The following is a 72089-nucleotide window of genomic DNA, read 5'->3' as shown; positions in this document are numbered from 1 at the left end:
CGTTAGTCTGAAGCCTCATACAAGAATCTGAGCAGACACAAATTCCAGAGTGCTGTGACTGAAGAGAAATGAAATAAATCTACTTGAACGGGAGCTCAAAGCCAGCACATTGAACAGGGGACAAATCAACGTGTGAAGGGGGTTAAATTTCCTCCTGTCTTCAGCATCCTGATCTCAAGTGCTTGTAACTCTGAACTCAGCCTGGCCTTTCTGTTCCTTGCGCATTTGTATGTTTTCAAGCAGCTTTCCTCTTCCAGTATTTGCCCATTTTCCCTCCCACCAGGCTGGAGGTTATTGCCCAGACTTTTCAGGCAAAATAGGTGACACGGAGATGACCATGAGCTGCTCTGATTTGGCTGAAATCACTCCAAGATGTAAAGAGCCTGGAAGGATCCAAGCGAAGGAACTCAAACACTGAGCCATATTCCGCCCACTGCAATCCGGCGCACACCAAGAGCCGCCACAGCGGTCGCGAGAGCTGCCTGCATCCTCCAGCCCCTCTGCTGAGGGTTCCCCTCTTGCATGACAGTCCACAGCAGTGTGGAAAAGCCTCCTCAAAGGCACTATATCTCTGCAGAAGCACTCCTAGGACAGGCCTCCCATCCTGTTTTTTTGCTTCTGGATGGTGCTGTAATGCAGTTAATGGCAGTGAAAGCAGCATATGGGAGAATGGGTGGCCCAGGACATACGAAAGGTGTTGTCACTTCATCCTGTGCTTTTGAACACGTGTATCACTCAACGACCCTGCTCATGATTCCCCCAGTTTGAGAAAGATTATTTATGTGAGCTATTTAAACGACAGCTCAGGCACAAAAAACATTTTAGAAGATCAGGGATGTCACTTGGGGGGCTGTGATTCATTCAGAGGGGTGTAAGTGCCTGTCAGCACGCAGGGACATATCTGGGGGGCGGGGGTTGCCGATTGACTCATAGATGCACGGCTGTTGTCCATCTGCAGCAGCCCGGCGAAGCCTCAAAGCTGCACGTATTAACGCATTGATCTTTGAGTTAACGGTAATCTTTATTTATCCCTCCTCGGTAAATCAGCGGCTCCTCGGGCCCAAGCCCCCTCTGGGCCTGCCAGGACCCCTCCTGCGCCGTGTGCGCGCGCTGCCGCAGCCCCTTCCCCCCGCGCACCTTCGCCTTCCCCAACTTCCTAATGTGCCTCTTGGCAAGCAGCAATTTTTCTCTGAGATTATAAATTTCAGCTGTTGCCCTGATACAGCAGATGTTGGTCTTCGAGCTCTCCTCGATTGGTCCCTAGTGACAGGAGCCGATCGATTTTTCCGCCTCGGACCGCGCGGACGGATTAACACGGTGATAAATGGCTAAGGATTGATTTGCACTTAATTGACAATTTGGTGAACCTGTTTTAAAACCCCGAGGTTGGGCCCCGGGAGCGAGCATTCAGGGGTAATATATAGCCCGATCGATGAGGCCTGGCCGGGCCGGGCCGGGCCGGGCCCCGCCGCCATGAAGGCGGGTGGCGCCGCGGCGGCCCGACAGGGGGCAGCAGAGCCTGCGGCAACGGCCGCCGCCGCGGGGGGCGGGCGGGGGGGGGGGGGGGGGGGGCCACGCGCCGCCGGGAGCCGTTAGAACCGTTAGAGCCGTTGCGCGCATTTAAACGCGCGCTCGTCGGAACTGCGCCAGCCGCCGCTGCGGGCGGCCCTGGCCCCTGTGCCCTTCCCCGCCGCACCTTTCTTTCCCCCCGCCCTTGTTTTTAATTCTGAGTGAATTCCAGCGTCTGCTCCTGCTTTTACTCCCCCTCTGAATAAGCCCACAGCCTCACTGCTGCCATTTAAACGCATCCCCTTTGCCTTTTCTTGAAGTTCTTCCTGCATGCAGGTGTGCAGAGCCACTGCCTCAAGAGCAAGGAGGGATTTTACAGAGAGGGATCAGCAGCACTGCCTCCAAAAAGTGCTCTAAGGGATTTAGCGGGATGCAGAACTGGGGGTTGCTCCGATCTGCAGGGGCTTGCGCCCAGCCCCATAGAGCCTGAGCCTGCCCTGCTGTTGTGCCCCAGCAGCCACCCTGGCCTCCATGGCAGCTGGAGGCATGGCGATGTCCAGTGCAGTGACAGCAGGGATTGCGCCATGCTACCCTGGGCTAAGGCCTGCACCAGAGAGGGAGAGCTGCCCAGAAACCTGGGCCTGGATCGCTATGTGCAACCTCCTGCTCGCTTTGCCCCCTGTGCTGCTCCCCAGGCCCCGCCGTGTGTGCTCCCTTCGTTCCTGGCGGAGACTCCTACCCGAGCAGACGCAGCGGTGGCGGTTCCCCTGCCCGGCTGCTCAGGGAGTGGTTCCAAACTCATTACTGCTGGCTTACCAGCAGCCTTGTGTTTATCTTAAAGGTAACACAAACTGCCCTCAGGATCAGTCACCTGTGAGTAGGAGGCTTTATGGACAAAGCAGTGAACTGGACTGCTGGCAACAGTGAAAGTAAAGGCCATGGAGGAAGTTAATTAACAAAAACTATAACCTCCATTTGCTTTTTCTTTCATCTTTTGTTATTTCCTCCTATTGTGCCAAATCCCAGAGCTTCTACCCAAGTAATACCTCCACTACACAATCTGCATTAGGAAATGATAAAGGCCTTGTGCAATTCATGACAGTGGAGCAACAATATCCTTCAGGGTTTATCTATTATTTATCAGTGAGTATTTTTAGAATTGACCAGTGAAGCAACATGCACTATGAAGTTAACCTGTTGAACAGCTCCATTCAGAGTCACATCTTCTGTACCTGGATTTTCTAAAGAGCTATGTAACTGCACACAGCTGTAACCCCACAGAGAGCATGACCTAGTCATCTCCTAAATATAAAGGATGCTCAAATTTGAATTTTTTAAATAACTTTTCTACTGATGAATTCCAACTAACTTGAGCTTCAGCTCCAACAACATCCTTCAGAGCCACCTCTGGACTTCAGTCTTTAGGTTATAGGCATAGTTGCTAAATCTGATAAGGTGAATTGTGAGCAAAGCTAAATCATTCATCTCTAAGAATTACTTTAGGCATCATACCTCCACTTCCCACTCACCCCAGCACAGTCCCATCCCTGTGAAGTGGACACAAACTCCACAATGAGTTTAGGCTTCTGAAGCAAATGCAGGATACCAGAAGAGCTTGCTGCTTGCTGCAGCACAGCATTCCCATAACCATGCTGTGCACACACACAGTGTCCCTCTTCCTGGCATTGCAGGACTCTTCTGAGTAATCGAATCTCTGAAACTAATTATGGGGACCACAGCCCGTGTTCCCCTTGCAATGGGCTCTGACACCACCACGCTGGCCTTCTCCTAGGGCAATTGGACTTTGCAGAGCACACAGAAATGAGGCAGTGGTAAGACTCTGATTGAGGGCAGAGAGTTTAAATTACATCTGCCTGCTGCATGCCTAACTTGCAAGCCTGGGCTGCTCACCAACTGCAGGGTCCCTCTTTGGGACAGAACTGTTTTCACTGCTGCTTGCTCTCTTCTGCATGTCCTGGCTTTCTGCTTAGCTAGTACTCCCCAGACCACTAGCCACTTTTTGAATTTTTTTTTCAATGGGGCAAAAAGACATTTTTCTTGCACAAAAATTGCAGGGTGAGAAGGAAGGGAGACTTCACGTTTTTGTGTGTTTTCTTTTTCTTCAAAGGCCCATTTCCTTTTAAAAGTTAGCCAGAACAGCCTGCCTTCTGACAAGATTCAAGCTAGCAATACAAGAATGCCATTGAGCCATATTAGCAGGGGAAAAAAAAAAACACTCCAGGTTGATGCAAAGGTCAATAGTGTGTCAGATTCTGAGCAGAAGCAAAACCAGCTGTTCCAAAGAAGTCATCACTGCATCAGTTTACCCCACTAGGCCAGAACAGTACATGCTGGCACAGTATGTCAGCAACTGTGTATTGATAAAGCTGTCCTCTGTGTAAAATGGGTCTTGACTGAAATGCAAAGCAATAAGCTTTGAGTTTGAGAATTGCAGGACTTCTCTTCAGCTTTGCTCTGACCAAGAATGCCCAAAGGTACTGAAAAATTCAGCCCACCTTTCCTATAAGACACCCTCCTGGGTTATTTTGTTACACTGCTTATACAACAGAGTGGAAATACAGAGGCAATTAATTATGTGGGGGAAAGAAAAGTTCTTTTTAATGTCACCTGTAGCTTTGTGGCATCTCTGTATTGATTACATCAAAGGGAAAACAGACAGTAGATTACAAGCCAGGCTGGAATTCATTGTCAATACATTTAATTGGAGTTGAAGAGACAAGCTTGCTGGTTAATTAAAGACGATATCAAAAGAAGGCTAAAATTACTTGGAAAGAAAAACGTAAACTTTCTGGACCCAGAATGACCTCTGCTCCTGCCCCAAGCTTTCTTTTTGTTCTAGAAGTAGCCAAACCTCTTTCTGTTCTTTGGTTGGAGAAGTAGGAATAAAACTGTTAGCACAAGGAGGCAAAATAGCTCCGTATGCCTTTAGAATGTAAGCACATTGTTCTAACTCCTTAGCATGAAGAGGGTTAAATAATCATATGTGCAATAATTTTATTTTCTTATGCAAAAATCACTGAATTAGGTAAAAGGAAGTAGTTCATGTATCATGCTACTGATAGCACTAGAATAAGATAACATCTTCTGGCAGTCTCAGCACGATAAAAGTTAGTAAGTGCTTGCAGTAGGGTTTTAATTATTGGATGCACACAAATCATTTATTAGACATTGATTTGTTTTTTAAGAATGTTCTGGTTGTGTGAAAATAGCTGGTAATTAACCTATGATTAGATAGATTTACCTCCCTTAGCAAAGCAGACGAATCTCTGAAGACTTACATTTATCAAACTGCTCACCGCTAATCCTAAAAACAAGGTAAAGGCTCATATGGCCTTGCTGAAGACACAGAAATGTGAATTTGGAAATACCCTTAAAACATTTGTTGGAATTTGCACTAGCTGGAAGATTTGAGAGTAAGAAATTCAGATGGGTAAGATTTAGGATTGTGCCTGTGATTTTATTAAATTCCTAAGCTCTTTCCAAACAAGTAGACAGCTAATTGGATATTAGATGTTCATTAACTGTTCAGAAAAGTGGTACTGAAGCAGAACAGCTGAATCCTAGGAATAGTGGGAACTGATTAGTTTGATAGGGCTGGGCACAACAGATCATATCAAGTTCTAAATTCTGTTGTGGTCCTGAGTCCAGCAACTGCCAATATCCAGTCCTACTGGGGAAAATGAAATTTATCAAGTAACTGTGTGAGCTTAGGGAGAGAAGAAAAAACATTGTAAGCATAAAGCTGTGTCTTTATCCAAAAATGGATGTGATTTCCATTGGATGCTTACTTCTGGTACCTATTCCAACTACACCTTTCCTTATGGTAATATTCATTGTTCTCAGAGAGAGGGCATTTCATTGTCCTGGACTGGGATATTTAGGGGGAATTTGAGCAGAGTGATCACAGTGCCTGCTGCGAGTTCACTTGCTGAACTTGGAGGTCTGAGGTAGCAGCTTCTAAGTTTGTACATTCAAACCATCCTGGAAGAGTGATTATTTCCATTTCTACAGCAGCTTTCAGCTGAAGATGTCACATCACCTACTAGCCACAGGCGAATTAAACTTCCACCCAACAGGTAGAGAAATATTATTATCTATTCCAGAAAATGGAGGCTTTGGGCTTTGAAGCAGTGCACAGCTAGGAAAGGGAACCCAAGCTTTCCAACTCCTATCCTCTGGCTTGTTCCCAAGATTGCATTTTGGTCGCACAGGTTCAAAATTAGGCATCTTGGATAAAATCCCAGGCCTGCTGAAAGCAAGAGCCGGACATCATCTGACTCCTATGGGGTCAGGGTTTCACCTTGTAGCTCAAAGGCTTGAAAACTTACCATCTGATAAATTATTATACTTACTGTGCTTTTACAATGGAGCTCTTAACAAAGAGACTTTCCTCTTAAAAAAAAGAAACAAGAATCAACGGAAATGAACTGCATAGCAATCAAGCAAGTCAGCGCAGCAAATGAGACTGCCTGGCTTGAATTTCTCATTCGGACACTATTCAATGCCACTGTTATTGCTGAGCATGATTGTGCAGCCAAGTCTGGAAATGGAGGGATTTGAAAAACAAAAGGGAGAAATTCCATATCCCCTACCTGCCTGTGTGAAATGTTGCAAGAGGCCCGGATATAATTATTATAGGGCTGTGCTGATTGCAATCTGTATCTACACCAGATGACAAAGGGTTAAACCTGAGTTATTTTGAACAATAGATTTCACTTTATTTTCCTGTGTTTTCTATTTTACAGACTTACATTCTGAAGCTTTACTACTTAATCCCCACTGTAGTAATAAAATTTTTTAATCCTGTGTTTAAAATATGAGATTTACTTGTCAAAATCTGGATATACAGCAGGAATTATAATCGCTGTTCAGCAAAAGCAATTTGCCTCAACTTCAGGGCAATGTTTGGAAGAGGTTGTCAGGTGCTTTACATTAGAGCCCGAGGTATGCTAGGTCAGAAAGCTTTCCCTTGGCACTGGGGAGACAATAAGTTCATGAACATTTCATAGGTACCAGCTGAGGTTTCCTTTTTTTCCTCCCCATTTTTTTAATCCATCCATTTCTTTCTGTGAAGTTAGCAGCAACACTGGTTCCTCAGACAGCATCTGTCAGGCAATTGCTACCTAGCAATTAATGAGGGAGGTCTTCAGCGAGAACTGAAATGCAAAGTGACTTCGCTGTGTCGATGTCTCAGTCACAGCTAGGCACCATTTAGCCTTTTGCACAGGACCTTAGTTGAGATGTTTTAAGCAGTGGTGTCTAGAATGTCCTACAAAAGAGACCAAGAATCCTGCAGGTCTTGCAGGATTGCTCACCTGCACTGAACACACTGGGCAGGTGCCAGACAGCCAGACCTCCTGGGCGCATGCGTGGCTTCGATGGCTCGAGGCTAAACTTTAATTCAGGAAGAGTGTACCTGCTGAGAAAGAACAGACTTTGGACCTATCTAATACAGATTAGCATCCAATTGACACTACTGCCATCGGGAGGATGAATTTCAGGTTAGAGGACAGCCCCCCCCCAAAAAAAAAATAATGCATCGCTAGGAGAAAAAGTTAAATGCCAATTTATCAGCTTATATCTGATTTTCTTATGCTTGGATGGGTCTGAGAACTGTACGCTGGGAATATTGTATTTGTTACAATGTCATCTTTTGCAAACTTGATTTTATTCCATTGGGGGGGGGTCCAAGCAGTGATTTTTTTAAATTTATTTTAACTTTTTCTAACAGTAGTGCAAATCCTGCTGTTTTATTATGCAGCACTTCTGCAATTGCACCACTTTGTTTGCATTCTGCATTTCATCTCTCCTTATTAGTTCAAAAACTTAGTGCTTAAAAGTGAAAGGAACGTACTACTACAAGCTAACTTGCATTTGTGGCAGGGGAGACTAAGTATATCATTCTGGGGTTAGCCTTTGCAGAATAGGTGGTTATTTCAACATTGCTTTGAGATTATTTCTAAATGAGCTACTATTTCAACAAAACACCCCTTTGTCTTGTTCAAGGGCAAGAATGTTTTTCCTTTCTGGTTAAAAAAGGTTTAAATTAGATGAGGAAGAAAAATCTCGGAATAACGATTATTTTTCTCTTAATGGAAGACTATAAGTAACTATCAACTAAATCATCCCTCATGCTAGACATGACAGACTTAAGCACTTTAAAATGATTTGTTTTTAAATGATACTATGATTTCATGGTTGAAATTGTAATACTCTGTGCTTCACCAGTCCCTGCATGTCTACCTATTGCTTACCCAGAGGAGATGCCATTAAGTAGCAATTGTGGACACATTACTAGCAATGGAGATAAAATTACACGTTTTTGTTTGTATAATGCCCATATGTTTCTGCCATGCCAGGTCATACATACTACCAAAAGACTAGCTTTACCCAAGAGACGGTGCTGCACTGCCATGTTTTCTTCCCCAAGAACTGTTGGGTGACATCTTTCTGGTTGGGCAACGGGAGCGTGGCTGCTGGCTGCATTCCAGCCACATCACATCTGCATCCCACCCTAGCTTTCTCCCTGATGTTGAACCACTGCTTCATCCAGGTGGACAAGCTCCAAGAAAATGCATCAAACGTCTTTAAAATGCAAACAGCTTTCAGCTTAAAATGTTCCTCTCCTGACTTGAAAACTGATGTCACAGCTTTGGTAGCTTGATGAAATGAAGATATTCTCCCTGCCTCATTGGACCTGGCACAAATTCCCTTCCCGGCACGTTCAGCTGCATCTTTCCAAATACTGTGACCTAAACTACAACAAATGTAGCCAACCTTTCTGTCAAGAAAGGCTTAATTTATTGTGAGCAAAGAACAACAAATCATAGGCTTTCAGATTTATGGCCCCCAGGATCTACGTTGACTGTACAAGCAAAGCAGCCTTTCCAGCACTCTATTCATTTCTTTAATAAAGTTGAAAATGTAAAATATGTATGTATTTTACATGCAGAGCCACCCCATCTGAATTTTATGTAAAGTGCGCAATAAGTTTATGGATGGTAGTAACATATGACTCCTTGTAATTTCATTATGTAAAAAGACACAGTTGGGATCCTCTAGACCCCAATTTAAACATTTATGAATTAAATAATTGAATGCCTCCAGGACTGGGATTGGAGAGCAATATTTTCCAAAAGGCAGAGTTGATGGAGAAGAGGTTTCATAGTTTTATGAGGCTGTAAGAATCACTCTTCATTGCGCAATTATGCAAGAGAATCTGATGGGGGGTGAGAAGAAACAAAGCAAAACAAAAGCCTGTCAAGATGAGGAGAAAGCAAATTTTAGTGCAAACTTTAAATCCTGGAACAAACCCACCTTGAGCTGCAGGTGCATCTATCATCCTAATGGAATAAGGGAAACAGGTTCTTGCTTTCACTAGTCTCCCTCCTTAGCATAGCACTGAAGTCTTAAGGCAGGAACCATAGGGAGGCTGCACTCACCAGCAATAAAAAAGAAGTCAGCAGAGATCTGAAAACCAAAGGAGAATCCAGTGATGAAGAACAAAGCGTCATCTGGAAGTCTCTGCTTAAATACCGTGTGTGTAAAGACTGCAGATGTGTGTAAAGACTGCAACCAGCATCCTTGCTTAACTGTAGTCATAAAGTTTCTCCATCCTTTGGCTCACTCTGTGGACCTATTTCCTTGAACCTCACATGAGCAGATGAGACAGGTAGGTAGTCTGGAAAGTCAGCGTGAAAGTTCTTCCACAGCCCTTTCCTGAGGAAGTTTAATGATCACCAGACACATCCAGTTAACTCCTCTCAACCTGCACCCTGTACTGATAACATTACCCTGTAGCCACAGGCAGACCTCCTGTAGCTCTTATCTGTAATTTCAGAGCACCTAATGGCTGCTACATACCTGTATGTTTATGCCATCTGTAAGCCTTTGCTATATCTTGCCAGACTAAAGACACAAATGTTTTCCTTGGCCTATTTTTTTTCTCCCCAAAGATGCTGTGTTTAATTTCATTAAGCACCTATCACATATTTCTATGTAAAATGCTTTGGTCACAGCAACAGTATAACCAAGCAAGGAATAGGACTCAAGGTATTTTGGTTTTATGATGATATGCCTGGGACATTTTATACCCTGAGTTAAGTAAACTAACTTATTTGGGCACTACCTTTTGGTCAATAGAAATGCCATTATTTAGACTATCACAATCAATAAATTGGATTTTGCTTTTGCAAGTGAAAGGGCTGTTATTTTTCATACAGTTTGTCAATAGGCTCTAGGTTATGAGATATATGAAAGATATTCTACGCAAAGTAGAGAGTTATGAGCTCTCAGACAGATGAATTATTTAAGTTCTTTTCACTTCTAAAAAAATAAATACAAGGATGGCCAAAACGGATGCCATAAATTGTGTTTTTGATGTTGGATTTCCATCTTTTCTTGTCTGTTCTGAAGAGCCTGTGCTCTTTGTACTGAAGATCCTTTCACCATTTGCATCCATGCCAGGGAAGACTGATACATACAGGAATAACATCCCTTGAACTGGACTTCCAGGTGGAGACTTAATACACATGAGAATTGAAAGGCAAGAGAAACCTGCAATTCCATCTGGAAGCTGGAAGAAAGAGCATAGCCCTCCTAAGCTAAATTCTTTTCTTGCCCCGTAAGGTTGGCTTCTGAATCGTCATGGGATGCTGCTCTACAGACAAATAAAAAGTGATGTCTCCCAACAAAGCACCCTGGCAGCCACACTCCAAAACATCTCACTGGATCATCAGGGTGTTCTCTCTGCCAGGGATACGGCTCTTGTAGCACAAGGAAAACGCCCTAGATCACGTACAACACGCTGACGCCAACCTGCTCTCGCCCTAGCCTAAGCCAATGCATCAGCCCATAAACTGCAGTGGCTAAAGATGTTTCATTCCCCCCCCCCTTGCTCTCCCTACAAAGACTCAGAGCTACAGTCCCCAGTGTATGACAGGCATGGAAAAGGCAAAAGGGCAGAATCTACTTTCCATTTTTTCTTGACAGCTCCCCCTGTCATCCCAACAACTCTGCTACAGTCTGAAGATTACCTGTCCCCATGAGCTATTGTAAAGAAACCTCAGCAAGGGAAACTGTAATTCATTGCAAATAGAAATGAATTATTTGAGGATACAATAAAACCTGTATAGTCTGGACAGAAAGCTCTTATGCTCCTCTGCTTTGAAATCTGTCTTCTGGTCTGCCCCGTTTCTTTGGCTTCAGTAATTCTCTATGGTCCTCACAGTTTCAGCAGTTTTCTGTCCTACCACTCCACTCTGACATGAGCCTTTATTTAATCTTAATGTGCTCCATATACCTCATCAGCACATTCAATATACATTTTTTTCATTTACAAGTGTGCTCAGAAGGGCCAGGTCAGAAAACGGGACCTCTTTGCTGCCAGATGCTGTAGGGGTGTTTAAGCAGGAGGATAGTTCTCATGTCCAATCTTATGTATTAAGACATTGCTTCCTGTTCCCTGCCAGCACGTGGCTGAAGCGCACTAAGACAGCCTGGGGTGTCCTTGCTGTTTCCTTACCCAATCCACTCTAGTTAATACCTTTTTCATAAGGAGTTTTAAATTATAAGCCTAAATGAAGCCAATAAATTATACTTCATAAAATTCTGTGCACATCATTTTCTCACAGAAAAGGCTCCAAAGAAATATTTTCCATGCCACCACCTATGTTCCCATCCCTTTGCAATATAACATTTATTCTAATATTAAAATGGCAGCTGCTCTATAAATTGTGAATCATTAGCACTCTTCATTGATTTTTCCCTTGCAGCCTGCAACCCTGGGCAGCGACTGCGTGTGAATATCAGTCTATTGGATTGAGATTCATATCCTATTTGAGGGTCAAAGACCGAGACCTCATGAGCTTGAACTTCTATCAGCCTAAAACTGATCAATACTTGGAGATATATTTGATCCTGGCTGCTAGCACAGATTAAGTGGCCATAAATACAATCAAAAATGTGAGGCTGCTTGGATAAGTGGCTGGGGAACGGGAGTGCAAGAGCATACATGCCTACTCCAGCAGGCTTTCTGGGAGCAGGGACAAACCCGCAGGCTTCCTCGGCCAGTCCCAGTCCCTCCGCTTTTGGAAAAGGGGCTAGAGGGTCAGCTCAGCAGCCCTGACAGAGGAATAAAAGAGGATTTGTTACTCCAGGGATGGCAGACTTTTTGCGTTGCCCCATCGTTTTCCATGGTGGACAGCCAGAATTGAGCACAGGACCCCACTGAATTCCCATGGGGTGAGTGCCCATGGAGCAAGGACTGCTCCCAGCACACTATGCAACAAACACTGTGCTGGGCTCGTGCACAGAGGTGGGCACAGTGCAAGGATTAATTGGAAAATGTTCAATGGATAAAATAAGTTTCTTTTTTGTATGCCTTCCCTCTCATCCTCCTCCTCCATCTCTCCAGGTGAAACTTAAAATATGATTAAAATGACCTATTAAAGAGACTCATTCCATTTGAATTTATTAATGGTGATTCTGTGCTGGCTGAAGAAGAAAAAAAAATCCATAATCATAAGCCTTATTAAAGAACAATATCCTTTGAGGGCTTTTTGTTTTCCCCTTTAGATAATGTGAAGCTTTGAAAAATAGACATAAGAATAGAAAGAAAGAGACATTGTGTTGTGCTGCTACAGGGACCACAGCACTCAGGGAAATTACCTTCCTATTCTTAGGCATGTTTACAACATGCCTCTTTGCAGTATTACATTTGATCCTAAACTCTAATTTAAATGATTCTTTCAGATGCCTGGTAGATCCTGAACAGAAATAATTAGAAATGTGGCATGAAGTCAATGGAACATTTTTTAAGATCAAGAGACTAGTTCTCCACCTAACACAGTTGTAAGAGGGGATGCAGAGTATAAAACGTCAGGTGAGCAGGAAAGGGTGTAAGGCATTCCTTGCCACACGTGCAGAGGGACCCATCCCGCTTGGGTCTGGGCACCAGCAGGGTGCAGCCCCCTAAACCAGAATCTCTTCAGCTGACACGGGACTAGAAGCCACTGCCTAGTTACAGCCAAAGACACCCCGGTGTTTATATTTACATGGCTTCACGTCCTTGTGATGCCCTTGTGGGAAGAGACTTCATTATCATAAGGAATATGTTTTTATTCCACTACATAAGTACTACTTATTATAGTCTCATATATTTTCTGACACAACCAAGGGGTCTTTATTGTTGTACATCAAGGTCACTGACAAGTAATATATTCAATCTATTAAGTTATTAGGGAGATAAATAATTTGGATGCAAGCTGAACTCTGAACTTTTACCTTTTCCCCTGACAGACGGGTAGTTTCTTGGCGTTCATACTAATCTTGCCTGTGCTTGAATAGTAATTCCATTAGGGTTATGACTGCAGCTGTACATATGCAATGACCTCAAATACAATTTCTTTATGGAGATGGGCAATAGGAATATTAAAATTTTAAGCCAAAGAGGATGTAATTTAAGTTTACATTATTTATTGTAGGCAAATCCTTTATAATATTAAAGGATAAAGAATTAATAAAAAAAAAGATCCTATAAACAATCTATAAAGTCAAATGTAGTTCTTGATTTAATGCAATTGCTTTTTAGTGTCTTCTGGTTAGAATTGCACCTCATTTAAAAAAATCTGGTCAAGAATCAAGAGCATCTTGGCTGACTGGAGGGTCCCTGGGTGTTTTTGAAAGTAGCTTTTCAACTTCTGGTCCTGCTCCTACCTGAAGGTGTACACTTCTCTGTGACTTATCTTAATCCTGAGGTTATTACACTTAATTAGTGTCTGAAAGGCAGACCTCTGCACCTCCAAAGCAAGGTATTGCTCTCCACAGGACCTCCGAGCAGGTCCAGAGGAGCCAGGGCTTTGCACCAGCTGGACATCTTGGGGTGGGCCCTTACCTTGCTGTGCCCCAGGGTGGATCTTCAGCATTTGGGAGTGGCATGTCTCTCTCCCCCCACACCCTCCCCAAATACTCTACCAAATAGTTTTCATTCCTGATAAACACTTTTTAAAATTTAATACCTAAACATCACATGCTGAATTCTGGGAAAGGAAGCGTTTGAACCGTCATCCCCAGGGGCTGTATCAAGGCAGCCCCAGGTTGGTGGAAAGGTGGGAGCTGGGGGCACGCAGCTGCAATGCACAGAGTCATCGTGCCCCATCTCCCTCCCTCGCACTCTCCCGCGTGCCTCCGGCCAGCGCAGGGCACTCTCCCAGCCCCTGGGCAGGCTTTGAACACACATTGCTCCCTGCAGTTTAAGAACTGGGATCGCCTCCCCTTTCACTCTCTAAGGCACGAGTGCTCTCACGTTTTTCTCTGGGCCTATGTCGCATTGCATGAGACTGTGATGCTGGTATTGAGAATATTAACTATGCCAAAAATCACACTCCATATGTAATAGGTACTGACAACCAGTATGTGTTAAAGCTCTTTTTCATGTCAGTTCTCTTTCAGATTTAGACTTATGTGAAGAGAATCTTTTCAGCAAAGTTTACACTAGTAGTCTAGATAATTAACTAAACTTTGGAGCAAGCTTTTCCTAATGAAGAACAAAATGAAAGTGGGGGGAAAAAAGCAATAAGCCTTTCCTACCACAGCTATTAATTTTCTTATTGCAAATACTTTTATTTATTGCAAAAATTCAAATATCCCCTTATTTTAACTAGTTGAATACTTACTTGAAAAAAAAAAGGAATTTGAATAATAAAACCCACCTCATTAAAATTTAAGTCCCCAAATTCCTTCAGTAAGCACACCTTTTGCTGGAAATCCCAAATATCATATTGCAAAATTGATAAAACAAAATTTTAACTCCATATTTTTAAACAAGCAGGCTTGCCACTCCTGACATTTATATGGCAGTTTTTATCCTCATCCCTCGCTTTTTGGAGGAAGAGAGCAGAAATGTTCATCTCACCAAAAGGTACAGAGCAACCCAATGTGCAAACAGCAGGATTACAGTTACCAGATTTTCTTTGGGCCCCCAGTCAGGAAGACACAATTCTAGTTACTTGCTTGGCTTTCTAACACTCTCAGCATTAACTAACCTGTTTTATCTCTTTCCCTCAGGAACTGGCTGTGCTGATCCTGCCTCTAATTGCCAAAGGGGGAATGTTTTATTCCTCCCGCTGAATGCAGAAGTCAGACCCATCTGGGGGGTAATGCTACTGCAGTCAGAGTTCAAGCACTTCTTTTCACATTCTCCATTCTTGCCCTTTTCTTCCTCCTCCTCATTTATCATCCCCTGCCTACACCCTCTTGCTGCTCCCAAACATCATCTTCCAACCAGGAAAACCCTTGGGAGCCCAGGCATGTAGCAGCCCCCCAGCTCCTGCATACTCACACAGAGACCTCCCTGGGCCCCAGGGAGATGGGAGCTTCACTCATAGTCTAAAAACGTTCACAAATGCTGTCTATTATGAGCCAACAAGTGAACTTGATTCCAACTTGAGGGTTTTCTCAGTTTTCCATTTTTTGGCAGTGCCTGTTGGCCATTTGGGCTGTTCTGGTTTGCTACAAGCATCAGCTTTTGTATTGCAATAAGTGATGAGCAGAATTCAGTTAACATTACATTACTACTTTTAAATCAAATCTCCCACATGTACTATTAATTTAGATTTAATCAGAACTATTACATTGGAAATAATTACCCATTGATTATAAGGGACATGTTTATTGAGGATGAATCATACCTAGTATATTACATGGCTGTTAATCATTCTCCAGCATGCCTTAAATAATTAATTGGCGGCTATTGAACATGCAAAAGGAATCATTAAGTATAAATAGTTAGACTACAGAGAAATTCTGCTGAGCATTGTTTGGAAGAGCCTTGGAGCCCACTCTCAAGAGCAGCCACGTGAAGCTAAGCAGAGCAGAGTGCTTTGAGACTCTCACAGCAATCAGTCTGTTACCTGGGTCTGCTGCTCAATAAAGCCACATCACAGCACCTTAGAAGACCATGTGGGAAGGTACTTTCTACCCACTCCCTCAGGCCTTCACGCACCCAGAGCAAAGCAATGGGGGAAACAACAGATTCCAAAACATAGCTCTCACTGCTTGCACTAGACGCAGCCTTGCCATTGCAAAGCACCATCTCCTTACCTTGCCTTTACCTCTCTCTTCACCAGGACTCAACCTGCACTCACACATTGCTCTAGCCCACTCCCCTAACAAGTCAGAGGGCACTGGCTCAAAATACTCCTTGAGCTTGAACAAGTGCAGCTGGAGCTCACATACCCTTCACTATCTGTTCATAAGGGCCACCTGGTTAAGCCTTTTTAATTCCACTACACGCAGCAGTGTGTTTGTAGCTCTAATTACCACCTGCACAGTGAGAGTGGATCCATCAGGTAGGCATAAGCCCTAAATAACACCACTGAACCCTGTGGAATAGCTGTCTGACCATCACTGCGATGGTCTTTAGCCTTTTCAGAGGAACAGCCCTGCACTCTCCTCTGGCTGGACTGGGCTGGGTTGCTCCTGCAGCATGCTGGGGAGCACAAGCCCTCATCCTGCTAAGGAGGAAAAGGCACAGGAGGGTTTAGCTTTGCTGTTGCAAATCAAAAGAATGACATGGATTTGTGGCCTATCATCTTTGACAGCCTACTTTAAACTGCTTATTTTAAAACAGGATAAACAGAGGATTAATAACCTTGCACAACACAGAGAGCTGGTTCCTCCCAGGGCAAAGGCAACAAAGAAGGCTCTACAGCATCTCCCCCCACCGGTCCCTAGCAGCTGAGCAGGGCCTTCGTTACTCCTGCCCCAAGCCCTGGTGTCCTGCTTACCCTGGGGCTGCAGCCCCATCTCTCAGCAACCTGCCTGCCTCTGGCTGCAGCCACCGGCTTCGCAGGGGACAGAGCACAGCTCCTGGGGCGTCTCGCCCATGCGGGGTCACGCTGACTGCCAGGAACAACAGGAGTAAAATAGTACTGAAAACCGACTTTCCTCTGAACTGCCTGAATTAGGTGGGAAACGCTTGTGGGGATAAACCTAAGCACTTTCTGAAGCAGCAAAATGAAATCATTTCAAGGTCATGTCCCACTTCTATACTGAGGGATGGAGTTTTTGCTCTCCCCACCCCTTATTCAAGTTGGCTTACAAATGTTATTTCAGAATACATCTGCAAGTTACAATCATTGATAAATACACTGTTGCAACCACTAAACATGCACATATTTGCTAGTGAGGAGCTATGCTGAACAGTGTCAGGGGGTGGGGGATTATTTCACCCAAAGCCCCATTTGCTCAGTCATTTTGGAGCAGATTTTCCACACAGGATTACTGGACAGCCCCAGAGAACCAGTGGGGTGGAAGGGTGAGTAAGGAAGACCAAGAAGGTCGTTTTCTCACTTCTCCTGCAAGACCTTGGTGACTTGAAAATACCACATTTTCAGCAAAGCAGCAGCACATTTAATAAATCACATCTGTACACTGCTTTATTCAAAGGCACTGACAGTTTAGGATTGACGACACCCAGGGCAACCTAGTGTCAAGCACTCCTAATGAAAACTATCCCATTTTGCTCCAGTAGTAACAGCTGCCAACAGACATAATCTACCGGCATATGGAGAAGGCCATGCTAATCCCTGCAAGGTCATTAACAAGAGGGTGAAAATTGCATGCAAAGCACCAGCTGGGGCATCCCCGGCTCCCTCGCACTTGTGTAGCAGGGGCGGCAGAGGTGAAAAACGCAAGTGTGTCTCAGCAGGCCAAGCATTTCTATTAAGAGCAGAGCTATTTTTGCCCTTTCCCAAACCAAGGCTCAGCACTGCTGAAATTCTCCCAGTGCAGAACAGCAGTCCACAAGTGACACCTGCTTTCACAGTCAAGAGTGACCCTGGGGGAGATTAGGTTTAAGTCTGCGTTGCTGCAGGACAGCTGGATTAGACAGGTTGAACAAAAACGGTTTTCCCCACCTTGTTACATGGGCCATGAGCTGTAGCAGGGAACAAACATGTTTTTCCTCCTCTTCCTTGCCCCCATCAGATGTGAAAAGCATCTTTCTTTAAGCCACACTGACAAGTCCAAACCTTGATTTTAACACTCAGCATTTATTTCCAAGGTCCCGCTGGCCCACCCTCCCCAGAGCAGAGACCTCATCTTCTGTGTCCATGCAGTATTTTGCACTTGTGTTGATGCTTGACAGGTAATAGGTTTAAAAAAACAAATCACTCATGTCCTAGCTGCCTGGGACACCAGAAAGACGCCTGAATTATGGCTTTGTGCTGCTCCCTTGGACAGGGTCTCCACTGGGTGTGCTGGCAGATACAGGCTTTCTGCTACATGCAAAGTTTGCAGAATACAGAGGTCCGAACATCTTGCTGTGGCAAGGGACAGCACTGGATAGGGCTAACAGGAGTAAACTAAATTAACTCCTTAACTTAGCTAAAGAGGAACTAAGTTTCCAACCAATCTTCCCTTAAAAAATAAAAAATCACTAAGACCCGAGAAACATGCTTACCGCAGCACAGTTTAATGTCGTCATGTTAACAAAAGGGCAGCTTTCCTTTGCACAGTTCTCTACTCCCACAACTTCACCCCAAAAGTGCAGCAGCAAAACCCTGCCCTAAATGTGTGGGAAGCTGGACTGGACGATCTCCAGAGGTCCCTTCCAACCTTACTGATTCTGTGAGTCTATGAAATAAACACCCTATCCCCGTGGGCTCACCTCAGATCTGCGTAAATCAACATCCACACGCACACGTCATTGCACACACATGAGCTCTGATTCTGTAATCTCAAATTCACTCCCAAAGAACATTTTATTCTCATATTTGTTTGGGAACTGAGGATCTTTTTTGTCTTTTCATTAAATGATGCAAACATTTTTATAAGCAATAAATAAAAAGGTCTGTTAAAACCCCCAAGCAACAACTACCTAAAACAAATCTTTTCCAATTTAAATCCCAGCCTGTATAATGATCAATCCCATAAACCCCGTGATTGTTAACATTACTTTGGGTAATGTTTAAAAACATTAATTTCAAAAAATGTAATAGGAAAAAAGCTCTTTAAATTGGCAAAAAGATAAATGATCTCCAGCAGCATGACCTTTTTCCATACCACAATGACATTGAATCATTTTAAAGTTATTTACATTTTCATTCTTCCCTGGAAAAATGTTGACAAGGCTTTCACAGACTGTAATGGATACTCAGCAACATCTATGGAAAATGTAACCACATCAAGAACCTTTCCTCAATTCTTCTTCACTGCTTCACACAAAGCAGCTTTAATTAATGGAGGAGGGGGTGACTTCATAACGAGCGCTCTCATTAGCGCAACTGGCCGGTCTGTGGGAAGTGACACAGCTCTCCAAAACAGAGCTAATGGAACCAGGGGTTATTTTTTACCACCAACATCTTTCCATCTTGAGCATATGCATCTTCGACTACAATTTTCAAAGCTGAATTTGACCTCAGGGCTTGTAATTGCCATCAGGCTGCAAGTTCATCTCCGACAGCTTAAAAACACCTGAAATAATTCCTGACTCTTCTTTCCAATCTGTAACTTGGGTATCCAGCCACTGGCAGCTCAGTGACCAGAGGTGGTCATGGGTGCAACCTCACATGTGCACGTGTGGCACATGTTGGCCAATGGGCATTACGTGCATGATATGATGCGCTTGCAGGCACATATGGAGCTATCGCTATGTAGTGGTACAGCTATCAGTAGAGAAATCTTTCACAAGAGACGCTTGTTTGCAAGCGTGGTGGGGCACACGTAGCACCCAACACACACACGGAGCCCAAAGCAGGGCCCGTAATCGTGGCCCAGCCCCAAGAGGTGCCGGTGCAGAGACCTGTCACTTGGCAAAGCCACTCCCTGGGGCTGGCTTTAGCTCCAGCACCTTCCCTCACCCAAACTCAGGGCAAGACCAGGGATGGCTTTAAAAATAAAGAGGGTTCAGTGGTTTTCCCTTCCTACATCCCCTGCTGAGGATTTGCTGAGTTGGGAAGAGTGAAAAATAAAACATCTCCCACACTGGAAGCAGGTTTTGGCTCCTGAGTTGCTCCTGTCCCTGCAGAGGCGGCAAGCTAGGGGCAATCAAGCTGGGCTTGGTGCTGGCCCATAAGCCTCCAGCTGCCAGTCCCACCCATGGGTGCCCCAACCCCTCCTCTCCCTACCCTCTCACCCCTGCCTGTTGGGCACAGCAGGGAAAGCACAACTGTACCGAAGCTCCATGCGCTGCAACGTGATCTGCACTTGGCCTGATATAATATTAATGACAAATAACGTGGCGAGCCACAAAAGCGGTTATATTCTAGCTGTGCTCTGTCGCGGGGAGAAACAAGGGCTCACTGCAGCTCCGGGGCCACATTTGGGCCCCAAAACCCCATGAGCACGGAGGGTGCGAGTGCTGCCTCGGACCCGCGGCCCCGGGCTCCGCCGTTGTCCCACTGCTGCCTGGGGGACAGCACGGGCGACGGCGTCCTCCGATAACGTGCAGACAGCTCCAGCGGCGCAGGAGTTGCTGAGACAGCGGGCGGCCTTGGCCCGGCGCGTGCCCTCCCCGCGGGTCGCGCGGCGTTTCGGGGCGAGCGGGGGCCAACGTGGCAGCCCGTGCGAGCGCAGCGTATCACGGTGCTGCTCGGGAGCCCGCCGTGCCGTGCCGTGCCGTGCCGCGCCGCGCCAAGCAGCCCAAAGTGCTCATTACACGGCGCCCACCCCCCTTTATACTGAACAGGGGAGGAACATCCCGCCTGAGCGAGGGGCGGCCAGTTAGTGTTCCTCCAAGCTAATGAGATGCTTTAACAAACACAGGGGACATTTTTTTTGCTGAAAATGATGGTTTTTCCTGCTGGCAAATCTAGTGAGAAAAAAAGAAAACAAATCTGTATTTTGGTGCATCTGGGCAATGGTTTCATCTCCAGAACGAATCGGTGCGATTACACTGGCCGCAGCATGGCTAATATCGGCCTTCCGTGTTCGCATCCTGCACATTAATCCAAGCGTAAATGAATGAGCCTGTTCCTCTAGTCCAGAAAAACACTTGGGGGACCAAGTCTTTATTTCCGAGTGTATGATTAGTACAAATTAAAACCAGAACAAGTTTTAATTTTGCCACATTAGGCAGCTTCATCAGAACACCCTTATCCCCCAGAGCCAAGTCCCAAAGAGGACATAACAAGGGGGTGTTTCAACTAGAATGATTAGGATAGTCCAGGAAAATTAATTTTGGAGTTCATGGCAGCCTCCTGTCGGAGAGAGGCCACAGCGAGGCGGGCACGCTCAGAAAATGGAAGCGGAAAGGCTGTGCTAAGTGCTCCTGGTGGCAAAGGACAGGGACAGAGCCTGGCTCTGCTCCTGCTGCATCAGCCTCATAAAAGTCCCGTTTAATATGGAGCCAATTCAAAATGATAAACTCAGCTGCTGGGGCCAAGTTACCAAATGCAGTTCGCTGCCCAAATCTTGCCCCGTTTAGCTCGAGGCTCCCCTTGGCTCTCGATCCGGTCCGGTCAGAGCCATCCAAGGCGTTTGCTGCCGCAAGCGGAGCGCGAGGGGCTGGGTGCTGGCCGGCGCGACCGGGGCTTTGCCACGCACAGCGCAACCGAAGAGCCCAGCCGCAGCAGAGAGCTTCCTCGCGCCTCGTCCTGCGCCTCGGGCCCTGCGCAGCGCGTAACCGCCCTTCGCCCCGCCGGCCCCGCTAAGCCGCAGCACGAGCCGCCGGGGCCGCAGCGTGGGCCGCGGCGGCGCTGTCCCGCCTCGAGCAGCCGCCGGGGCCCGGGCAGCGCGGCGGCAGCCGTCCGCTCTGCAGGACTTTCTCTGCCTTTTAAAACACGCTTTACTGCTGGCAGAACAAAACAGAGCCGGCGAATCCTCGTGCAGCTTGCACGGCGCGGAGGGAGCAGTGGCCACGGCTCAGCACCCTGTGGCTGTTCAGACGGGAGCCAGCACGCGACTCGGAGCCTCTCAGCGCCCGCCCAATTTAGGGAGGGGAGGCCGGCGCTGGCCCCCGCCGGCCCTTAATAAGTATTCTCCTGATGTGCGATTTCCACAGCCTGAGAACAGCATCCTCCCTCAGAAAAACAGAAGCGATTCCTGAATTAATTTAGATTTCCCGCTGCCTTGTTAGGCCAGCTGGATATGGCACGCTTCATCTTCTGTGCAAACAGCACCGGGGTCTCTCTGGGACACTCGGCACTTTATAAACCTGTCAAGCCCTTAAAGCCGGTGACCGTGAGGCTTCGCAGCAAAACGCGCCCGCTTAGGTCTGCGGCCACACGCGCACCAGGCAGCCCCGGCGAGAAGAATGAGCCCCGCTGTTTATGCAAGTGAGAGGATGTTGTTTTGTGCTACAATTTCCTTTAAGTGCAAGGAAAGAAAAAAAAAAAACACTGCATGATTTATTTTAAAGCATCCAAAGCTGCTGCAAACTGCGATGCTTTGAGAGCATATTTATATACATGGGAAACAGAAGATTGTCTCCTAAGTCATTTGCATTCACCCCCCTCCCTCCCTCAGGCAGTTAAGTATCTTTTAAAGGACTTATCCTGGAGAAGGGTCGAGTACCTGCAACTTTCTGCGGAAATCAGAGACTCATAGATGCACCTGATTAAGCCGGTTTTAATTTGCAAAACATATTGTTCTGCCCATTCCCCCCTTCTCCTGACATCTCCACTGCAGATTTATTTTCTCTATTTTTCCAACAGGCTTCGGAAGGTTTTGATTTTGTTTTTATTTTTTTGCAGGAACAGCCTTGATTGAGCATCTCCTCGACCTGCCTCAGCCCGAGCGCTCCCTGCGGCCCGGCGGGCGCTGGCGGGCTCCCAGCTGGAGGCCGGAGCGGCGGGTGCCGGCGCCTCGCCGGCCACATGGCAAGTCCCTGCGCCTCGCGAGCCGGCAGCTGATGAAGTCTCTGCCGTTTGGGTCCCCGCGGGAGTATAACACGACCGCAGCAGGTCCCAGCTATTCTCTGCAGCCCGGCGTGTTGTTGCTTCATTAAACGCCAAATTGTTACATTAATTCTAACTGCCCTGTAGAGATGTAGCTGTCAGGAATGATTTACTCGCCTCCAGCTGACTCGCCGGCTTTTCGCAGGCTCCTGCGGGAGAGCCGGGAGCGCGGCGGCGGCGCGGCCCCGGCACCCGCGGCTCGGCCCCGCGGCAGCCAGCGGCTCCCACCTCTCCGCAGCTGCGGAGAAACTCTGCGGAGCGCGGTGGGAAGAGAACCGGGAGCTAACAGAAACCATCGCGGTGGCGGGGTTCGTAGCTGTTCGGGTGGCCGAAACCGCCCGCTAGCACGCCGGGGGCACAGGCGGCACCGGAGCCCCGCGCCGGCCCACACCAGGCCTCCCCCGCCCGTCTCGTAGCTGCTACCTGAATCTTCCTTCAAAACGCAAAGTGGACAAAGCATCTTGGGGGTCAACGTGCTGCTGCTGCTTATAGACCAAGACGGACCCCTTTAAACCGCGTCCCCTGCGAGAGGGTCGCGGGTCGCGCTTGCGCTCCGCAGTGCACACGCTCCCCTGCCACCGCGCTGCCGCGCGCCCGGGCCTGCACGTGTCCCGTGAGGCGACTAACGTGCAGAAACTGGTTTCATCCTAACGCAAACAAGTTCATTTAAATCCAGAAACCTTGCATTTTTGGCTGTTAGATTATTTTTCATCCCAGATTACAGGATGGCAAGCCCCAAAGCAGTGCCTTCTGCATCCCAAATCGACGTCTTCCTCAGGCTCTGCTCCCCATCCACTACCCACGGTGCCAACAAGGTGCAGCACGTGCACATGCCTGGTCAGAGTGAAACACGCCAGCCTGGACATGAAGGAAAGATGTCAGAAAGGAAAAAGCAAATTTGAACACCTTTGCTGTTCTCCAGCATGTTTTCGCTTGCTTGGTTTCCTTGTCGGGGCTTAACAAAGTCACTTGCTGCTTGTGGATGTTACTTCAGTGCACGAAGCGTGCCGCTCCCCTGCCTTTTTCCTCGGCACCTGCAGGGGAAGCAGGGCAGGCCGCGGCCGGGGTGGCAACGCCTTGTGCTGGGCGCCCCGGCGCTCCCGGGGGAGGAAGCCCCGGCGACCCGGGGAGCATCCAGGCCCTGCGAGCTCCTCGCTTGCCCCGGCCGAGCGGTGCTGGGGCTCTGCTCGCACCAGCGCGGTTGCCCCGGGTTTGGCTGCCCCGGGAAGGCAGCGAGAGCCGTGCGGGGTCGCTTGGCACCTCGCTGCCCGCCGGCCTGGCTGCTCCCGCCTGCATCCGCGGGCGTCGGGTTACCGCCGGCTCCGCGGAGCGGCAGCCGCTGCTGGCTGCGGGGAGTAGACGGGAGAGTGACACCCCCGGAGAGGCTGCAGCGCTCGCCCGCGAGCCGGCCAGCGCAGCCCCTCTGCCTCCGGCTCCCTGGGCTCGCAGGCTGCCAGCCGCCTGCGAACTATTAGTTGTATTTGCTTCTTTCAAAATGATTTTCTTTTTAACGCAAAGAAAGCATTTGTATTAATGGAATCTCTGGGCCTGGGCTCTGGAGGGACGAGCTGAAACGCAATCCCCTGCATTTTATATCAGGGCGTTCGGGGAGCTCTCTGCCCTCCTCACTGTCGCCTGCGCTGGGAACTTTCAGCCTCCTCTGCCTTTCAGAGCAAAACACAATGGTGAAGGAAGAAATTTGCATTTCTTGCTTTCTTAAATTCAGTAATCCACTGGGAATCCCCAGAGTGGAATGGAAATGATCTTTTTTTTTTCTGTGAGGGAACTTACGCAAAAAAAAAAAAAATCTATAAAATACTTGCTCAGTAACTACAATTTTTAGACAATGATTTTATAAAAACATCATTATCCTAAAGTAAGCTGCATTTCTTTATTTCTGTTTTTATTTCCTTTTTCTGTCGGTCTCTTCCAGGAAAATATTATGTATGCTTCAAGTGCCCAGGTATGTTGATGCAAAACAACTAGCCAGACTTGGTGTAAGTGTTTCTGTATCGCAGAGCAGGAGAACAGAAAACAAAGGATTCCTCCCGTTTTCCGTTTGGTCGATCGCCTGTTTGAAGTCCCACGGTTGCCAAATCACTGCATAAGTTTCCGTAAGAACGGTGCTCGCGCTGTGCCTGGGGGCTGGCAGCAACAGTTGGCTGTGCTGCTGCGCTCGGGAGCGGGAGGGCAGCGCAGCTCCCGCGGCCGCTGCGGGGGACAGGGTTTCACCGCGGAAAAACATCAGGACATCCCCCCTACCCCTGCCCGGAGCAGAGGCAGGGCGGGGGGGTCGCACGCCCCGGGCACGGCGTTTCTACGCCGAAAGCCTGGTGGTTTCCTGCCGGAGGGTTTCCCGCTGCCCTGCTCTAGCAGGTCGGAGCCGGAGCGGGGTGCTGGGAGCAGCGGCTCCGGCAGCGCGGAGCCGCCCGTGCGCACCGCTTTGCTCCGGGGCCTTTGGCGCTGCATCCCGGTGGCAGCCGCGCGCGGAGGGCTGCACAGGCTGGAAGCAGCGCGCCGAGGCCTGCGGCAGAGGCCCGCGGGCGCCGCGGCTCGGCCCGGCTCGGCCCGGCTCGGCCCGGCTCCCGGAGGGCGGTCCGCTGCGGGCAGCACCTGGCCGTGTTTCCTGCTCGCACACAGAACACCTGTGTAACGGGGAGGGGGCAGAGCACACCAGGGACGAGCTGCTCCGGCAAGACGCATCATTTAGAAAAGGTAAGAAACAAAAGGGCGATTTTCCAGGCGTCACCACCTGGCATCTGGTGCCCCCCGAGCGACGAGCGTCCCGCCAGGGTGCTGGGCTCCCCCGGGGAAAGCACCGCCTTTCCCGCGGGATCCCCGGGCGCCGCGCGCAGCTGCCTCCCCCTCCGGGCGCTGGGAGCGGAAATTCAAACGCTTCGGAGATGTTCAGCGTGCTGAAGGCCCCGGTGCAAATCTTCCCCAGCTTCCCAGGGGAGTTAGAGGCTCAAAACCCATAGGTTTTTAAAAAATAAAATAAGAGGACAATTCCCATCCAGTTCTTAAACTGGAGACTTTGATAAACAGTGTTTGATTCTACTCGAAGGAGCGTGACCACAGACACTCGTATATGAAAATCGCGAGTGGGGTGTGCGCGCCTCTCGCCTGTGCATGGGTACCCACGCTGACGGGATGCATGTGGCGGGCCGAGCTTAATTCCTTGATTTTTTTTTTTCTGATTTCTCTTTGAAATATTCTAACACAGGACATGTGGACGCCTTTCAGTACAAAAACAGACAGCGTCAGAACATGTTATTTTCGATTGCTTTGTCACCATAAACTTCTCCTTTACGTGTTTCTACCTTTGCAAAGAATGCTGAAAAATAATCGTGACCCATGAAAAATAGCTCGTGTGTGATCCAAGGTAGTGCACCACTGAGCAGCGCTGTCTGGCTCGCCCAGCGCTGCTGCCTCCCTAACTGTCGTTTTTTGCTTCTACTTATCAAAGCACTTTTCCGCCGGGGGGCTGCTCCTGGCAGAGCAATGGGCAGCGTGCGCTCGACACTTCATTGAATCGGGGCCCCCGGGTCAGGGCTTCTCCTTTTGCCTTCAGGTGTTGTATTTACCTGGGCCGATGCTTTTGGTGTGAATTTAGCAGAAGACTATTTAAAGTTTAGCTGACAAATTTATTTGTAGTCATGAAGTATTTGATCATCAGAGAGAAAGCGAGAATATAAATAAAAGACACTGGACATTCACATAATCTACAGTTAATTCAGTAATTTGCACAGGTAACAGCATACACATTGTCTTGCCTTTCCTCACAATCAGCTCGCGCTACAGCCGCGGAAGTGCACGACTGCCTCGGTCGGGGACGTGGCGCCCTTGGCGAGGCCGCGCTCCCGGCGGCGCGGGGAGCGCGCGAAACCGGCCCGACCGCCTGCGCAGAGGCCTTCGGCGAAGGCGTTTGGCAACGAGACACCGCGGCGGTTCTGAGACGCTTTGCAGTAAAACCGTTGTGAAGGAATCAATAAAGAAAAGCAGAAGTTTCACAACCCGGAGCCACTAGTGTCCCTGGGTCAAGAAAAAGCACCCCTTGACCCTGTGAGAAAAGTGTAGTTATTGGGTAATAAATACATCTATTCACGGCTTAATGCTTATATGGAAGAATAAAACTAGCAATCTACAAATCAAAAGATGAGAAGCAGAATTAACGTGTCATCTTCACCTTACAAAGGAAAAAGGTTGCTGATAAATGATTGGCATATTAAAGAGATTCCATTTTAGAAAAGTTAATGTAAATTCAAAATAAAACAAAACATACCGCTTCGGTGCACTTTTAAAAAATCTGCTGGAAGAACAGAGAAGTTTTCTACCATGGATTTCTGACGTGATTCACTATTAACATTTCTCCTATAGAAATATAGACATTGTCACACCTTTTACCTTGGATGAGGGCTTTATTTTCTCTTAAAAAGGTTTCGGTGTGGATAAGTGGTGAAGCAAGTCCTTGCTTTAAAGAACGCACTGACAACAGAAAGCAAAATACCTTATATCAAATCTGTAAAGCACAAGTCTCGGTGTTGAGCAAAGACACGGGAATCGGTCGTGCTGGCGGCTCCGCAGGCAATCGCAGCGAGGCGGCTGCCTTTGCGCACCGGCCCCGGCTCGCCGCCGCGAGCGCGGCCGCTCTCTCCGAGTCGTTCCGATTCCTTCCCCGCTCGGCAGCCGCGGGTTGTCCATCCCTTGTTTCCAGAGCGGGTGATGCCTGACAGCACCGAGTCCTTTCCCTTCGCATCGCCCCGTGCCGGACCTCGTATCAAAACTGAGCGTGGTCGACTTCGTCTAGCCACGAGGCCGGGCTGGCAGGGAAATCCGGGTATCCGCCGCTGCTGCCGGTGGAGAGGTCGGAGCTGGGCCCGTTCCCAGCCAGCACCCTCATGGACTGCGGCACCCCTTGTCCGCCCTGTCCCATGATGCCCAAGCCGTTGTCTGGGTAAACCAAGCTGGAGATTAAAGGCTGGTGGCCTGGCAGCGCCTGCAAGGAAGCTGGTGACTGGGGTATCCCGTAGGGGCTGTTGGACCGCAGGTCGTGGTACTGGTCCTGAGCCGGGAGGCCGCTGTGATCCAGAGCGAAGCTCCCGTTGCTCCCAGCCGGTCTCCCCAGAGCCGGAGACGCTTCGCTGAGGTTGCTGTAAATCCCATTGGAGTGGCTCATTTCTGACATAGACGGCTCATCTGGAAGGAAAAGCGACTGGTTTTACTGGGAGAGCAAAGTGTCACGGCCGGCGGCGGTCGGAGGGGAGCTCCTGCGAGCTCTCGGCATAGACGGGCTAGGCGGACAGGAGCCGGACGGCCACACGCTTGCCGCTTCTAATTCCTTATTATTCCTGTTCTTCTTGATGGGTTTTCATAGAAAGCCATGAGATTATATTTTTGAATAGGAATGTCTAATCCATTTTGGATTTTAAAAATGTGCATGAAAATTAGATGTTAAAATATAACACTATGATTTAAAAATAATCCCTTATAGGGGAATGGGAGTTTAAATTCTTGCCACTTTTTCTCTGTGGATTTAAGGTTTACCTTGATTTTTGCTATCATTTTTAGGAGTTACCTGAGTGCTCACTCATGCAAGAAAAACTCTCCTATTGCTCAGAAAAAAACTATTAAATCTCAGCATATTTGGCTGCTCAGGAACAAGCTAATGAAATGTAATCATATAACTTAAAAACACTTTTGAAAAAATGAAAAATATTTTTTAGTCACCAGGGAAAAATTGTTTGCATTCATTACAGGCTTTATGGATACTGAGAACTGTTCTGTTTCTGAGGACATAAACCTGTTTGTGGGATCAATCTGTCACTATTTTTAAACATTTTTAGTTATTATTTATGGCATATTCATATTTAATGATGCTGATGTACAGTGCATATAAACAGACTTGGAAATCAAGTAGTTTTTAAGGATATGAGAGAGAAGCTGAAATGAATACTGTGGGTGTGCACACACGTATATGCACATAGACATATATCTGTGTAAATAAATACACACAGTTTTGCATTTCAGCTTCTTTCCTGTATCCCTAAAAATGATACAAACCCGCTGACACGCACGCAGAGCTGGGCGCTGCGGCGGCCCAGGCGGAAGCCAGCTGGCCCTGCGGAGCAGCTCCGGGCCACCGCTGGGGAAGTGCGAGATGCAGCCCGGGGGCTGCCGGGGCCCCTGGCCGAGCTGCAGGCACCGGCCTCCCCACGCAGGGCCGCATCCCACACTCGCAGCAAGCCAGCCCTGGGTCTGGAGAGGGTGGGCTTGGGCCGCCCGGGCTGAGAGGTAGCGCAGGGGCACTCCTGGGCTGATCAGCAGACATCTCTGCTGCAAAAAAACTAGCACCCCTGTTACAGAAGCCCTCCGAACACAAACCAACCTCTCTTTTACAAAGAGGTGATGTGTCCTAGCTAATAACTGTGCAAATAAAACCATCCTTAAAAAGGAGGAAAAAAATGGCTATGTACTTTTTTGCCATTGAAACATTCAGTTCACTGCTTCTGGACTCTCTGGGTTTTGTATTTCTACGAGTTCCTCAAAAAGACTGTATTGAGATACTCCTTTAAGACCCGCAGCATGTGCCCAGCTAATTCCTAAGGGACTTTCTGCCTGTTTTCCCTTGTCCGTTTTGGACCCAGCACAGTCCTCCCCGAGGAAGACCAGAGCTTTCCCCTCCGGTTTCTCAGCCGTCCCTTGTGGCCATGGCTACGTGTCTCCCCCGACAGCCCCGCGGGGACCAGGCAGCCGAGCGCAGCCCGGACCCCTGAAATCCCACAGCTCCGCACGGCTCCTCCCGCTCCGTTCCTCCCGGGCCAGGCTCTGTTTGCACTCATTATGTTACGGCTGGAAATCGTTAAAGTGGCACAAAGGGGATGAAATGAGCCTAGACAGAGACCAAAGTGTTTGCGTGGATGGCGAACTCGCAGAGCACACGCAGCAGTGCCCTGCCTGGGAACGGGCCTCCAGGCACTGACCTGTGAAGGAGACCTCGGCGTCGCTGTCAGGCCCTTCCTCCTGGATGCTGTCCTTGTCGGACTTGGAGGTCCCCCGGGATCGCTTCATGTTCCTGAAGTACTGGCCCCACCGCTGCCTCCCGGCATCTTTCTTCAGCCTCTTCTCCTTGGCCCTGCGGTTCTGGAACCAGACCTGCAAGCAGGGCACATCAGGGAGCTCCCTCTCTGCGGGGCCGGCTCCTTCTCTCAGGGCTAGCACTTGCCGCTTGGCTGCCAGCCCTCCGCCTCCCACCCTGAGGGCCCCGGGCTGGCCCCCGAGGGGAGCCCTGTCGCACCTGCACCACTCGCATGTCCAGCCCGGTCTCTGAGGAGAGCTGCTCCCGGACGTGCCGTGCAGGCTTGGGCGAGTTGTTGTAGGCATTTTTGAGGGTCTCCAGCTGCTTGGCAGTGATGGTAGTGCGGGGTCGCTTTGCCGTGGACTCCGCCTCTGCCAACATAGTGTGGGTTACCGGGGTAGGAGCAGCCTGCGAGCTGGTGTCCCCAGGGATGCGGGAACTCCCTCTTCTCTCCAACCACCCCCGCCAGCAGATTCTGCCTGCATCCCCCCCCCCGCCCCACCCTCCTGGGCTTCTTCCCCACTGGAAGAGAAGGTCCTGGAGAGCGGGGGGCTCTCGCCTCCCCACCTCAGTGGGGGACGCAGCAGGGGTACCTCTCTGCTTGGCTGTCTCGTAGTCCGCCTTGCAGACCAGCCTGCTGTCCTCCATGAGGTAGAACTCGTCGCCGGTGGCCAGCTGCCGCTTGCAGACGATGCAGGCGAAGCAGTGCAGGTGGTACACGAAGTCCTGCGCCCGGCGCACCACCTGGGTCGGGGGGATGCCCTGCTGGCAGGCGGCACACTTCGTCCCGAAGCGCCTGGGCGAGGACAAGCGGCGGCCGCTGAGCGGGCTGCGGCGGTCGCCCCGCGCGGGCGCGCACCTTGCGCCGGCGCGCACCTTGCGCCGCGCCGCGGCGCGCAGCCCGCCCGCCCCGGCCGCTCTCCGTGGTGCTGAACCGGCCCGGCCGCCCCCGGCCGCCGGCCGCGGTGCTGATGCCGCGCGGCGCCGCCCCCGGCCCTGGCCCCGGCCCCATTGCCCCTGATCCCACCGCCCCGGCCCCACCGCCCCCGGCCCCACCGCCCCGGCCCCGGCCCCACTGGCCCCGGCCCCACGCACTTGAAGAAGTCCTCCTTGCAGTACACGCCGTCCCCGCGGCTGAAGCACTTCTCGGCCAGCTGCGTCTGGCAGTCGGAGCATTTCAGGCACTTGCTGTGCCAGTGCCGGTCCAGGACCTTGAGGATGAACCTGTCCACGATGTGCTGGTTGCAGCCGGCGCACAGCGGGATCTCTGCGGGGAGACAGCTCCGCGTCAGCCCGCCGCCCCGACGGCACCGCTTTCGGCACCGCTGCCTCCCCCGCGCTGCTCGGCCCCGGCCTGGCCCCCGGCGGTTGCTGCCGCCCTACGGCGGGCTGGGGGACAGTAGAGAAACGGCACGAAAAAAAGATCGGATTCGTTCAAATTCGTTGTCGCCGCACCCTGCGAGCCGCCCGGCAGTGCCGCTCGCTCCGGGGAGAGACGCCCGGGGACACCGGGGAGAACGGGAAGGAACATGACGGCAAAGAAAATAACCTCTGGGTCGAGCCGCCTGCAGAGTCGCATCACAGTTATTCCGGGCTCTTTTTGTTTTTTCCCAGGCTTCCAAAATCCACACGCAAATAACGGCGGGGAAGCACTGGCGGGGTGGGGAAAAAAATTGCCAGAAATAATGAGAATTGTACTGAGAATAAAAACCAGGTCACTCTGCAGATACCGACAGAGATAATATAGATACAAATACAGATATAGGTAAATATAGATATAAAAATAGACAGATACGTAAATACAAAAATATTCGAATATGTAGATATAAAAGTATACAGATATATAAACAGAGATATAAAGATACCAATATATCGGAATAGATATAGATAGGAAAAGATACAGATAGAGCTAAATAAATATATCTATATCGGTATAGATATATAGCTATAGATAGATGCAACTATATGGACACATAAATATATAGATAACTATATAAAGACATGCATAGAGATGTATAGCTGTAGCCAGGGGTACAGGTAAAGATGATATCGTTTTAGGTATAATCGTTTCCTCAACAATCAACCAGCTTCAAGCAGACAACAGCCGCGGCAGCCGCGGGAGCAGCGGCGACCCTCGGCCCTGCGCCGGGGCGGCCCCGCGGGAGCGCGGCTCGGCTCGGCGCGGCCCGGCTGCCCCGGGGAGAGCCAGGCTGCCACGGGGCTCCTAACTGCCGCCGGGGCGCCGGCACCCGGCCCCGGCACGGCACGGCAACACGGCAAAGCACCGGGTATAACAACACGGCACAACCTCGGCGCGGTACCACGGCAAAGCCCCGGGACTTGGGGACACCGGAAAACGGCAAAGCCTCAGGCTGCGGTAACACGGCACGGCCCCGGGGCACGGTAAAACTCTGGGGCACGGTAACACGGCGCGGCCCCGGCCCCGCGGCTCTTACGCTGCATGGCGCCTCGGCGGGCCGTGGCTGCGGCTCTCCCTCAGGGGGGGCCCCGGGGCGGGTGCATGTTCCGCGGGTCGCGGGCGCAGCCGCCCCCGCCGCCCGCCCCGCCGCCCGGGTGCGGGGCCGCGGCGCCCCCGCCCGCCAGGCCCTCTCCGCGCCCGGATCGCGGCGGCGAGGACCCCCCGGCGCTGCCCTCCGGCCCCCCCCCCCCCCCAAGCAGCGCTGGGGATTTAACTCGCTCAAGCAGGATATTTTTAGCCCCCAGCCCTTGCCCGGTGCCGGCTGGAAGCGCCGCGCCGGGCATCACGGCGCACTGTATTTAATCCCCCCACCCCGCCCGGGGCCGGCGGCCGGGGCACGTCCCCTCCCGCCGCCCCTTGGCGACCGGAGACGGCGGGAGGGCGACGGCTCCGCGGCGCCCGGAAAACGAAAGCCGAGCGGGGCCGCGCCCCGACGGGGCCGGCGGCGGGCGGGGGGCCCGGCCGGAGCCGGGGCTGCGCCGGGGGGGGCTCCGGGAGGGGTAGCGCCGCCCGCCCGCGGGAACTCGTTGCGCGCTGCCCACCTCCTCGGGCCGCGCAGAAGCAGGGATTTGCGCCCGGGCGGCTCGTACTCCCCCGCGGCCGACACGAACGAATTGCCGCCGCCGGGCCCCGCTGCCGCCGCCGCCGCCGTGCTGCGGGGCTCCCTGCCACGGCGAGCCCCGCTGCGCCGTTCGCGCAGCCTCCGCGGCGCCCGGTGCCTCCTGCGGCCCCGGCCTCGGGGGACGCTGCGGCCCCGCAGGCGCCGGCGAGCGGCTGCGCCCCGGGGCCGCGGGGCTATTTCTGGGCGCCGGATCCTGCCGGCGAACGGCCTCCCCGCGCAGTTCCTTGTGCCGCTAATTCGCTTTGGGCTGTTTTCTTTCCCCCCCTGCCCCGGCAAAACCATCTCCCGATTTACGGCGTCAGACGTGCGATTGCCCGCGGCTGCAGCCGCCGGGGAACGCCACGAAAAGACCAACCGGGCGGAAAGACCGGGCAGGAGCGGGGACGCCAGCCCGACGGCGGCGGCTGCCGCGCTGCCCGGCCCTGGGGGCTCGGAGCGTCCGCAGCGGCCCCGCAGCGCGTCGGTGTCGCCGCGCTCCAGCCCCGGTTCCTCCGCCGTCGCGGGGCCGAGGGGCCGCGGAGCAGCGCGGTGGGACCCGCGACCCCTTCGGCCTCGGCTCCTCTTTATTTTGTTTTTAAGACACTTGCCCGTCGTGGGCGAGCGCGGGGCCCGACGGGGCGGCGGCAGCCGCCTGCGGAAAGCCGGGCGATGCCCCGGGACGGCTCTGCCTCCTGCTCCGGCACCCAGCGGCCTGGCCCGACCCGCGACGGCCCCGCACAGAGACGGCGGCCCCGGGGCGCGCAAAAGCCAGCACGGCTCTCGCCGGCCCCGGCGGCGCCGGCGTTGTCTCCATTTGTTAAACGGGGGAGAAAATTCCGTTTAGCAAGGGAAATAACCGGAGCTTTTCTTGGACAAGGGGAAACACGCCTGGAACCGGGAGGGGGGGGGGAAGGATTGCGCAGATGGTGCCCGCCGTCGGGGGGGAACTGCCGGCTCGAAACGCCGCGGTTCGTTCTCGCCTTCGTTGCGCGGGGAGCGGCGGAGCAGAGAGCCCGAGTTCAAACCCGACGTGACGAAAGGGACCGAAACGGGCGCGGGCGCCTGGAGCGGGCGCGGGGCCTGAGGCGCCGGGGGATGCGGGCAGCCGCCCCCAGCCCTGCGCCCGGCACCGGCGGCTCCGAGGTTCGTCTCTCGTTTCGGGGACGAGGCAGGATAAAGGGATGGGGAGCGTGTGACGGGCGGCGGTGAGCCGTCGGGCAGGAGCCCTGCACCGCGGCGTCGGGCCGCCCACCTGCAGGCACCCCCAACCACGGCTCGGCGGTGCCCCGGGAGCGCGGCACGGGCAGCTCCCGCGGGCCGCCCCGCTCCCGTCGCGGCTGGCAGAACCGCCGCGGGTGCCTCCGCGGGGGGGACGCGGCGAGTTACGCGGTCTCCCACCCTCCGCCGCTCACCTGGGCTCCGCGGGAAGGGGCAGAGCTCCGCGGCCTTCTCGGAGCCGGCGCGGACCCGCTCCAGCAGCATCGCGGCGCCGTCCGAGGTGCGCGGCGGGCTGCGGAGGAGTGGCGGAGCGGCGCGGAGGGGAGCGCAGGGCAGCGCGGCGGGGGCTGGCCGCCGCCGGGGCGGAGCGGGGCCGGCGCGGGGGGGCGGGCCGGGGGCGGCCCCGCGCCGTCGGGCCGGGCCGCAGCTGGCCGCGTTGCACCGAGGGGCGATTCAGCATTACAAAGGCGGCGCGGGGGGGGGAGGCCGCTGTCCCCGCACATCCCGCGGGTGCGCAGCGGCCCCGCGGCCCGGCCCCCCACTCCCCACCCGCAGTACCCGGGCGGGGGGGCTCCAAGTGCCGACGGGAGGACAGGGGTACGGGGGGGGGTTGCACTGGTGCAGGGCTGCAGTGTGCTTGCATGTGCATGCAGGTGTGTGTCTGTGTGGGCCCAGGGCTGTGTGGGTGTGCGTGTGTGTGCAGGGGCACGCGTGCAGGGCTGTGGGGAGTTTTGTGTGCACACGGGTGTGCGTGCGTGTTGGCCCACATATGTACATACAATTGTCGCTGTGCGCGCGTGCAGGGTGTGCACGTTCACGCAGAGGCGTGTGCCCGTAAGCCTATGTATTTGCGTGGCTGTGCACGCAGCAGTGTGCAGGTTTCTGTTTGCCTGTGTGTGTACAGGTGTGCGTGCTCGTGCGAGGATGTGGCTGTATTTGTGCGCTTGTGCCATGCTTTCTGGGTGCTTGTGCAGAGGGGTGCGTGTGCTCACGCAGGTGCGTGCGTGTGTCAGGGTGTGCGTCTCTGCGCGTGTGTGCGCTCCGCTTGCCCCAGGCAGCCGGAGCTGATAATTGTGGTTGTTACTGTGAGCCCGTTAATCCCCCTGAATCCCTTTACCTCCTGCTCGCGGGGGATTACAAATTAATAAAAGCAGCTTATGGGCAGGAGCCTCCAAACACACATATGTTCCTGCTGGGCGGCAGCACAGGGACTTTCGCCCAGCCGCGGGGGCGGCCCTGGCGCGGTGGCCGGGGGCTGCACGCCGAGCCCCGAGCCCCCCGCGTCGCCCACGCTCCCCCGTCGTGGCATGCAGGGCCGCGGGGGCCCGACGGCCACGTTCAGGCCCGTCTCCTTGCACCGTGCGGCTGGCAGAGGACAGGTTGGATCTGCAGGGCTGGAAAATAATGCGGGGGGGGGGGGACCAGGATCTGGGGACCCTGAACAAAGTACCTAGAAGTACGAGGCTGGAGAAGAGCCGCAGCGCAGGCAGAGCACCGCTGGTGCTGCGCTCGGTACTGCCGGGTGCCAGGGCCACCTCGCTGCAGCGGCGGCCAGCTGCCCGGCGAGTCCTGGGGGGTACCGCCAGCATCCGGCTGCGGGGGGCATCAGGACCCTCGCTGGAGACACAGCTCCTAGCAGGGCAGGTGATGGTTCACAGGGTCTCTTTTAAGCTCGGTTTTATAAGTGGATTTTTTTTGTCTGATCCTTTCAGGAAGCAGTTTAGGCCCTGGGGGTTCGCTGGCGTGTGCGGAGCTGGGAGGGGCCGCGGCAGCCGCACAGGCTCTGCAGGACGGGGCAGGCGGCAGATACCTGCTCCGGTCTGGCTATAGCAGGTGCCAGCCCCGCACAGCCACCTGGCACCCCCGGGACCCGGGGCAGCCCCATGTTAGCTCTCCTCTGGCCCGGTCCATCCCCAGCGTCCACCTCACACCCCTCTGATCCAGCCCTTGCAGACCCAGCTCTAAGCCCTGGCCCATCCAATCCAGCTGCTGTCAGAGTCCTGGGCATCCCCACTCCCAAGTGACCCATCCCTACAGCTCAGCAGCTCCCTTCCCACAGCATCAGCCCTGGCCCACGGGCCGCCTCACCGCGATTCTGCCACTATTGGAAAAAAAAAATCCCATTTTCCTCGCCATCCCCCAGATCAGAAGTTCACTTAACAGCCCCTGAGATCAATAACAAAAGCCAAAACATATTCTCCCCTGGTTCCCTTCTGTCAGCTTTTTTTTGTGGACAGATTCAAAGGTCTGTACCATGAGGGGCAAACTCTTCCTTGGAAGAGGGATTTGTGCTCATTTCCCTCCTCCAGGAAGACGTTGCATCACAGCCATCTTCCCAACCAATTTCTCATCGGGTTTGTCTGATACAGTGGTGAGTTCCCTTAGCATGTGTAAAACGAAGCAGCGCGTTTGTTAACCCATGGGTGCAAAGGACAGGGTACCTTCCCTCCCCTCAACAGCATTTGCCCCTGTGGTACGTAGGCAATGAGGTTTACATCAGCTTTTCCAGGGCAGCGTGCCTGGACAACTGCAGAGAGCAGCACTGTTCTCCTGTCCAGGGCACAAGGTGGCAAGGAAATGCACGTTTTTCTGAAGTGGATGGCAGTACCAAACGCCAAAGCACCTTGTCTACAGTTTATTGATTTCCAAAAATATCCTGATGCATGTAGATAATCACCATTTTCAGCTAGCCACCTCGCCCACCCTATTAGCGGTATTGCTGATGACAGCTAAGTCTGGGGGAAAAAAATTCTCTGGTGTCTAGTGCAGGTTGACATCATCAAAGCCAAAGGAGAGATGTTCAGATTAAAGGAAGATTTTTACAGATCTGTATACATATCTAGATAGAGAATACTGACAAACAATTGGTCAGAAAGTTAACTTTTCCCAGCACTCCTGTATTCAGCAATGTGTCTTCACAGGAATGTTTTATAAAGTTACAGGGAACAGTGAAAGAAATGGAGTACAAGTTTACATGTTCCTGGTACTTTTAAAAATTATTTTAAGATCCTACACAAAATTATCTATATGGTTTGAAATTGACCTGCATACATGCTATCCTTGCCATATAGTTTAGCTAAAAAGATCTTCAATACAGATGGAAAAAAAGCACTATTTTGCCCAAATGTTTGCAATTTATTTTTAACAAGCACATTAGCTTACAGTTTGGTACAAAATGGTCACTTTTTCCTTCCCAGAGAGAGGTATGAGACTGAGTTAAAAAAAACAAAGACATGAAAATGTCAAATTATTGAATTAAAATAAATAAAACATTTAAATTATTGAACCGTTATATTCACCATTTTTAACACCTCATGTGTAATACAGACCTAGTAAATACATTTTGAACCTTTTGTAAAAAAAAGGTAGTTCACATCCAGTTCTGAGCAAGAATAGCAGGATGCATACACTGTTTGAAATTATTCTCTAGAACTGTAATTTTAAATTTCATTAGCTTTCTTCAGCACTTGCAGCTTTTCTTTCTCTGACCTAGCATATTCCACAGAACTCTATTTCTCTGCAGGTTTAGTATTTCCTCTTTAAAAACATCTGAATAGCAAAGAAGGCTCCATGAATTACAAAGGGCCAGAAATCCTTCTTGAACAGTGATTCTCAGGAGTTTTTGTATGATCCATAAATGTTTACAAAAACTTTTATGATATAACACAATACACAAATGAAAGTTTTGGGACTGAAGAGATGGTGGTTTGAAGCATTTTTAAAAAGGAAACACTTTGTTGTGACTCACCTACCTATAATACACCATAGCAAAGCAGCATCCCCCATTCCACGGTGGACTTAATACACCCTTACATTCAGAATATGTAAAAGGATATAATTTGTCACTATAAAGATACAAAATAAGAACAAATAAACCAAGATTTACATAACTGAACTCAAAGACAAAGACACTCTTCCAGATGAGGTCACTACTAGCACTTGAAATGAAAGCCTTGTGTCAATTAGCTGGCAACACCGAGTTACAGCACCAACACACAAAATTGAAGTTCTACTTTCACGCTTTTAACACTCTCATGAAACAAACAAAAAAACACTGGAAGTCTCTATATCTGTTCATTGTGCCACATTTCAAACAGGGTCAAGGCAAGATGAAGTTAACAGTATGTAGCAGAAGAGTTAACATATTCCCAAACACTTAAGCTGCTGTTTTAACGTCAAAATAATTCCTACAAACCTGCAAAGCCTTTTAATATGCAGATGAAAATAAGTTGAATGAGGGACAATTAAACTCATGTCTAACTATTCAGTAAAGCTCAAAACAACAGCAGTAATTACATATTTTCATATGCATTACAAGGTTACTGCTAGCAGGAAATTCAGTCCTACATAGGCTGGACAAATTTTCCAGATTCAGTATCTGTTGCCCAATTTATTTATTTATTTATTTAAGGGGCACTAAATGTCTTCAATTTTTGGCTGATATCAAACCCCATTCCTCCCAGTTCGGTCACTTAAAGGTTGGCCAATTTTCAAACTGAAAACTGAAATCTCTGGGCTGATCTCTTAACTAACTTACCCCTGGGGTCTCTCCGGCACACAGGGGCACTGAAGAGCCAGTCTGGACTAACCACTACTGCTATTTCACTCTTTCTGTTGTTGCTTACAAGCAGTTTTAACATTCAAGCCCAGATCCCATAAAGACCATTACAGGGATTCTGATAAATTCCGAAATGAGACGATGGCTCGTTGTGTCACGCCTCTTAAACAACGAGGGTTTAGGTCATTAGGAAACACAGACTGACTTGATGTCACGACAACATTGAGCACACGCAGTTTTCATGCTAGGCCCTTAGCAAAAGGCGACTCCCTGTGTGGAAGACGTAGGCAGCGATAGGAAGGTGCCGGCCTCTAGCTTTACGGCAGGAAGTGGAGCGCATTTTCTCACATTGCTGCAAAGGCCATTGATTCCATACAATAAACTGTATTTCCAATTCTCTTAAATCATCTTTAATGTGCTTCTGTACCTATGTCATATTATCAGTGTCAAGTGAATGGAAGTTTTTCCTCTGACACGTTTTTCACTACAAGGATTATTAGTTTATGTGAACTTGTAAGCTATTTTGATACTTAAAGTAACAAGAGACAGTAACCATTGGCTCAATTTTGTTATTCCAGTTGAAAATTATGCAAAACTGGATTTTTTTTGCCTTACATTTCTCAATGAATAAAATCTATTTATGAAAAACCATCACTGCTGAGTTTTTGTGCTAAATCGTAGCCCATTCCTATTGCAGAGCTTCCAACTTTTCATATGAGGGCTGATGATGGAAGTAAAAAGACACACTAACAGTATAATGAAGAATGATACAATATAAGAATGAATTGGCCAGTGAGTATTTAGTCCTTCTCACATAACAGAAGAGCTAGGGAACATTGAATTAAATTAAGACTTACAAATGTAAAATTGAAAGGAAAAGCCTTTTTATATAACATAATTAATCTGTAGAACTCATTGCCACAAGAAAACATTGAGGCCAAAACCTATTAGGATTAACTAAAGATTAGGTAATGGATAACTAGAACATGCTCAATTTCAATGGATAGGATTATAAACTTCACTATCCAGGACGTGAATTATCCCTCACAGCTAGTATAAAAAAGGAACTCCTATTCCAAATGGTAATTTATAACTGCTTCCATGTTTTCTTCTGACTGCTGTCAGCCAAGATCCTGGACAGACTGATGGATATGTAAATGCAACTGCCATATTCCCAATTGCTACTACATCCCAGAATGGAAAAGCTCTTGGACTACAGGTAATTTCTTTTTGACTCAGACAGTGGAGCACTCCAGTAGAAGGACAAGGTAATGGAGGGGGGGGGTTGTTTTTTTTTTTTAAGTACTGTACAGGAAGCCTTGCAGCTAGCAGGCAATATTCCTTGTGACCTCAGAACTAGCAATACCAATAGGAAGTTCTTACACTGCCTCAACGGAAGAATAAATGATTTCAGTGTAATAGATCTGGATATACTAAGTTTCTTGTGACACTGTATAAATCTGTAAATTTGTTTTGGTATGCTGATGCTGCTGGAGTCCCATTTTCCTGTATTAAAAATTGTGTTTCCTTTTACAGGAGTTCATCAGAATTGGCTTCCCCCTGAATGACATAACAATAATTACTTAACTACTTTTCTGAATCATAAGTTAGAATATCCAGGTGAGTTATCTAATGCTCCATTAATGCATTCAACACCAGAGCAAGAAAAACAGTAGATCTGATTCGGTTCTCGCTTACATCTAAACTCCATTAAAATGAATGGTAGTATCAGCAAAATCAGAATCAGGCTGCTTATAGATGCACTAACTGCCCCAGACCTCTCATCCTACCAGAGACATATACATGCTTGGCTGGAATACATAAGAGAATGGAAGACTTGTTTGAACACTTAACACTTTCTACTTTAAATATGTAATGGAAACAGACGTTTAAAATGGATATGGAACTTGTCTCTTTAAAACTCTTGCTTCTCCAAATGGTAAACCTAAGGTAACAGTGTATCTGTTCAGTAATCTTGTAGGTAAAATCAGCTCTGGATAAATTAAAAAAAAAAGTCTTCAAGTACACAAAACAGTATCCAATTTCTCTCCAAAACCAGGCATAGTTAACTGCATAATGTAATGTTTACTTCACAAATGAGTAAAGGATGTAGGTGGTAAGTCATGGAAAAACTTAACTGGAAAATGCAATGCTTCCTTGAGCAGACATTTTACAATACTGCTACGTGCCTGTGACAGTCAAATATTAGGGTTCTCACAGCAAGCTGTGTATTGAGCTAGAACATTTGTGAAATGAATTGGGAAGAAAGGGTTTTGAAACAAGGAATACTGTATATAAAATCCCTGATCATAAATATTAAAGCTGCAGCTGGAACTGAACAGCCACTTACAATGAAAACTTTGTTTCTGATTTAAAGTTCTATACAGATGAGCGATAATACTTCACTTTCCACCGTTTGGATCTCATTCTGAAAAAAAAGTACATTATCATTAAAAATAAGGATGATGCTACATAAAGTACGACACACAGGCTCATGTCTATGTTTGAAAATCCAATCCCTAAGAAAGATACAGACTGCTTGGTCTCTTTATGATCAGCTGATTCAACTGCACTTTTACCTCTATCTTTCACTGGTGAATGATTTGCTATTAGCTTATCTAACACCTTAGATTCTGAATCTAGTACGTTTTCTTGGTCCAGGATCTTATTTTCTCTGTTTCCACTTGGCTTCTTTGGTGGGCTTTTGTCTTTTGTCTCCCTTGTATCTCCATGATCAACTTCATTGGAGTCAGTCTGGCCTTCAGTGTATTTATATAAAATATTTTCATTATTATAGTGATACTTCATGAACTGTAGAACCTGGTCTTCATTCCAGCTGTGTAATCCTTTAATTTCTTCATGACATGCAGGACAAAGGTCTGGAGTTGGCCACTGAACTTTGGGAAATTTTGGATCTTCACTCAGATCACCTAATTGGGAGAGAAAAAACAAAACAAAACAAAAACAAATCAAGAGAAGTGAATGAACTAAGGCTGAACTATGAGTCATTTCACTGGTGACTACAGAGAATATTTTCTACTTAAAAATAGTAATTTTTTTAAAAACCCCCCCAGCATAACAGTATATTTGTATTAATCTAAAGATGATCATGAATGAATCTGAAGATTTCTAAGCTCCCTTATGGAAGCATCAGTTATGTTCTGAAGTATTGCTTCCTCTTTCAAAATATAAACACTAGATCATAATCATTCTCCTTTTCTCTAAGGAAAAGCTGTAGCATTCAAATTCTAGAATGACAGCATACCACAACTGCTACGCTTTTACAAGGGATTAAGAACACCACCATCAGGGCTTTCAGGGTTAATTTGAGTTACAGTTCAAAACAAACTGCTCTTTTGCACTCAGTACTCTTTAATCCTGAAGCTTGGTTTATAACAAGCCATTTCAAGGCAAAAGACTTGCAGATAACTTCATGTTTCCATACTGTGAACTATTCCAGTCTTACCTTGCTTTTTTCCCCCCAACTTACTTTATTATTATAGCACATTAGTACATACGGATTAGTAAATTAATCTTCAGAAGATTTCACAAATACATATAGATTGGTACCAAAAATGAGCAATGCATTTTTAGTATCCTCTAGCTTTTAAAATGCAGAAAAATTTTCCTGGTATTTACAAGATAGACTGCAAGCTTGCCTTTGAGGCATCTTGCATTTAAAAAGCAGAACAAAACAAAACACAAAAATCTGCACTCAGTAATTGATTTGTTTTCTGTAGAGAAGTAGAAACAAAATATCTTATAGTAAGATTACAAACAGAAAACTTAGTGTACTTTTTATTTTCCTGCCAAAAAGAATGCAGTAAATTTTCTACATTTTAAAGCTATAGTAAAGAATTAAATAGAGTGGAGCTATATACCACAATCTCATGGCCCACTTCTGAAGGCTGTGCCAAGGTTTTTTTTTTTTTTTGATCAATTAGTCAAACATTATTACATATTGAAAGCTATATATTACCAGAAACACAGACACAGCTTTTAAAGATTAAAATAAATCACTGTCCCAAAAATAAAATTTAGCAAATTTAATGCATAATTTGACATTATTATTCATTCCAATATGTTTATACTTCTTACTAAATTGGTATTTTAGCCAGCTGTTGCATCACTTAAATCAATATCCATGCGAGTTTTCCAGTAACTTAATGTTATAAATAAGTATATTGCTCCACCACTTAGCAACTTCAAGTCAACAAGAAATCTTTCTTTCTTTTTTCTTTTTTCTTTTTTTTTTTTTTTTTTTTTTTTTAGTTATTCTCTGTTCAGTCAGGCAATAGTAACAAACATTAGAGGATGTTTTTTATTTAATACTTCATCATTTACTTTTTCCCTCCTTGGAGAAAAGAGACAAACTTTATATTCACAACAATATTTAATGCTTCATAAATCTTGGGAATTCAACTTAACCACAATATAAACACAATATAGCATATTTAAATTGTAACTAATGCTACATTACACAGATCCATAACAGCAGACAGGGATTAAGCACAAAGAGAAACCAATTTTCTTTAGTGCTTTAGTTATTTGATATCCCCATAACAAAATGGATTAACTACAACCCAGTATTTTAACTATATTTTCAGTCTAACTGAAAACATAGCAATCTAGAGAGGAAACAAAATTTCTTTGAACAGTAATTTTGTTTTATTCGGTTGTTGATCTGCTAACAGTTTAGGCTCTTTTCTCCTAAGAAAGTCTCTTATTCAATTATCGTAATTTTCTATACAACATTTCTCCAGAACCAAATGAAGACAGGTTTTAACATCTGTTTAAACTGTTGTAGAAGGAAATTTAATTATTTTTATCCACCAGTAAGTAGTTGAACTGTATTGCTCCTTTTTGAAAGGGCTTTGATTTGTACTCTGGAAAGATCACCTCATCAAGCTGCAGGTGAAATCTCAAAAGAAATGGTATCTTTGAGAACTATGAAGCTTTTTCATTACGTATCATGATAGACCAACTACGTTACTCGAGGATGGTTACATCTCTGGTGTGAACTTCTCATTCATTCATGCAAGAGTTATTATTTTGCTGGTGTTTAAAGCTACAGCTGATTGGGATGCTCTAAGTTTTGCTCTATATGCAAATATTCTTAAGGATATTAGCTTTGTATACCAACATAAATGTGGAATTAGCAATAATAATTAGGAATCAGTTGCTGTTTTAAACTCATGTTACAGAATTTGCACAGCTATTTGTTCAAATATAAATTATTTTGTATAAAATGTCATAACCTTGTCTTTCAGACACAGCTAGCTTTGTTGGGCTTTCCAAAGAAAGGTCTTCCATACCTGCAAGTCTATTATTCACTACATTGTGTTTCTCCCAGAGCCAGAGAACAGCCTTGTCTAGAGTCTTAACAGAATCCATGGATTCTTTAGCCATTTCTTCAAAGTGCTGAGCGCAAGCCTTGCATCCAAAAAAGTGATGTATGTATCTCCGCATGATCTGAAGTACTATTTGTGGATTGTCTTCGAGACCTAGGAAGACAGACAGTAGATACATTTAGCACCATCTAGACAAACATAGCTTTAATGTACGCAATTTAATGTACCTAAAGTGAATCAGAGGAAAAGGAAGGCAAATACTGCTACTTTTTCATTCCATCCAACGTTATCTGCACTTTAAATATAGGAAACCAGCTACTTTCATAATTTAAAGATATCCACACCACATGTGCTGTCGTAGAGAACCTATACTTCAGTAAGTCACAGAGAGATTAAAGGGATTAAAAGTGTCACACATTTCTTAGAAGAAATACTCCCTCCCCAACCCCCCAATGAAATACATTTATAATACTGTCACTAAGTAGTTCAGGTGAGACATTTATTTATTCTAATGTTTCTAATGTAGAGGTTAAAATGACCTCAAAGAGTATGTTTCAAAACATACTGTTTTGAAAGATTGCCTGGGAAATCAGAGACAACTACAAGGGAATTATTTCAAACATACCGAGGTTAAGAAAATGTTAAGAGAGTGATAGTGCTATTAAAATTGCTGCACGCAAGTTTTACTACCTAAGAAAAATAGCTATTTATACCAATACGTTACAAAAATATGTAGTCCATACAATTGTGTTCAAAGTTAGCCTGAATAACGCATTAAGTGTAACAGTTAAAGGTTTAGTGTTCTTTATTGTTAAATTTCTCCCTTTAAATAACACTTTACTGGGGGGGGGGGAAACAAACTCAACTAAATGAAAACAAAACCATAAAACATTTCTCAGAAGAACCTTACGGGAATACATTTTGACATTGTTAAAGCTTGCAAAGCTCTTGCTAATATTCTACACAATTCTTTCAGAAATTGAGATTTTCTCTGATATCTTGCCCAATAATTAAATGGATGTATTTGTTATGCATTCATCATTACATTTATGCTCAGGCATTAAATTATGGTGATCTTGCTACTGAAAAATAAGGGTCAAAAGCCTTCTGATAGCTGTTTCAAAAGGTATCTGTGATATGTCTCTCTCTCCATAATTTTGTGATATTACAGAATACCAGAATCTCATTACAGTTATTAATAGCACAGCTTTTTTTTTTTTTTTTTTTTTTTTTTTGGGGGGGGGGAGGGAATGCAAGCACATAATGGTTACTTAGCTATATATGAACTTTTTAAAATAACTCATTATTTCCTCCTAAAATAAATCCACACATGGTTCTTTCCATAACATTCACATCCTTATGATGAAGAAAATGAAAAAGAATAATTATTTCAATCAGAAGTAGGCTAAGGTCTTTACAGACTGCGGACTTTGCCCTCTGCCTTCATTGCTACTGCAGGTAGTCTGTACTTCTGTAAGTGGCTGGGAAACTTGATATTATTCATGAAAAATCCTAATGGCTTCATTGCTGTCTCAGAGATTTTCTGATTCATACTTAATTGATCTAGTAAATTGTGCTAAAATGTATTTACAAATGTACTATATTTTACCACAAACACACACTTGTCAAACGAAACACATTTTATGACACAGTGTCCTAGATTGATCAAATTACCAACTGCTGCAGCTGAACACCTCTACACAAGAGTAATTTGCAATGCAGGAGGTTTTGTAGGTTCTGTGGTAATGGGTTACAGTGCTTAGCTGCCTATTCTATTCTAGTAGTGAATAACAAACAGTTCACCAGCACATATTCCCTCCCTACGTACATTGTTTCTTGGAGAAAAAGAATCCTTAAAAAAAGCTATTCAAAGCTATCGGAGTACTTAGTTGTTATATAAATGAGAAACGTGCGAGGACTGTCGTAATGCATCTTCATTTAGAACAGCAGCGCTATACTCTTCAACATAGGGAAAAATGTCTTTAAAAAAAATCATAAAACGTAAAGAATCTTTACTCAGATATTCTGTATCTATGATTGAATACGCATGTTTAAATAAAAAAATATGAGATTAAATCAGATTAAATAACAGTATAAAAAGAAAGGCTGAAAAATAATTTTGGAAAGTAGAAATGAATTTCAGGAAAAACAGTTATCAAGCATACTAAAATACGCATATAAAAAACCCACCCACAACAAAGGTAACCACTAGCAAACAATCTCTTTACGGAGGAATAGATATTAATACACCAATTTAATTATATCTGTTCTCCTGTGTAATTTTACAGTCTTGAAAACTGAGGCAAAGTTCATTTTGTGGGGAGGCTTTTCAATGTTAGCAATGGATTAAGAAGAATTCAGATATATTTTTCTGAAAAAAAAATCCACAAGCTTATTCTATTCACACAAATAGATACTATTACCTGAAGATACTGTTCATTTAACTAGGCATGATTAGGACTACAATGATTTTACAGATCCTCTGATGTGAACAGTTCTATTCGGAGTTCCTTTGGATTCCCTTACGCTGATCCCACTGCAGGTTCAGATTACACAGTTCAACGTTAAAACATGTCAAATACAAACCAATAAAAACATTACATCAAGAAAGCCCTAGCAAGTTCATACTGGCTGTCAGACTCCACAAGTAGAACAAACTATCAAGAAAAATATATCTGCTTTAAAAGAAAACAAACAATTGCAAAATGGCTCACTTTGTTTGTTTTTCTTTTATCAGTTCAGAGATGAACTTCTATTAACATCTGCCATGTATCATCGTGTAATCCTCCTTTTCTCTTTCCTCCCAAACTACTGCAATTCAGGGTAACCCTAATCTTTAAAGTGGACAAGAACCATAAAACCCTACCTGTGGTGGGCAGGATTAGGGAGTACATCATGCTTTTTAGTAGATGGGATTTAAACAAGCAATAAGGAGAGGAAAACCTCCCAAGACATAATCCGACAGTCTCAGACTGACCCAATTCTTTTGCCATAAGAAGTGATCATCACATATCTGTCCCGATTTAAATTGATGGTTAAGTGTGCCAAAGAGTTTTCAGATTCTACAGGGTATTTTTAACTTTGAGCTGACTACAGCTCACACTTGAAACATGGGGCAATTTAATATGCAATTTTGTACAGTTAAATATTAAGAGCCTTTAATTTAACCAGAACACTTGTAGCAATTGGGAAAAAATCACTAAAGAAAAAAACCCAGGAAATTTATACAGGATCCTGGTGAAAAGCTAATATATCAGCCAGTACAAAAAGCAAAATCCACCAGTCAGAGCATGGTACTATAGCGATTCAACTTACCTTCCCAGGCAGAGGGTGGGGGAAACCAATTACAGGATCATCAAGTACTTAAAAAATCCCAATTTTGCAGGAGATTCAATTTTAAGATGGAGAGATTTTTAACTGTGACTGTAAGTAATACTGGTAAAATATATATAGGCACAATTTGAAATAAAAACGCAAAATATGCATATATATTTTTCCTTACAAACAGCAGGGGAAAAATTGTGAATTTTTGATTTATAAACATTTCACCCATCATTCTTATATTTCTTGCAAAAAAAAAGTCTTTATAAAAAACAAAATAGGACTATAATCAAACAAAGCACTGCCTGAAAAAGAATAAAATCATACAGAAACCAGTACTTTAGCATTAGCAATTCTACTTCCTTTTTGCTTGGAAGACAGAGCATATACTCAAGCATTTTTCTTACACACAAAGCAGCACCAGAATATTAACATTGTTTTTAAGACTTTCAGCATCTTGTGAAACAAGTAACTTCACAAAATGTCAGCAAGAAAGTTAGAATATCACTTGTAACAGATTAATAGTCTATGAAAATTCAACTGGGAAAAAAAATCAATCATAACATTCGGTATTTATGAAATTAAATTAAAGAAAGTTTGGCTAATGGCTGTTACGCTTTTATAGCTACCAGGCTGAACTGTTAAATCTCATTCTTCTGAAATTAAATTAACAGCCCAAACTTGGATAACCTGAACAATCTTCACCCCTCTCCAGAAAAGGGAAGTTCAGACTTTCCTTTCGAAATTCCCTCCCTTTTCTGCTCTATTATTCAAATACCTTATTTACCACTTTTCTAAGCAAGGACAAACTGAAACAGTTTCGGTTGACATCAAGCAGCTGGAAGTATTGCTGCAAGAAAGCTATGCTCTGACCCCTGCTGGTACAGAAATGAAGATTAAACGTCAAAAACCACAGTCCTCCATGAATGTTAGCTGCATGCTTACATACAAAGATTTGCTCTAACCCTTTATTTTTTTCTATCACACAGTAAAACTGCTACATATATTTCTCTCCTGCCTCAACAGTTTGGCATAACTGCTGCTTACCTGTATTTATCAATGCTTTTGGTTGCAGTGCAGCTTGAACAGTTAAGGTATGAAACAGCTTCCAAAGGGAGCAGGTATAACCTCGCAGTTCTGGTCTGCTGCCCTGACATCCAACCCACTGAATTCGCTTAGTGAGAAATATCCCAGAAATCTGAAAAGAACGTGTATTTAAGATTTATGCAGCAATAGGACCTAAATTAAATTAATAAACAATTTTGGAAATGATACTTCGCTACTGAGCATAGCAAGCATGTTAAATAACTTAAAAGTTCTTGAAACATGCTTTGCATTTTTGCAGTTCTTTTCATGTATTTACCTGTAAGCTAGTTTACCACTGAACACACAAGCTTTTATACTTCCTGGGAACAGCAAAGAACTTGAGACATGCAAAATTGCATAAGCAAATACAAACAAGTAATCCCGTATAATGCTAAAGTGACAGGCTGAAGCAGAACATCTTCTACCTGAAAAAAGATCTGTGGTTAAATAAGCTTACAAAAAAGCACTTCTTGCTAATAAATTCATGTTTAAGGCAAATACATTCAAAACTTGACACAATCCTGAAGTATAATCTCTGAGATATTCTGATGAACTGCTGTTAAATTCATCCTTTTTTGCAAACATACTACATGACACTTAACACACAGTCATTGATGCTAAACCTACTAAGATGCAGATCTTGAATATCTGATTAGTCTGATGGAATACATACAATAGTTTCACCTGTAACTTTATTTTAGGCACAGTATAAAAGGAAACACACACACTCACACACTCATATATGCATATAACATTGTAGACTCAGGCTGAGTTATTATTTCACTAGGCACAGTAAAAATATCTTAACACTCAGTAAGAGCTATATGACTTATAGTAGTAATGTATTAAAAGGATAATATGTACAATTCATTCCTAAGTAAGGTCTATATTGTGGCAGGAAATTGAAGAGTTCTCTAAAAACTCTTCAGAAATAATGCCCACCTCAATGGGTAAATATCTCCTTGCTTAAACTCTGACCTTAAGAGAACGCTGGTGATAAAACAATTGGTTGCATTCAAAGCCTTGAAAATCAATCAGAGAAAGAAAATAAAATGTGCATCTCAAGCACCTCAACGTATGACTAGTATATTGAATGAACAAACACTGGAGAGGCTCTCATTCAGCTCAGTTAAAGAGAGCAGTATCAGTGACAATATACATCATACACATGTTCATGTCTGTTTCAGAAAGGGATGGAGAGAAAAGCAGCTCAAAAATTTCTGCTGAGAATCTTAAATCATTTGAAGGTGACACAAAGAACATCTGTATGTTAGTCATTGCTTGTTCATTATAAAACTGAGACAGGATTGCATATTTCAATGCTCTCATTTCAATTCCTTCATGAGAATTTTTTTTCCTGGTAATGATTTCACTTCATTTTAGCCTTCTTATAACTCCATTATAACTGAGGGACTATCAGTAAGTGATGTCTTAGATTTATATAGAAACTTATCCTTTACTAATGCTGTATTTTATGCTGGAAACTAGTAACAGCTTACCCGCATTTTGTTGTTGACCAGATCTAGGATAGCATCATAAGGGATTTTGTCTAATGGAAGGCTCACCAGCCACTCTTGCAAGGTCTCTAACAACTTTACCACAGGCTGACGGCCAGGAAAAAGCTGAAGCGGGGAGAAAAAAAAATTTTTTGACATTTTAAAGCTTAAATCTCATTAGCACCAAGACAGTTCTATATTTATCTACACATACTTTTACTTATCTTTAAAAGCTTTAGTTAAACTTAACAGACTTTTCTTTGTTCCACGCAAATTAATCATTTGTTCTGTTTTTCAATACAAAATTATCTTATGCCAACATTTGTTTATGAAATTTAACAAGTTGCATGCACATAATCTTAATTGATAAAATGCAACTACTTAACATCATGCAGAAATACTACAGAACAACTTTGGACAGTTTATGTAAGATTTTGCACTGAGGTAATTCAGCTCAGTATATAGCTCAAGAAGGAATTTTGGTGGAGAGCTCTAGGGAACCTTTTAGTGGTCAGCATGTTAGCTTCACATCTGTTCTCTCTAACAGTAATTACATCAAAGGAAGCATCATTCACTTCAAAAAATATCTAGTCCTTTGGATCAAAAACTCAAATGGAAACAAAGACATACTAGATTACAAACTGAGACTGCCAATTCATCTTTCAACAGCAACTTTATCTAGATGACTGGAATGCTTCTATATGCATTTATGATCCTAATTTTTCAAATTACTAAACAACTGACTTCACTACTCAATAGTAAAATAGAAGCCTCTTTAAAAAGTTAAGATATTAATAATCTGTATGTAACTTTTATAGACATAAGAACCAAGTGAATCAGAGAGGCATATATCCCTTTTCACTCTTAAATTAATCTCAAAAATTAGTTCTTACAAAATTTTTGTTCAAATTTTTGTAAATGCAGATGATGTTGGTTTTCTAGAAAAGTATTTTCTCTTTCATATGTGTAATTGTGATTTCCAAATACTTGCAAGTTAAAGAAATAATGGTCTGGCAGATAAGTAGGAGGAACTGTAAAACACTTACGTCATTATTTACCCTAGAAATGGTATTTTGCATTACTGATGTTTCTAATTCTAATTACTACAGAATTCTAGAGTAAGTATAGCATCTTTCTGTAAGTATAGTATCTTTCCAGCAGGAGCAGTATTTCAACAGAGTAGGAAACAGTGCCTCTATCTGCTACCTTAAATGCATGCAGTAATTTATGACAGAAGATGCTATACTTCTGCTAGTTCATTCTGCAGTAGTTGTCCAACTATCTCACTGACTCAAAGGCCATTTACTTGACACTGTGCCAATCTCATGGGCAAGAACTCCCTTTTGATAACTGTTTGTACAGGATGTAACAGGAGGAGTCCTGTGTATTGTTTGTGTTCAAAGAAAGCTTTTAAATAGTCAGTAATAAAAGAGTACACCTCTGAGCTACTGACTGTATATTATAATTATGTTAACTCCTGTATGATCCCCAAAATATCATGCATTACCATCTGAAAGAAAACAGTTGCAGAGTATCTCAGGTAGACACCAGTTTCACAGAAGATTCAAAAGAATGGCCTTCTGTACTAAGGGCCGAAAGACCTAGTTCTACAACAAACAAAATTCCTGAATTGGAGACTGGATCGCTGTGACACATGAGTTAACATCACCATAAATTTTGTTAAATAGGTGAACTGTATACAAAGTCCTGAAGTCCACATTCACAAAGCTGGTTTTTATTAATTGATTGCTAAATACATAGTTAAAAAAGAGGGTGAAGTAGAGAGTTAACCTTTTAAAAAAAATCACAGCTTATAGCCTGCAAAAGATGCAAGTAGTTGTGGTATCAACATGGCATACTTTGGCATGCTGACAGTAACAAATCTAAAGGATCCTAATGGAAACAGGAGAATTATGAATGAGAATTATGAGAAAAGTGTCACACAACAAGAAAATGCAAATAAAGGGCAGCTTTCCCCCTTTATCCAATCGCAGTCTGGAAATGAGAATGCAACTACAAGAGAGCATTCTCCATTTATGCACTAATAGCCAGGAAAGTAAATTACATCAGCTGGCCAGGAGCCATCAGAAAGAACAGAGGATGTTTTAGGGATAATATGATGGAAAGATTAGCACTACACTTTCTTAAAGAAATGAGGCCAGCTAGAGATTTCTGACCTCTATGGCCACAGGGGGGCAAGAAACTGTCTGTCTGATTTTCAGATAAATCCAGATACTTGCAAATATTTCATACAACCCTTATTATTCTCTTAAATAGCTATTCATTTACCTCATTTAAAATAAAATGTTTATTATTCAATAAGTAAAGAAATACTGGTCATTTCAGCTGACATTATAAATTAAATTTTAATTATTATTAAAATTATATACTTATATAATTAATTTTTATATATAATTAAATTTAAAAACAATTATTTTAGTTTTTCAAGTCATGTCACATTACATTACTTATATTGTCCCTTCATTCAGTGTAATATGAGGATTTTCATTTTTGAAATATTGTACCTCAATTATATTCAAAACTTAGACTGAAGTTAGCAATATCTTTAAATGTTCAACCATTTTACGAACATAATCTTTATCAAATAAATATGATAATATGCATATGCATGTAAAGAATGAAAAACAAGGTTCCTTCCCCCCGTTCCCCAACACAGTGGCTACTCATCATAAAAATCTGATAAATGGGCTAAATTTTTAACGTTTGTTCTATATCCTGCAAACCACACTCTTTAAATTTTGAGCCTTCTAAGATGACGTTAAAATGTATTTCAGTCCTACAAGTATTTCAAAACTGCACACAATAGTTCAAAAATAACATTTAAAGAAACCCACAAAAATTTCATATCTTAAGCCAGTGAGGAAACATATTTAAACATATTTTTGAGAGGCATATGTCACATAAAAATTTTTACGTTAGAGTTACTTTACTCTCACAAATAATCAAAGACTAGAAGTGTATACTTTGGCAGAGACGGTAACAAAATCCTTGAAGGTCTTTAGCTCTGCTCCTTCAAGTATCTTGTGCGTAGCGAGCTCTACTCTGAGCAGGTAATGCAATCCTGATTCAAGGTCAGCCATGTACAGCTTAGATCTGAAACACACATATATAATGTTATAAAGTGGCAGGTATCTTTTGCTCATTTTCTCACCAGTCATGAAGGTAAAATTGATATATAGTAGGCATCATTAAAACCTCAACATTTGCCACTCCACAGTAATTGTAGTATATCCTACACCATGTATGGGAAGACACAGCAGTAACTACAGCTGTTTGGTATGGTGAATGTCAAGCTCAAAAGAGGAGTACAGTGAAACACATTAACAGAGTAGTTTTACACCATTTTATGCAGCGATTAGACGTATGAAGTGTAACCACATACAAGAAGTTCTTTTATACTTGAGCAAAATTTTTGCTTCCTAGTTAGCTTTACCATGTAATGAAATTACAACCTGACATTGTCATCAAGGAAATAGCTGGTGTAAGAAAATTACAGCTTCTCTTCAGAATCCAAACAAATCAGAAATTATACACTGTGAAAAAGAGCCTTTTGTTTAACAAAAGTAGATTATACACAGAGCAAGAATGTAAACAAGATTGAAAAAAGTCAATGTTAAAAACGACTGAATCTAGAAATCCTCTCTAAAATGTAATCATTTTGCTGTAGGCTACTTGCATACAAGTTTAATAGTCAAATCACATCAGTCTTGAAACATAATTAAATACCTTATGACAGGTACAAGTAAAACATCTAAAACAAATCAAAAGTTTTTAACAGTTCTTCACATTTGGAACTCTCACAACAACAAAAAAACCCATTCATAAAACAAAGTACTTTACAAAATACAAATGCATTAAGTTAAACATCCTCTCTTTCAGTATTTTCAGATAACCTTGAGTCAGTATGATGCAGAGCAACGTAGCAGTACAAGCAGAAGTTCATCTAATTGAGTTAAACACTTTACATAAGAATTCAAAAGAACTAGCACTTCTAAAAGCAAGTAGAATTAAAAAGAAAAAACTAGCCAAGAAACTATCTGTTCCCACTCCGAAATAACAGGCATTAAAATATATACATACATACATATATAAATAAATGTAGAATAATCTATGTTCTTAACAACTCAAACTACAGACTTACTCTGGCATTCAACTCCTTAATCAATAGTGTACTCACTTATTTTAAAAACAGTAAAATTCTGTTGAATTCAAGTTTCTTAAAAAGACATCCACATGCATGCATGAGATTTGCAAAAAAAAAAAAAAATCTTATTCAGAAGATGCTTAGACTGGAGATCCATATCAACAAGATTTTGTTCTGCTGGAAAGCAGCTCAATTTAGGTAGGTTGTTTTGATAAGAAAATATTTTATGTAGAACATTGTTACTATTGTTATTGACAGAAAATGATATTAATAGCCTCCATGAAATGAAAATAAGTATGAAATGAAAGCACTCAGTCCTACATCTTTTCCATCTAAAGACGCTGAGGGATTACCTCTCTGCAAAGCCCTTGTATCCTTTTCTCCATCAGAGAAGGAGGGTAAAGATAAATCTTACTGGATTTGGTATGATAAATGTCTTTTCCAGTGACTTGAGGGTTTTCTATTATATTAGCATTTTCCAAGCACCTTATAGTGGACACTGCCTCACTACCATACACACATAGAATTCTTGTTTCCTGTAGAAACAAGTTACAGTTCATTGTTATTTTCTATTTACTTTTCTCTAGGACACTAATTTATTTGCTGAAGTTTTTCAACAACATAAGTCAGTGATCTATGTATTTCAGAATCTATATATTTCAGGCTGATGAGTCCTTGGTATTTTTACATAAATTAAGTAGTTAAAAATACTTTCTAAAAAAACTTCCCTTCCATAGCAGTGTAGATATTTGCAATCAAAAACCAAGTACTAAAATCCCCCAGTCATGCCATCTCTGAAACATTCGGAATACCAGTCATGATTGCAAGAAAGTTACCTTCAGTGAGTAGAAGCTGTGTCCTTGCTTCTTGCTTGGAATAGAATTAATTCACCAGTGTTACCTGAATACACTGAGAAATGCCTGCGTTGAAGTAACAGCCGGAAAGCAATGTTTTCTGCTTGATGCTATAATTTCTCCAATATTAAAATGGAAATATTTAGTTTTGCTGGGTGAAAGATTGTAGATCATCAGGTCGTAACCAACCTACTCAACTCGAGATGCATTCCATGAAACGGAATGAAGTTTTCAACTACATATAACAGTATATTATAAATACACTCATACAATAAAATTTTAACCTATTATGGTACAGCTTCCCACATGGCAAGAATAAAGTGCAAGCAAATTTTAATAAACAAGCATTAATCAGAAAATCAAGGGTATCACTTACTTATCAAACTCTTTCCACACCTTGATTTCTGTGCTCTCCTCTTTGTTTTCCTTTATAGGTAGCTGAAGTGGCAAAAGAAGCTTTTTTCTTACATCTGGCAGTGACTTTAAATATGAAGAAAAGAAAGATCGTAGAGGCTTCAAACTGCACATGAAGAGACAAAGTAAGGATTATTTCAAGATTATCTCAAACTAAGTGAGTAGTCAAAGTAAATTAGTATATGTTTGAAATAAAATTTTTGCTTTGTTTTCTGTTTTGCAATTCTGGTAAAAGGTGTTATATTTTGATACAAAGTGAAATGAAACACTGTTCAGTCTAGGAACAGTAATAATAAAAATTAATTTGCATTAATGGCTTGAAATCACATTCAAAATAAGAAAACACATCACATTCACAAAAATTCAGATCATGTCAGTTCACCCTACACAGGCAATGTTCACATGGAACAAATATTTTGACTTGGGAGCAAGTGTTTTTTTTTTGGGGGGGGGGGGGGCTTTGATAATTCGTTAGGTTTTTTTCCACTTTTATTCTGAAGTATATTCTTTGCAGAACGATCACAGTAATAGGCTAAAGCTATAAACTGCCAATAGTGGTAAACAAAAGTAATATTAAGTCTATTATTAAAAAAAAGATAAGACTATTAAATGGTTCATTAAAAGCTACCAGCATGTTGCTAACAGCATATTGCAACTCTGAATACCAACATTCACCTTAAGCTTCTTTTTTGACCTAGAAAGACTTCAGAATTGCTTATTTCACAAAAGAATTTTGTCAGAAGTATAAACTGTTCCTGTAGACAAGTATCACAAGGGTCATAATTAACTGCCCGTGCCATTTTGGCTAGCTTTTCCTTCCATATGGTAAAACCTGACTTCTACAGGCTTACTCCATATTGGTCAACTATAAGCACCTATGAAGAGCAAACTGTGTAACAAGACCATTGAATATGATTATTATATATACAGCCAATGTCTAAATAGTGCTCAAGACGGACAATTTTCAAAGACAAAGAAAGGGAACAGAAGACTTCAATCAGTACAATGTATCAGTTACATGTTAAGATACAATGTCATTATATAAATATAAACAAAAAGGTTATAAAATAGCTTCCTTTCGTACTGGCAACTGTTATAGCTTAAGTGAACCCCTTAATGTAGCACACATCTCTCAGAGACAAATAACTACTTACTTATTAATTAATCCATGGGATCCATTTGGATGCAACAGATAGCATGAAGGGACAGAGGTAATACCAAGCTTCTCTAGAAAAGGCTTATCAAAATTCAATGCTCTCTTTACCACAATGTTTTCATATTGAATCAAGTCTAAGATAACCTGAGTAATGAAAAGATAACATGAATTATACAGTGCACAAGGAATATTCAGTCTTAGACAAAACAGGTACATAGGTGAAGTGTATCATCCTTTAAGAGTATCATTAAACTGCTCATCAAGGAAGCGCATTTACTAGCATTCTCTGGACACTAGCAATTTCTGTTGAAGATTTACTCTACTCTGGAAATGACTTTTCCTTGTCTTATGTCTTTCTCTTGTTCTGCCCTGCCCTTTTCCCTTTGAAGTCTAGCATCTGAAGAAAACATGAGAATGAACAAATAGTATGTCCTCATAAACTTCAAAATAGGCCACAGGACATTTCACAGGAACCAAGAGATGCACGTGAGAGAGAGAAGGTTTCATGTTATAAGTATTTATGTTTAAAGGTAAATTTTCAGGTAGTGAAGAAATATTTATTCGGTTCCACTGTTTAAGGCATTCCCATGTTGAGGTCCATGACTTCAAAACAATCAAGGTCTTACATAAGAATTAAGGCTCTGCCTGACAAGCCCTGTCAAATCATGCTGTGTAATTGGTGGTGCCACAGCACCTAGCAGTTCATCCAGCTCTTCCTGTTTACCAACCCCACAGCAGAGACTGCAGATTGGAATACAGTGCCCATACCTCAAAAGTTCCAGTCCATAGTCCAGCATCTTAGCTCAAACCAATCTTCCTCAGCTGTTTAAACCTGATGCTGGGCTTTTGCACTGGAGCAGCTGGATTGGGCACACATTCTTTGCAAGGTGTAAACTCCAGCAAAGGGTGTAGGAGGCAGAAGAGGGTGGTAACATGAAGATGCCTCCAAGATTTGCCAGGATTCAACTATCAAAGTTCTTTGCCAACTACAAAGTTGCACCTATGAATACGATGACTCAGTTAAAGCAGTGAAGATTTGTTCAAACCCCTCTCCAAACAAAAAAATCCCAAGAAACCACACTGAATTCTCATTCTTTCCCTTCTTAAATCCTTGAAGATCCCACTGCTAAAGGCAATACTCTTTTGCTGTTCTAATAACTGCACTTCTCAGATCCGTACATTAGTTTATGCTCTTCCATTACCACTTCAAATGTTCTCTTCTTACCTACAAAAGAAGTTTTGGACTCTTCTCATGTTTTTACTTGTCCTTCTTTTACTTTTACCCCTCTTCTCCTTCTTCTATACTTTTTACTGTTCCTAGTTTCAAAGTTTCCACTATGCTTCTCCCTTTTAGGTGAATGTTATCTTTGCTATGTTTTCCCTTGCTTCCAAAGTTGTATTTTAAAAGCCTCTTCTTTCTTCCTTCCCATCAATGCTAAAAACATAGTCTTTATTTCTTCAGCTGCTGAGGCTTCTGTTAAGTTTGTTCATATTGCCTGTGTATAATGTAAACTTGAAAATGTGATTTTTTTTCTATTTCACCAAGATGTCCTATAATGCTGAAATACTACATAATGTTAGCAAATATTTCTCTGCCTGAAAGCAGATTCCATTTTCTGTTGTTCAGATGATAAAATGCTGAAGAATTTTATGTTCATCACCCTTCTTTTCAGTAAGGCCCACTTGTATCAACAGAGCAGTTTCCAGAAACAAATGTCTGGAAGCAGTGTGCTTCTCAAAGTGATTTCCACTTTTGGCAGCACACCCTCCTCCACTTATACAACTGGGCCATCTCAGCATCAAATCTAATTAGAAGCATTTCACAGACACTCGATGTTCCTATACAGATTATGCCTAGATAATCATGCAATTTATTTTCTTTACTTATCCTAAATTTTGGCAGCAAGAGAAAAGTAACAGTTGCCTAAGCTAACAGCAAGCTCATTAGGTGCTGATATGATGCCAGATGTAATATTTTATTGGGGAGAGGGGAGAGGGAGGAAAAAGGGGAGGGACTAGTCAAATAACAAAGACTTTCACTTTCTCAGTGCCTCAGATCTATGACAATATTTATTCTCTAAATTAGGATGACAGCATAAAATTTCTTGTATGCGAAAAAAAGGAACCAGATATTTTAGATTACTATAAATAGTTGAAATCACAAAAGCTGCCCAGAAGAACAAATATTATGAATGGTTCTCTAGCAGTAATTAAAGAATATAATCTGACAATATTTTTCCTGTGATCTTCCAAATCTTGAGACTCAAGAGTTGCACTAACAATGAAATTGATGAACTATTTTTCTAGTAATGCATGAAAGGAAGAAGTTAATTGGTGCTCAATTAACATGCTCAATTTTAAGCAAGTTTCTTTGTGCGAATGAATGCAACTTTAAAGCCTTATGTCATTACTTGACTTCTTGATATCTCAAAACATGATCATCTTTTCATCTCTTTTCTAATCTAGTCCTATAATCACAAATATTCTTGCTGAGCTAAATAATACATATTTTTTTTTAATTTTGCCATTCATAAGTCATACATTACCTCTCGTCCAACATAGGAGTTATTACTTTCAAACACAATGGCAGTATAATGAGGGCTACTCTTGTCAAGAAGAGAAGTAATATCTCTGGACCTTTTAAGAAGAGAAAAGCCATTTAGCACAGGAGAATGTAATAATTTCATTGTTATTAATGCAATTTCCTTTAATCATCTTCTAGCAGAACTAATAATCGTATAAAACCATACTTTAACAAGTCTTTTTATATTTTATTTAATTATCATAACCAACTGTGCTTTAAACAAGGAACTTACGAAACTGGATCCAAAGGTGGGCAAGCAGGTGGTCTCAACTCTTGAGAATGGTTCTGTAAGAAGTCAATCATCATCTGGCGAACTGTTTGCAGCTCACGATCTGCTCCTGCTGAATACATGTTACAAAGAAAAAAGAAAAGAAAAACAATTCCCCCCAAACCACCCATAACACTATTTAGAAAACTGTGTATGGGGGTGGGGGGAATAAAAAACAACCTCACATGCAGATTTTCAAACATTTGCATGTTTTTGTGGGTTAGGTTTTTGTTTTCAATTTTAGTTAAAAAAACAGGCAATGCTATTTTGCTTAAGAACAGAGAGTAAGGATGCAATTTTAGGATTATTTTGATGTGGAAGCAAGATGGTATTTAAGAGTTGTTATCCTATTCAAAAATTAAGAATATCTTTGGAAAAACTTTTTCCAAACCTAACTGTCTGCCTGCCTTGCTGATTTTCTCCTCAAAAAATGTTTCATTCTAAGTCTGTGTTTATTTTTGCAATACTAGTAGTGGGAGACTTCAGGAGCCTTTTTTTGCCATAGATATTTATCATGCCTTAAAAATTGCACAGGTGTACCATTTTTACCAAATCATCCAGGTGAGGTTACTAAGCCACATAACAATAAAAGCAAATAACTGAAGTGTGGGGATATTTTAAGTTATTTCTTTTAAAGCAAATAAAACGTAGAAGCTCTCACAACTGCCAAAAGTAACAAGTACAATTACAGTCTAATTCTACGTGAAGGGCTAATGGTGCAGGTGGTCTCTCTTCTGACCTCTGGCCTTTTAAATGTTAATCCATTGGAAAAGACAACATTACTTTTGTCCACAGACAAACCACTTCAAGCTGTGATCCTGTCAGATGCACAGGATAAGCCTGTTTTCAGTTAGTCAACATTTGAATAGGGATTTTCCCAGTGAGGTTCAAGATGCCTGGAAAGTGGCTGACAGATCAAAAAAGCATCAGAGTCAGGACTCAGCAAACGAAATATCATGCTGGTGAGATGTGTTTTGTTTAAATGAATCACAAAAAAAATTCACAACTGGTAAAATCACTAAGAACTACATTTGCAAATGTGAGGAGTGTGAGGCCTAAGATCTTGAACAAATGCCTATACTTCACTTGCCTAAAAATTTGCCTGACATTTTCTTTTCATACAGCACTTGCAATGTCACATCCTAAAGCGCTATTCAGTGTCCATTTTATCTCTAGATGTCTAAATCTATGACAGGTAAAGGGATTTTGCTTATTGTATGACATATTCCTGAGTGGTGGGATAAATGCTTTGGAGATTTCTTAGAGTAGGATATTCTTACCTTTATAATTTTCTCCAGTTGTAAACTGCTTTGTAAATGCTTTGAAGTACTATGCAGGACCGAAAAAAAAAAAAAAGGTCAGAAAACAGCTCACTGCATGAGACAAAAGTTCAGTTTAAAGGCAAAAATGTCTTTCAAGAGCTTTTACTTGTTACCACTCTAATTACACAATGTTTCTATCTAGTTTTTCGTACAGAGGATGTCTTTCTTTCAGCCTATGAGTTCAAAGACCTGCTTCACAACAAACGTGTGAGGATAGCTCACATATACCCATAGAAATGCTAATCTAACAATCAAATAAACTTTTAGAGGAAACAACTATCGTTATATAAGTTCCTTATAGATTTTTTTCTAAAAATATTTCAGTGGCATTTTGAAAAAAAACTTAGTATTCAACACTGTATATTGATTTGTGATTGCAAACATTAACCTAAACTAATGATTACCAAATCGGTACTACCAACTGTGGATATGCTTAAAATACTATATTTTTCAACTCCCTCCAGTGGTTAAAACATGACATATAATGGAGCTTGACTGCCCTCTGCTATAAAAAATAAAATAGAAATCATTCAGTGTCTAATAAGGAGTACACTACAACTTACCCCTACAGCTTTAAAGTGGGGGGAAAAAACAAAAACAAAAAAAAATTCCTTTCTCTCTCTGGGCAGAACTTCATAGCTTCTACAGCAAAACTTCTACTGTTTCCTTTCCAATTACAATAAACAATTTACTGAATTCCATCCATCCATCACTTCCTTTTAACTCTCAGGGATAACAGTTTTACAAATTAGCAAAGATAGAGAAGTTAAAAATTGCACTTAGACCTGAAAATGAACAATTCTAGATTCTTTTGGCAAACACTAGAACACTTTCAAAAGTCAGTTTAAGTGAAGTTTGAAATTAATATGTAAAATAATGAAGGATTAATCCAGGCTAAGTTTTCTCTTCAGTCAACTCTGGTTTTCTCTGCAAAACCAAAGAAAAAAAAACAGCTGAAGAACAAGTTACATGTAACACCCTGGGCAAACATATTTGTTATGGTTCTAATTACTATAAAGCATGTATTATTTACATAATGAAATATATCATGCCACTTACCCTAAAAGTTGGATAATAGTGAATACCATATTCTTTACATGTCTCATAGTTCTCTTCTTCCCCACAATCCAGTACACCAATTCTGATTGCAGATTCCCAATCTGAAAAGAAAGGTATCTTTCCATTTTCAGCAGAAGTGATCATGGCTCTTAGCTGACAGATTAGACTGGTTCCCATGGATATCAAAACAGAACTCCCATAGATTCCAATGGTATTAAAAAAAAAAAAGTGCATTGGTTTGATCCTCATTTGCTATCTATTTCTATCCTTAACAGAAACATGATCATCTGATTTTTAATGTAACTAAAACTTATCCATTTTTCTTAGTTGTGTCAGTATTGTCTATAAATCTAAATAATAATAAAAAAAAACCACAAAACAATGAAACATTTTCAGGACTTAAGACATTTTATAGAATCCAAGCAGATGAAATAAGGGCCAACCCAACACTTGCAAGATACAGTATTGTATTCTCTAGCTTCCTGTATCAGCCAAGCTTATTCAGTTAAATTCACTCTGCATGCTTATTTTACAAGATGAATCCAACAATTATCCATCCATATGGCTGTCAATTACACAACTACAAATTTCACACATCTTGTATCATAGAGATTTTAACATAGACTTGCTTGTAATGAGCTTGCAGTATTCTCAGAAGCCTTAAGAATCACACAGTCCCCAATCAGGCACTCCAAGATTCACGTGATGTCTCCTGAAAATTGTCTTTTTTTTGTACAGTTCAAGAATACACAAGATGTATTTAAAAATACTTGAGTTTTAACCAAAGGACTACATATTTTACCTAGGACATCATAGAACATTTATTTTAAAAATGTTTCATAGCAATAGCCACAGAGTTTTCTGCGTTTGAAGGTAGTATTTGCTAAGTATTTCTGCTTTTGAAATTTAGCTTGACCTTTATTTGTCTTTGAAGAAGGATGGAGCAGCTGATTGAGAATTTCAGTTGTACTGAACATGCCAACAGCTGAACAGACACCAGTAGTAACTACAAGCATTCTAGCAGATGGGCATGTATTCACATGAACACAAAAGATACAACAGTCTATTTTATCAAATAAAACGCAAAATAAAAAGAAAGTTTGGCTTCTCGGTATTTATCTCATTCAACTTACACCACTCCTCCTCCCTTTTCCACCTGTCTTGATCCTCCTCCATACAATGGATAGAAGCACCATAAACCTAATGCAAATAGCCTACTCTACAACAATGCAAACCCATCACTAGCTAAATACTTGGGTTAAAGAGCACCAGCTGGGATATGCTTTGCTTAGCATCCCCTTCTGCTTAAAAAGGAGCTTTTCGTTTCTAAAGGATATGACAGTCGCACTTCTGCAGTGCACAGCCTAGACTGTATACATTTATAGAGGCACTGTAGCCTATTTTTTTAAATGCTGTTGACATTCTATTTTAAAATGGCATTAGTATTTCTGAAATGCCCTGTAACATAGCCTAGATTTTAGCAAATGAAAGCTGAAAATATGGGTTGGGGGTGAGGGAGAATATCAATATGGAGTTTGTTACACTGTATTAAAACAGAGGAAAACATTCAGCACAGCATTCTTCATATGAAAATATCTGTCAAATTTGAGCAAATAGTTTAAAGATATTGGAGGTTCATAACGCACAAACTAAGGGCAAAGTTTCTGAGAGAAGTTATGCTAGAGACTCAAAATAGTTTCAGTAACTCATAACCTACATGAAGGAGGTAGACCAGTGATATTATTTTAATCAACACTACTTCTGCTTATGCTAAAAAGGTTCCAACAAATCACACAAACATGTTGGAAAAATTGAAAATGCATCAAGTTGGTCAAATCTACCATTTAAAAATGCTAAGATTACCACCAGGCACAATATATTTCTAAGATTACATTTTTCTTTGTATAAACCCGGTATGTTTCCTCCAACAGCTATATGCAACGTAATGTATTATTTTCCATTATGAAGCTTCAGTAAGGGAGGTAAGATACATCTCTCTATCTCCTTGAGTGCTACCTGAGTTACGTATTTAACACAGGCTGTTTCCTGAATAATGACAAGGTTTCTGTAATTTCCCATCAAATGCATTTAAAAAACTATTTCTAGAGGAAAATCATTATTGTCAGATTTGGAACAACTGTCTAGAGGAAAGAATTATTTATGTATATTCACTGTTGTTTTGTATGAGATTCCCAATTACTTCCGCACAGAAAACTATTACATTCAGCTCCAATCCACAAGCATTTTGGTAGATATATTTAACCACATTTTAAAACAGCAAAAGTACAATTAGTTAGAACAGCAGCCTTGGATACTACTATAATAGAACTAAATGTGTAATTAGGAATACCTTAGCAATGCCTCTAAGCTTGAAGACTTTTCCGAAAGAAGAGGAACATCGAACTGAAAATGTAAATTACACAAAAACAAACACTGTTCCTGTTTTTCAGAAGCGTTTTCCTCTGCTGTACAGTTTGCAATGATATTATTGCAAGATTTAACAAATAAGAAGTGGAATAAAAGTGAACTGTATTAACAAAAGCCTTCTGTTTGTACAAAGGACTTGCATCAATGTAACTGAATTCCTAGATCACTGCAGTTAAATTCGCAAATCTGGTATTGTTTCTTAATACAGATGAGCTTGCATACTCAGTTACTTGAAATATCTTACCATGAGTAAAATATTTATAAAAAATAAATGTTGAGACAGTCTGAATAAATGGGTGAAATGTTCTTCTGATAAAGCAACCCATAAAAAGTCCAATTATTCCCAGTTTCCTACTAAAATCCATTCATGCCAATTTTACAATGGAAACATTTTGCAAACAAATGATACTACACAAATCAACTGCATTTGCTGTTAATGCCAATGTCCACCAACATAAAACCAACTATTTAAATGCAAGTCTTCATAAAAACTTAATAACTAAGGAGTATACTCTATTACTGTAACCAGTTCAAGGCCAAGTGCATAATCTCATTCCCAGTTAGCTTGACTGTAGATGAAAGATTACCACCCTTAGGATTGGCGTGATTCTAACTGCAGATGAAAAATAAAAAGAATATATATATATATACATATATATATACACACACACACATATATATATTTGAAGAAGTCATTGTAAGTTATGAAAAATACTGTCTACAAAGGTATTATGCTGCTATAGAAACATGTCCTTTTCTTGTTTGACAAAACTTCTGTAGAGTTCAGGCTTTTCATGTTCTTCACTGCCTTATTCAAACACCTTGTTCTTACTTTTCTTCAAAACAAAACAAAAAAAAGGGGAGCTAAAATGTAATAGTCTTTTGGCCACAAGCAAATCAAATCAGAAAGTGAAAATGTTACACAAGCTTTTTCAAAGAAACCAGAAATAAAGCTTTTGCTATGACCAATAAAAAACATGCAAGTAATGAGTGTTTAAAATGCTTGGAAACCAGTATGGTTCTGTGCTTGTAAGTTTGAGTTTTAGCTCATCAGTCATCATTCTCCAGTGCGTGACAAACTTCAGGTCCTATTTTCGGTGAGTCTTGTATTTTGCCTCCATTTCCACATATATAAAAATATGTATACCTGAAACTGCACTTGCATTTCTTAAGTTTTGAATGAGGTTGATACTTTTTCACATGCAAGGGTGTCAGAGCCTTTCCTCTCTGTCAGACAAAACTGAAAATCTCTCTCAAGCTAAACACTAGATGAAGAGTAGTTAAAAAGCATTTCACGCCACCATGTTAACCATAACATTTCCTGTACAAGTTTATTCTCAAGTCTTCTCTGCACCATAGTTACTCAATTTAACCAATACCAGAAGGGCTAGTTTATTCCCTTACACTAGATCTACAAACACAGTAAAAGACTTCAGCATCTGAAAAAAGAACTGAGCAGAGTTAGACACAGCAACACAAGTCTCCCTCAGTATAAACTGAGAGTATATACTTTTTAAGCAACTTTTTGCCAAATCTGAAAATCTGACCACTAGTTAGCTTTGATGTTTCTCTTGTTTCCTGCCAGTACGTTTCCCCCTTCTATCTAGGGGTCACTTTGAGCATTCATGCGATACTGTATTTGCAAGATATAAAAAAAAGCACACACATAGCTTCTACAGTGACTCAATTTTTATTATACTTGGTGTAGCCTTTAAAACAGGTCAGTCTCCTTACAAAACATTCACAAGACAAAATAATATTGCCTCAAAGAGTTTACAGTTTAAACATAGTGCCTGTGCCTTAGTGCATTCACTTGCACTCTGCAATGTGTACGGAGACTTTTGCATGCAATTCTGTGGCTAATATCTGTGTACGTGTGGGGTAGTCATATTTTATTCCTGGAGCCTTCTGAAACCTTTTACTTCAAGTCCTGCTGCTATCTTCCATGCCTTGCTTCATCCTGTGTACTACTCTGACAGGGTGGCAAGTGCTTGCCCCTCATGGAGGAAGTAAAAAGAGGGGTGATAAATACATGACAAAAAATTGTTGCGACTCGCATGCAACAAGGTACTGCCATGTGTGACAGGGCTCCACCGCACGTGATGAGGCAACACCGCACACCACCACGCGTGACCCGGGGTGTGACAAGGCACCGCAACGAGGCCGTGCCATGACCTGCACACGAGGCACTGCAACGTGTGACCTGTACGTGAGAGGCACTGTGGCACGTGACGAGGCATTGCCGTAACACACGTGTGATGAGGCACCGAGGTGCGTGACGGGGCCATGCCATGCCCCACAACGAGGCCCTGCCGTGCCCCACACATGACAAGGCGCTGCCACGCATGACACGGCCAGGCCGTGCCCCACCACAAGGCCCCACCATGCTCCACGCACAGCGAGGTGATGCCACGCGTGAGGGGGCCATGCCGTGCCCCACAGCACGGCCCCGCCGAGCCCCACACACGACGAGGCGCTGCCGCAGCCGGGGCGTGACGAGTGGCTGCCGCGCAGGGCCGACGCTGCGCTCCCGCCCGGGTCCCGGTGCCAGGAGCTCCCCGGGAGCAAACGGGCCGGCCGCGGATCCCGCCCGGGCCGAAGGGCCGCTAGCGGGGCCGGCGGGGCCCCTTCGCCGGGCCCGGGGCGGGCGGGACGCGACTCACCTTTGACGTCGCCCGCCAGGGCCCGCCAGGTAGGGGCAAAGGCGACGCAGTGGCCGCACGACGAGCTGTAGAACTGCACCATCCAGGCGGCCGAGGAGTTGAGCAGCGCCTGCCGCACCGTGCCCGCCGCCAGCACGCTCAGCGGGTCCTCCCCGGCGCGGTACAGCCGCGCCGCCGCGGCCGCCGCCGCCAGCAGCAGCAGCGCCAGCGGCCCGCCGCCGCCCGCCGCCGCCATGTTGGGACGCGAGCGGCGCGCGGCGCGGCGCGGCGCGGCGCTCCCTAGCAACGCGGCGCCCTAGCAACGCGGCCCCTTAGCAACGCGCTGGCCCTGGAGACGCGGCCTAGCGCGGCCCGGACCCTCCGCGGCGCCTTTCCCCAATTAATATGTGCACTTACTTACCGTTATTCCCCCCAAAACCTCCCCTCGGATTCGTTCAACAGTCGTCGCATCCCCGGGCTGCCCTCGCCTGCCTTCTCCACAGGCGGCAGCGTTTTGTGAGGCAGTTCCCTCCCTCCCCCTGAGCTGCCTCAAGCGTGTCACCAGAACTGGATGAAGAGGTTGTGGCTTTTTACCACGGTGTTTACATCCATTTCTATCACAAAATTAATACGGTTGTTAGGAAAACCAAAGAGAACATCAGATAGAGATATTGTGGTCGTTAGTCTTCAAGACGCTCTAGAAACACTCTGCTAGAAACACACCTTGCAACTCCATGGAGGTTTTTATTGAGAAGAGACTAAAGCAGTGCGGCCTGCGCCTGGAGAACCGTGCTGTCTCCGCGCGCACAGCTCCGCGGGGGAGAGACGGCTCTTTCCAAAACTCACGATAAAGGCGCGCGCCTGGGCACGTATGAAACACAGCGCTTTCAAGGTCAGATCGGTTTTGAGCTAGTGATGCAGTTGAAGTCGCGACTGCACGAAAGTCTCCTTTTGTCTGCAGATACAAGCTTAAAAATCGTCATTATATTAGTAGAGGCAGAAGAAAAAAACTACATAGAGACTGTCCCCAGAGGGAGAGTTCAAAGGAGTTCACGAAATGCTGAGATCACAGGAGACTGAAGGGCCCAAAAAGCTAATTCTTGCTGCTGTCACCCACTAACCCTCCATTTAATCCTCCAAGAGAAAGAACCCAGGAAGCGAATGGATCCAGATTCGTACACCGGTGAGAGTTCAGATGGTCAAATCCAGTTTCTGCCCATTTACTCCGGCTTTCCAATGCATGTCACTGGCAGCACAAGGGTGAGTCTCACACACAGTGAAAATAGAGATAAACCTCTCATCTGGGAACTGAATCCCAGGTCCTGCCACCTTCATCTGCTCTTTCCCTGGTGCTCCCTTCTTTCTTCACCACTAACATCTAACGTGGTTCAGTCTTACACATCTTTTACGTCTGTTGTCAAAGCTATATTTTCCATGACTCCTTGTATTGCATCCATTTTTTTTCTATTTTTCCTACATATTATAAGCAAAAAAAAAAAAATAAAAATAAAAAAAAAAGAAAAAAAAGAAAAAAGAAAAAGAAAAAAAAGAAAAGATGGTTATATGGTGGAGTCCAAATGCATCAAAGAATTGAAAATTTATGGCAACTGCTAATTAGAAATTTAAAATCTGCAGTGCCTAAGATATTTGAGAGTGTATTTTATTCAGAAGAAGAATTGTTAAATGTGTGAGGATGAAAGAGATGGATTACAGGAAAATTAAATGTAGGGTTTAACTGAGAAATAATCATTTTCTATGAAAGATAATGACTCCTCTTGAGGCTAGTATCAAGATTTATTGACCCAGGAGGTTAATATTGATCAAAACCAAGGCAAACAAAATATTAGACCTTGAAGTAGAGTAATCTTGATATTGAAGTCTTGCCACTGACTGAACAGGTCAATATATCTGCGTGCCAGAATCTAAGGTTTCGAACACATAATGGTGGAGGATATTAAATATGTCTGACACGTTCTGTATATACACTTTTTATTCTCATCAGCAGTAGTTACTTTATAGCTATGTCCTTCTGTATATAGCCATCTTGCAAAGATTCAGGCTTCACTCACAAACCTGATTGCAAATATAATAGTTATCTTTCTCAGGCATAACATACAGCGTAACGTAAGGCGGCACTCTGAAAAAAGGCAAGTCCTTCATCTACTCATTCACACACAGAAATGATTTTTTTAATACCTCTCATTCTGAACACATAAGAAGGATCCTGATGCTGTTGGTATGAAACTATACTGACAGTGAATTGTAAAAAACTATAGTGCTTCTATAAATTTGTCTCTGTATCCAACAATTTGTCTATAAGTCTGGGATGAAAAAATGTATTGAATTAAATTCTACCATAAGTTGATAGCAAGAAAACATTAATTTTGGAACAAATAACTTATCTGGACTAATTAATCAATGACGATAAAGGTGGTGGTGGGAGAGAATTCTCACCCAAGAAGGGAGAGTTCATCTAATGCTGCATCTCAGAAGCATCATCAGGGCCCACATGTGGGAATGCACCACTAGGGACATGAAAATAGTGTACAGGATAAGATTTAATCTTCTTAGGGAAGAATTTGTCTTTTGATTTCTGTTCATAGGGTAACTAGCACAATGGAGCTTTTACTGTCCTTAGGCATTACTGCAAAACAGTAAGAATTCATTAACTAATTTATTAATTAATTCAGTAATTCATTTATTAATTCAGTAATAATTCATTGATTAGTAGAAGTGTATACAATATAGTCTGAAATCAATGAGAATTTCAGTAAAAATAAATAAAAAATGAAAGATACATGTTTTTTCTTTTGTTTATTCAGAAAACAGTTTCCATATGGAAACAGTTATTTGAGCCCTCAGTATTTAAAAATAGAAACTTAAAATGTGTTTACATTCTGCTTTTTTTTCACCAAAACCAGGCTATATATATATATTATGATTTTAATTATAAATTTATATTTAGTTTGTATGCAATTATCCTGCTTCTGTGTTGATTAGAAAGATGCCCTGAATGAACAGGATTTAAATAAATTGAATCTACTTAAATGTAATTATTTAGTAATATACAGTTTCTCAATACCAGCGAAATACATTAATATTTGCATAGTATTAGAATACTAACAAGTAAAAATTTGTCATTGGTCTTCTCTTAATGTGAAATAGGTGGGAGCACAGGGGCACATACAGTGAAAAATTAGCATGATCAGAGAACTTTCATATTTCCTTGCTAAAAATCTTGATTTCTCTTGTAAAATATAATTCTTGATTTCCTCATTTTTTTCCAATAAAAATACATCCCCAGCAACCTTATGTTTAGATGTTATAAGAATTCAAGGGCTCCTGTGAATTGTAGGTTAAAGAACTTAATTATTTTCATAAATATATATATGCATTTAGTATTCAGAAATTCAGAAACCAGAGTTACTGACAGCAAAGTACCCCATTTAAAGTGCATTATGTAAGTATGTATCTTCTGTTTAGAACAGAAATTCTGGCACTGGATCCTGCCAGCACAGGATCATTCCATATGTCCATCTCTGAAATTGTTTCCAGGCTCATTTTAACCAACGCAAGAAACGGAGTGGTTTAATATAGCTACCAGAGGGTTCTAAGGAAGTTGTTGCAGAAAATAGGCTAAACATGAGAGAAACACATTCTACGTGCATAAAGCCTTCTTTCATTGTAAACATGGGCATATAACTTAGCCCAAGGCCACGCTGGTATTCGGGATACAGTTCAAAATTAAAATTCTTAATTGTGCATTTTTTGCCTTAAAAATCACAGAGATTAAAATTCCACCATTAGGGCCTTTGAGCGAATACTTCTAATCACAGGCTCGTCTCAGATAGATGTTATTAAGAACTCTGATTGTGTCAAGGATCAAGCTATCAAATATGTCTTCTGTTATTCTCATCTTCACAGTTAATTCATCGTCATCATAGTAAGTCCACTGAGATTCTTCTTTGTGGAGCTCCTGAATCTAAAACATAATGTGGAAATGAATGTTTACTTCAAGAACAAGAGCGTGATCAGTTCTGCAAGGTACCAGAAGCTGTAGCCAAATCCAACAGCTTCATATATGCATCATTAATACTCAAACTAAGAAATTCTTAGCTACCTCCATTTCCTTGATGAAGTCTGCTTAAACTACTCACAAGAACAGACAACAGTGGATTATTATTAAAAACATACTGAAAAGGAAGGCAGTAACTTGAAGTTCTGAAGTTATTTTAAGTAAATGTGCCTCTCAGCATAAGAATTGTTAGTTTAAACTTCAACTTTTATATTATTTTTATTTGACCTTTACATTAAAAAGTAAACAAAGCTCCACTTGGATGTCTGCTTACCAGAATAAGATCCACTCTGTCTCTCTTACAGTTTCCATATTTGGTCATATTAAGGAACTTTCTTTTCATTTCTAAGTCGTTCTTTTCCAGGTTCATTATTTTAATAATTTCACCCTGAACAAATGTCTACAAAATAAAAAAGACTGAAAAGAATTGTTTTCGTAGGAAATTTGTCATTGTGAAGGTTGCAAATGAGAGAGACAGATGCCAACTGAAGATCGAGCTTCAAATCTAGAGGTGTCTCAAATTTTAGAGAACTGATCCAGAAGTAGATGGTTAATAGTGAGCAACACATTTTAAATAAAAGATTACTAGGTCCTAAGATTTTCACAGCCTGGAAGATTTAGAAGCCCACTTCCCACTTTCCTACAGAATTCCATGCACTTGAAATATTAAGACTCAGAAGATTAAGCTGATCACCACAGCCTATATTTATTCAAGTGTTTCAAAGCAATGTTGTTTTCTTCTCTCATCATCTCAGTTGTATTGCCGTAACCCTCCCAGTTTTCACATGTCTTTGCCATTTTACCATTACAATCTCTTCTCTCTTCATTGACTCTCATTATTGTGCATTTTACATTTCCAGAATGTACCTTGACCTCATTGACATCTGTTCTTCTGCAAAGACGCTTGGAACAGCAAGATCCCAAATTTTCTTTCAGCCATGGAAATGTATTTGAATTTACAGTTACATGATATTCTGCACAAAGCAACTCATGGGTCAAATCAAATATAATCTGTAACAATGAAAACACAGTACCAACATAAACTGAATCCCTCACTGATATCCTTTCAAAAGTTTTCTTAGAGCTTGTGAAAGAACTCAGAGTGGTGACAATAGAAATTGCAAAATTTCCTGGCATCACCTATGTCACCGATGTTTCTATAACTGGTATCATCACGGCCATTACTTAAAAGAACATTTGAACCAGTGCAGTAGTAGATTTGGGGAAGTGATGTGTGAACACTCTCTTAAGTGTGCATGGTTTATGCAGGAAGCCATGATGGGATCCCCTTAATCTCTATGTGCAGACAGAAGTCCTGAAAGCTCAGTAATCCCAGGATACTGAGGAACATGAAGATCTTTCCAAACATTCCACTTAAAGGACACACAATTATGATAGCAAAGAAACAGGGAATGCAGGGGCAGCTGGTGAAGGAGCAGGAGAGGAAGAAAGGAGGGGAAGTGTGTTGCTTAGCAGGTCTCCAGTAGCTCTGCTTGGAGCTGTCTGACTGC

General features: G+C 43.8%; 2 protein-coding genes across 2 annotated transcripts; both read right to left on the bottom strand.

Annotated features, from left to right (window-relative positions):
* Window positions 1–27204: 27204 nt before the first annotated feature.
* LHX3 (LIM homeobox 3) lies at window positions 27205–34064 on the bottom strand. Its single transcript, XM_062590982.1, has 6 exons — window positions 33995–34064; window positions 30598–30769; window positions 30096–30298; window positions 29722–29873; window positions 29408–29579; window positions 27205–27623 (listed from the first exon to the last, which is right to left on the bottom strand). Exons 1-6 carry the CDS (start codon window positions 34062–34064, stop codon window positions 27205–27207), a joined length of 1188 nt encoding a protein of 395 aa, XP_062446966.1.
* Window positions 34065–36676: 2612 nt separating this feature from the next.
* On the bottom strand, window positions 36677–66759 carry QSOX2 (quiescin sulfhydryl oxidase 2). Its single transcript, XM_062591316.1, has 12 exons — window positions 66525–66759; window positions 61435–61535; window positions 60334–60382; window positions 59018–59123; window positions 58748–58838; window positions 56200–56345; window positions 55008–55151; window positions 52597–52726; window positions 49616–49738; window positions 48078–48228; window positions 43674–43862; window positions 36677–41288 (listed from the first exon to the last, which is right to left on the bottom strand). The coding sequence occupies exons 1-12, from the start codon at window positions 66757–66759 to the stop codon at window positions 40738–40740; spliced, it is 2016 nt and encodes a 671-aa protein (XP_062447300.1). The 3' UTR covers window positions 36677–40737.
* Between the last annotated feature and the right edge of the window lie 5330 nt (window positions 66760–72089).

Source organism: Rhea pennata, chromosome 18 (assembly GCF_028389875.1).
Source record: "Rhea pennata isolate bPtePen1 chromosome 18, bPtePen1.pri, whole genome shotgun sequence".
NCBI classification, from domain to species: Eukaryota; Metazoa; Chordata; class Aves; order Rheiformes; family Rheidae; genus Rhea; species Rhea pennata.
Note: the sequence above shows the minus strand (reverse complement) of the source record. Positions and strands in the feature narration are given on the sequence as shown.

Coding starts and splice junctions, on each gene's coding strand:
- LHX3 (XM_062590982.1), bottom strand. CDS start 34,064: ATGCTGCTGGAGCGGGTCCGCGCCGGCTCCGAGAAGGCCGCGGAGCTC. Junction 29,874..30,095: donor CGAGACAGCCAAGCAGAGAG/GTACCCCTGCTG, acceptor CTATGTTGGCAG/AGGCGGAGTCCACGGCAAAG. Junction 27,624..29,407: donor CGCCGAGGTCTCCTTCACAG/GTCAGTGCCTGG, acceptor TTTTCCTTCCAG/ATGAGCCGTCTATGTCAGAA.
- QSOX2 (XM_062591316.1), bottom strand. CDS start 66,759: ATGGCGGCGGCGGGCGGCGGCGGGCCGCTGGCGCTGCTGCTGCTGGCG. Junction 61,536..66,524: donor CCTGGCGGGCGACGTCAAAG/GTGAGTCGCGTC, acceptor CTTTCTTTTCAG/ATTGGGAATCTGCAATCAGA. Junction 49,739..52,596: donor TTGTTACCGTCTCTGCCAAA/GTATACACTTCT, acceptor TCCCCGCTTCAG/CTTTTTCCTGGCCGTCAGCC.